General features: G+C 45.8%; 1 protein-coding gene across 1 annotated transcript; it reads right to left on the minus strand.

Moving 5' to 3' along the window:
- Positions 1-30,788: 30,788 nt before the first annotated feature.
- On the minus strand, positions 30,789-55,166 carry TNFSF11 (TNF superfamily member 11). The gene is made up of 5 exons (XM_074982846.1): positions 54,918-55,166; positions 47,119-47,283; positions 38,867-38,912; positions 38,688-38,786; positions 30,789-31,210 (listed from the first exon to the last, which is right to left on the minus strand). The coding sequence occupies exons 1-5, from the start codon at positions 55,164-55,166 to the stop codon at positions 30,789-30,791; spliced, it is 981 nt and encodes a 326-aa protein (XP_074838947.1).
- Positions 55,167-72,089: the final 16,923 nt, after the last annotated feature.

A 72,089-nucleotide genomic window follows, 5' to 3' on the forward strand; every position in this document is an offset into this window, starting at 1 on the left:
TTAAAGTGACAACTGGGTAGTGAATCTAGCCCAAAGTGTACATTAAAAAAATGCACCGGTATCTTTTTCATCTGGAGGCTTTTTGGATGCCGTATGCCGGGGATGGGGAACTCCAGCTAGTGGGCTGCATGTAGTTCATTAGGGTTAGCCATGGGCAGGCCACCAGACACTTAGTTTTCCTGGCTGCCCACAAGAATGGAATCCTGCAGCTTCTACTGTCCACAGTTTGCCATTCCCAGTGAATGGGAACCCCAGGAAGCAGTGGCCTGGCCCACATCACTTTCCACAACTCCCATTTGCTGGGTACAGTGAATCACTGGGGCTCCATGCCCACAGACGCTCAGGTGAACAAAACATCTGGTGACCTGCCAGTGGCTATCCTTGATTAACTGTGTGCTGCTGGAGCACTGAAGATTCCCTACCCCTGCCATACACCCAGAGTTTCTTTTTGCTAAAACTTGTATTTGATCTTCTCCTTAAGAGCTGAAGAAAACACGGTTGGTTGTTTTCTAGTCACTGTGAACCACTGGTTCGACACATGCTGCTTAGCTGTGTTTTCAGATTTCTCTTCCCTTTGGCACTGTTGTTTGTTTACCTGTTTAAAAGATCCTCAGAGCAAGCTTGAGATCACAGACCACAGAATACTTTTAAGGGCAACTCCATCCTTAGCCTGAGGAGAGCCCTTTTCCTCAGAAGTCAGCAGCTTCTCTCCTCTCTCTCAATGGAACCTGTAGGAGATGTGAGTCCATGCTGGCTTTGCCAGCAACCCAACAATGTTGTCCACCTTTCTCATGCTTTTGCAGCAGATGTGATCAACACCATTGACCTTACAGAGATAGCCTAAGTCTAGATCCCCAAGGTGCCTTACTTCCATTGAAATCAATAGTCACCCAGAGACCCTTGAGGATCTGGGTCCTAGAACCTAGAAGGATGATGAAAACTTGTATGAAGAGCAGCTGTTCCAAAATGAACATATTAAAAGATGAAGTGGTGCTAAGCAGGAAGAAATAAAAATTCTAGCTTATGCAGCACTCTGCTATCTTAGTGGGAAACCAGCCTAAAGCACCCTACTCCTATGCTCCACCCCCTCTGTTGGCTCTAATTTCCTTCGGGTGTTGATTCATGCGCCAGATCTTAATCTTCAGAGCCCACGGTAGAAGTGATAACAGAGACAGAATGACTAATCATGACCCTCTGAGTCTGAGCTCTGTGACACTGGAAGATCCCCCGTGCTAGAGTGATTCTCCCAGGGCTGATTGCAATCATGATGTGATACAAATTAGCTGCCCTGCACAGAATCTGGGCCAGAGAAAGTTCCAGGCAAACAATGCTGGAGCGAGCATATGCGATGGCACGCAGAAGGCAGTAGCCAGGCAAATTGAAACCCTTACATAACATGCCCTCTGTCTATAGAGCTATAGACATAACTTTGTATGGTCAGCACATATCGGTAAACATTTCTACCAAGCTGCAGCTCCCCAGCTCCATCCACGAAGTAAGCCTTTGTGATATGCTAGGAGCCACTGAAGTGACCCTGAAGCAGTGGGGCTGACAGCCACCATGGGGCACACACAAATTCCCTTTGAAATGCTGGGGCCCAGGACAACTGCCCCCTTTGCCCCTTCACCTCCCCCTATTGTCAGGCCTGCCCTGCAGCAGTAATATAAGCTATTCCTTCCTGGAAGCATTTTATAATTCAGATCTCCCAGGTCACGTTGTGTAGCCTGCTTTAACCAAATGCCTAATAGCAGGGAAAATCCAGCTTTCTGCAGAGAAGCAGTATTAGAAAATTAAGTCCCTATTATGCGGGTATTTGACACATCTTACATTTGAAAAGCACAGGACAACATGGACAGCAGCCCATAGATACACTGGTAGCACATAAGTCAAAGCAAGTGGAGCAGTTGCCCCTGGATTCGGTGACCGTGTCTACACCAGCACATTCTTTTGGAAAATCCAGACCTTTTTGAGAAGAACACGTGGTGTGTCTACACAGAAAATGCACTTTTTCAATCTGAAATCGAAAACACGGCTCTCCTTCCAGAAGCTGTCTTCTGCTCCCAGACCAGGAAAAGTGCCTCCTTTCAAAAGTGTCTTTCAAAAAAAAAAAAAAAGAACGTGTAGACCTCCGTGGGCCCTTTTTGTTAAAGAGCAGTCCTCATGGCGCCAGATTTTTCAATTCCCTTGCCCATTTTTTCAAAAGAGCAGGGTCTGTCTGGAGCGGATTGATTTTTTTTACACTTTTCTTTGTGTGGGGACACACTCTTTCAAAAGGAGTCTTTTTGGAAGAGATCTTCTGGAAGAACTGCTTTCGAAAGATCGCTGTAATGAAGGTGCAGCCCTGGTTTGCAGTGGTAGCAGTGTCAGAATGCTGGGCTGGAACTTATACTTTTATTTGTGCTTTTGTGGATGGAATGTTTTTTCATTGAATGGGGGGTTGGGGTTGGGGTTGGAGCCAGGAAGCATACTTTTCTGCTGATCTGTTGTCTGATGTTGGACAACTCTCAAACTATATTCCTGAGCTTTTCCAATGGATATCTTGTGGTGTCATATAAAGCACTCTAAGATCTATGGATAATGGCATAGTTTGAGCATTCCTAAAAGCCAGTCAGGGAATTTCACCACACATTGAATTAATGGGACTTGCATAATTAAATCCTCCAGCTGACTTCTTAAATTCTCGGCCTAATTACTCACTGTTATCCTTATTAATATTTTGCGTGCTGAATTCTTGGGTGGACACATTATCAACAATCATAAGTAATGAATGTTTGTTCTCTTATTCGCACAAACACATAGAACATTTCAGGAATTCTAAACGCTACCCTGAAATATCAATAATTTCTTGTACATAATCAATAAAGGTATCAGCCCAGAGATGTCAATGTGCTGGAACACTGAGTTTTAGTCAGTAGACCCCATGGATGTGGTGTGCAGCTTACACTATTTTTCCCCTTGGTGAGTCTAAAGACTTTCTTGTATATCCTAGTTTCTCTTGAATAAGAGCCTAGAGCTAGCACCCTACATACCTCATGTGGGGTTACAAAGCTTGTTCTTGGCATTCGTGAGGATTATTAGTTATCGCCTTTAGAAAATGAAGAAGGTATAAATTCCTCTCCCACCCATGCAAACCCACCTGATTATGGAATCTTGCCCTGAAAGCTTTCTCTGTATTGTGCTTTTATATGAATGGACACAAAAAAGGCTTCATTAATTTTCTTGCTCACATAATGTTAAATGACTTGATGGCTGTTTAAACCACAAACAACATAAATAAATGTTTTCACTGCCAATTATTTTGAAAGGGAAATACATTTCCATTTTCATGAGACACAGGAAGACAAAGTGACGTTGTGTCAGTTTCCTCTTATGTGACAAGCTGGCTTTGTGGAGTTTTTGGATAGTATTTTATCATTACTGGGGCTTTTCCAGGAACTGTACATTTACCAGATTTTGTAACATATCTTCCCTCTACTAGTCAGGAAACATGACCTAGTTTAAGCTACAGTCTGAAGATGCGACCTAGTTTAAAAAGAAGCCTGTTTTACTCAGCGCAATATTCTATATTTTGAGCCATGTTGTTCTCTCATTGTAGGTATCTCTGACTTGCATCACCACAGTTCTTGATCCTGCTTGTCTAAATCCCTGCACACATGAAAAGAGAGTTGGGCTATGTCTACACTATGAGATAAATTAGAATTTAAGGCAGCTAGTTCCATATTACGCATAACAGTCTTCACTGTAAATACCCTTAGCTCAATTTAGGGAGCACTAATATCGATATCATAATATTGTCAGTACTTGCGGGGTGTAGCCTCAAGTTCAAATTTAAAAGTCCAAAGAAAGGCCAGTGTGAAGTGCCATGTTTTAGAATCGAATTTATTAGCCTCCAGAGGTGTCCCATATGTAACCCACAATGCCCTTCAGTGCTCCACTCTGGATGCTGCTCTCCAGGTACACAGTAATTAGGTAATAGGAAGACTGTGAATTTCAAATTGGGACCAGGAAGCCTGTGGCTGTGGGCTCATGTTTGTAGGAAGCCTGAGAAATGTCTTTCTTAGTGCTATGAGTGAATCTACTCATTACAAATAGCCCCAGCACAGAGTTTGTGGTTCTGTCTCTGCACTTGTTATTTTCTTCTGCACTGCCTGGCACCCACTGCGGCCGCACCACACCACATGGCAGCAAGGCTGTTGTGAGGGTTGTGCTCGCGTAAAAGGCTGAGAAACTTCTTCTCAGCAGTTTACATTTGTGCGCATCCCCCCGCTTCCCCTACAGGCGCCATGAAGTCAAGGTCTTTCCTGCACTCAACCACATCACGTGGGCAGCCTCCAACTCAATAAAAGATGTGCCTGCCGTTCAGTGCTGACCATGCTGACAGGCAACACAATATCCTATCTTGTATGCGGTTAGGGCTTCAAAGGTGGGAAAGAATTTCGGGGGCTTACAGCCGCTGGGGGGAAGTCTCCCCACATGGCTAAAATTTTTGGGGCCTTTCTGCCGCACAGGGGGACTACTCAACTTGCACCCCCCTACTGAAGCCCCCCCATACCTCCTGCCCCAACAAGGACCCGGTGGGCTAGCTGCCACCAGGGGGAAGTCTCCTCAGGCAGCTAAGATTTTCGGGGCCTTTCTGCTGCATGGGGGAACTACTTCAAGTGGCCCCCTACCAACAATATTTTCAGGGCCTTTCTGCCACTTGGGGGAAGTCTTCCCCAGTGGCTAAGACTTTCAGGGCGTTGCTGCCATCATCCGTGTTGGCAATTTCTATGCAGTGAAGAGGGAAGACAAAAATCTTTTTTCCCAGTCTTTTCTATCCTCTTTCTTGTAACTTTGCACCCCTTCATGCAGGGAAGAGTGGGTGGAGGGCCAGCTGAGAATAAAGACTGTGCACAGAAGCTATATAATGAACTGGGAAGCCAAATACGCTCCCCTTAGCAACTCTCTTTTTTCAAAAACATTACTGTCAACTCTTTCCTCATGCTTTTCATTGTCCCTCTGTTATTTTCAGAGATCAGATACAATCACGGGAGCGGGGACAGTCAGTGGATGGCCAAATGAGAAGACACGTGCTTGATAATTCAGTTGCAGAAGAAAGAGATTTCTGTTAACTTTGCCATCTCTGTGGATGCCCTACTTTTCCTTCTTCCCAACTGGAAAAATGGACGTGTTTACCATGGGAGAAGAGTGAGGGCAATGCAATGTGGGAAGATGATGTCAAATACCAGCAAACGTACCCAGAATGCTAGAGAGATGAGGGAACAGTGGGATAGGTTCCCACAATGCACTGCTGCAACAGTAGATGTTGCCAATTGAGTGTGGCAGCAAAAAGGAGCACATGGGGAGATGAGGATAGTCAAATGTGAATTTATAAAATCCAGCTTTACAAAATTGATATTAATAAATTTGAATTTATCTTGTAGTGTAGATGTAGCCTTAGCAAACAGAAGTCAACATGACATTTATGAGCAATCAATTCAGCCAGAAAAAGTGGATGTGCTGTGTTACTGAAAAGGTTGCGAACCACTGCTGTAGACATTGCCTCAGCCATGCTTTAGCTATCTGGAGGGTTAGGGTTAGATCAACAAAGGAACTTAGCTTCAGTGTTACAACACATTTAGGTACCCTGCCATGAACTGGAATCCAGAATCTTAAGGCAGATGCCCACGCTCTCCATTCAACACACACAACAAACTTATTTTGAAATAACAGCAGTTATGCCAAAACAAATAACCTGGCATCTACGTGACACAACCACTATTTTGAAATAGCAGTTGACTTATTTCAAAGTTGGTAAACTTCATTTCACGAGAAATAGTGCCTATTTCAAATAACTATTTCGAAATACGTGCTGGTAAGACAGAGACTAGAGCCTATTTTAAAATAAGCCAAAGTGCATCCCATGGCGCTATTTTGAAATAGGCTCCCTGGCTGCATCTACACTACAGTTCTGTTTTGAAAGAACATCTTTTGAAAGAGAACATCGAAAGATGGCCTTGCAAAACAGAGCGTCCACGCACACCAGTGGGGACCGAAGGTTCGGTCCATTCTTTTGAAAGGCCCGCCCAGCACAATTTCGAAATAGAGTGTCCACACACGCCAGGGTGCTCTTTCCAAAGGGCAGGGACAGGAAGCACCAAGGGCAGGGTCTCATGGCAGATGAGCCCTTCCGGGGCTGCCGCCTGCCATCCCCTTAAAGAGCCCCCCCCCATACCTCAGCCTGCACACGCTGAGGGCCAGCAACCCTGTCCCCAGGCAGAGCAAGAAAAAGAGAGAGGGAGAGGGAGAGAGACAGTGGAGGTGGTATCCCGGGCCCCCATGGACCGCAAGCAGCACCCACCTCCATTACAGCCATGGCCAGCGCCCTAGCCACCATGCTGAAGCCACTTTCCTGGATGCCATCCTCAGGGTGCAACATCCCCAGCCAGCCCCCCCGGGTCATCCACCGCCTGTGGATCTTCCCCACAAGCTGGTGGGACTGGTGGGACCGGCTGGTGCTGGAGGACTGGGGCAATGACCGGTAGCTACAGAACTTCAGGATGACCAAGAGGACATTCCTGGAGCTGTGCCACTCGCTCACCCCAGTCCTCCAGCACGAGGACACACACCTGAGGCCGGCGGTCCCCCTGCATAAAAGGGTGGCCATCGCCCTATGGAAGCTGGCCACCCCAAACAGTTACCAATCCATCGGCCACCAGTTCAGGGTGGGCAAATCCACCAGTGGGGCCGTCCTCATTGAGGTAAGCCGTGCCCAGCTCACACCTAAGCTGCGTCTACACGTGCACGCTACTTCGAAGTAGCGGCACCAACTTCGAAATAGTGCCCGTCGCGTCTACACGCGTCGGGCGCTATTTCGAAGTTAACTTCGACGTTAGGCGGCGAGACGTCGAAGTCGCTAACCTCATGAGGAGATAGGAATAGCGCCCTACTTCGACGTTCAACGTCGAAGTAGGGACCGTGTAGATGATCCGCGTCCTGCAACGTCGAAATTGCTGGGTCCTCCATGGCGGCCATCAGCTGGGGGGTTGAGAGATGCTCTCTCTCCAGCCCCTGCGGGGCTCTATGTTCACCGTGGGCAGCAGCCCTTAGCCCAGGGCTTCTGGCTGCTTCTGCGGCAGCTGGGGATCTATGCTGCAGGCACAGGGTCTGCAACCAGTTGTCAGCTCTGTGTATCTTGTGTTGTTTAGTGCAACTGTGTCTGGGAGGGGCCCTTTAAGGGAGTGGCTTGCTGTTGAGTCCGCCCTGTGACCCTGTCTGCAGCTGTGCCTGGCATCCCTATTTCGATGTGTGCTACTTTGACGTGTAGACGTTCCCTCGCTGCGCCTATTTCGATGTTGGGCTGAGCAACATCGAAGTTGAACATCGACGTTGCCGGCCCTGGAGGACGTGTAGACGTTATTCATCGAAATAGACTATTTCGATGTTGGTTGCATGTGTAGACGTAGCCCTAGACTGCATGCGAGGGGTGGGGGGCAGCCTAGCAACAGGCACTGTCGGAAAAAGGGTGGACACCCCGGGGACAGGGGCAGGTCTGGGGACGGGCACAGGCAGGCAATCCACACCCCACCCCACACTCACGAGTGTGTCTCTCTATGCCCTGCAGATAGTCTGGGTGATCAACAAGGTGCTCCTGAGGCAGCTGATGCACGTTGGGGACCTGGATGACACCATCCGGGGATTCCAGGAGCTGGGCTTCCCCAACTGCTTCAGGGCCTTGGATGGCACCCACATCTCCATCCAGGTCCTGGAGCACAGCCTTGGGGCCTACATGAACCGCAAAGGCTACCACTCAGTGATCCTGCAGGCCCTGGTCAATGTCAATGGCCAGTTCAAGGACATTTACATGGGCTGGTCCGGCTGCGTCCACGACACAAGGATCTTCAAGAACTCAGGGCTGGGTCATCATATGGCCGAGGGGAACTTCATCCGCCAGCAGGAGCTCCCCATCGGGGACACGATGATGCCGCCCTGCATCGTAGCAGACACAGCCTACCCCTGCAGGCCTGGCTGATGCGGCCATACGCCAGGCACACCCAGCCGAGCCAGGACCTTTTTAACAAGTGGCTGAACAGTGCCCAGAACACCATGGAGCAGGCGTTCGGCCGCCTCAAGGGGCATTTTAGATGCCTCGTCACCAGGCTGGAGATGGGCCTCCCCAAAGTCCCAGCGGCGGTTGGGGCCTGCTGCATCCTCCATAACCTGGTGGAGGTGAAACACAAGCCCCATATGCAGGGGTGGGCCACCGAGGCAGGGCACAGCTACGAACAGCCCCCTGCCACCCCGTGCCACCAGGCCCAGCAGGACAGAATGCGTGTAAGGGAGGCCCTGTGCCAGGCCTTTGAGCAGGGGCCATGGTAACCCCCACCCACCTGCACACTCCTCAGTCCACCCGCACTCTGCACACACACTCCCCCCCACACCCGCACCCACCACACACACCAGCACACATGCATGGGGGACACAAAGTAAACCATAAAAATAAACTGTTTGCCATATGAAAAAACTGTGCCCCACATTAACCAGTAGGAACTATATACACATGTGGGGGGACGGTGAATGGGGAGAATTATCTACATGGGAGGGAGGAAGGTGGACGGGGGGCCGGGGTGTGGGGGGCCCTCACCCCTCCAGGGGGCTCGATGGCCGGGAGTCCCATCCCCGTGCCTGTCCCTTCCTCCACGTGTCCGGGGGCCCCACTGGGGCCGGGCCGGAGACAGTGGCACAGGGAGTTAGGGGCACATCTCAGGCGCATGCCCCCCCCCAACCTGTGCCAGGCTCAGCACAGGAGGAGGAAGGGGCCAGGGGCTCGGCCTCCACCTGGCCAGCCCTGGCAAGCGGGATGTGGGCCAGGCGGATGAGGCTGACCAGGGGGAGGTGGGGAGGGAGCAGGGCTTCCAGGTCAGCCTCCTTGGTGGGGGCCGTTTGGGGGGACAGGGGGCTGTGGGATTGGGGCGGGGGGGAAACCGCTGGGAGGGAGGGGGGATGCACAGGCGACGGGGGCGTGGAGGATAGTGGTGGGGCGATGGGGGCTGTGGGTGTGGGAGTGACCCACAATGGAGTGGCGGCAGGGGCCAGGTGGCCAACCATGGCCTGGGTGAGGGCATCCAAGTTGGATGCCACCCAGTCCCTTACCTGCTGCTCCATGGCAAGCCACTCCCACATGATGCCTGTCAGCTCCCTGAGGGCGGCTGTGTGGGCCATGTCCCCTGCCTCCTCCTCCCTGGCCTGGTGGTGCCAGTGGAGGGAATGGTGACGGCCCCATGCTGTCCCTGCCTGAGGCCTGGGCCACTCCCCCTCACACTCCATCCTCAGGCTCCCCGGGCCCATTGCGGGACTGGTCCGGCTGCTGGCTGCGGGAGCTGTGGAGACAAAAGGGGAGAGGAACAGGCCATTAGTCCTGGTGAGGGACCCCCTGAACCCACCCCTCCCATCCCGCCCACCCCATACCAGCGGTCCTGCAGGGACCACATCCAGGGTTCCCCGTCTGGGTTGTGGGAGCACCGGCTCTCCTGTGCCTCCCTCAGTCCCTCCGTGGCCTGGCAGCCCGTGGTACTGTCTGGCCCGCATGGTGCTGGGTACCACACATCAGCCCTGTGAGGCCGAGGCAGTGGGGCCTTCTGGCGTGCCCATGCCCTGGGGTTGATGTCCCTGTGGGTGGACTGTGGCCACCCTGGGTGGGACTGAAAGTCCCCTCCCCGAGCCCCGCAGTCACCAGCATGCACGGTACCTACCTCTGGGTCCCTCCAGGAAATCAAGTGAGGCACAGTCGGAGGGGGCCAGGCGGGATGGGCCCAAGGGGACATCAATGACAAGGGCCCCCTCACTCGAGCCCTCATCATCGTTTGTGTCCTGAATCCGTTGAGGATGCCTGCTGGTAGCTAGTGGGCCGGGCTGGTCCTTGCCCTCGGTCCCCGTCCCCGTCTCCTCCGGCTTGGCTGGGGGTCGGTGGTGTCCAGGTACACAGCCGGGGGTCCTGCCTCCTTGAGCCCAAGGAGGCGGTCCAGTTCTCGATTGTAGGGGCAGCTTGCGGGGTCTGCCCCTGACTGCCCAGCCGTGTCCCAGGCCCGGCAGTACTCCTGCCGCAGCTCCTTGACCTTCGACCTAACCTGGTCCGGGGTCCGAGTGGGGTGACCTTGGCCGGTGAGGCCCTTGGCCAAGCATACAAAAGCAGGAACATTTCGGTGCCGGATCCCCATCTGCTGCAGGACCTCCTTGTCTTCCCACAGTGCGAGGAGGTCCTGCAGCTCGGCCTCGGTCCAGGAGGGTGCCCAATGTTTGGGGGGGCTGGCTCCCCTTCTGGGAGGACTCCCCCCAGTCCCTGGAAGGCCCCTGGGGTGGGTGGGAGTCCTGGCTGCTGGCCATGGTGCCAGAGGTGCTGTGGCTTCCCCCGGGTCGTCGCGGCTGGGAGCTGTGCAGGCGGCAGTGTGGACTCCATGCTGCCTGCACGCTCTCAGCTTCCTGCCTGAGGGCTTCTGGGAGCCTGCGAGCTGAAAGGCAGCTGGACACTGGAGCCATAAGCTGTGTCTACACGTGCACGCTACTTCGAAGTAGCGGCACCAACTTCGACGTTAGGCGGCGAGACGTCGAAGTCGCTAACCTCATGAGGGGATCGGAATAGCGCCCTACTTCGACGTTCAACGTCGAAGTAGGGACCGTGTAGACGATCCGCGTCCCGCAACGTCGAAATTGCTGGGTCCTCCATGGCGGCCATCAGCTGGGGGGTTGAGAGATGCTCTCTCTCCAGCCCCTGCGGGGCTCTATGGTCACCGTGGGCAGCAGCCCTTAGCCCAGGGCTTCTGGCTGCTTCTGCGGCAGCTGGGGATCTATGCTGCAGGCACAGGGTCTGCAACCAGTTGTCAGCTCTGTGGATCTTGTGTTGTTTAGTGCAACTGTGTCTGGGAGGGGCCCTTTAAGGGAGCGGCTGGCTGTTGAGTCCGCCCTGTGACCCTGTCTGCAGCTGTGCCTGGCATCCCTATTTCGATGTGTGCTACTTTGACGTGTAGACGTTCCCTCGCTGTGCCTATTTCGATGTTGGGCTGAGCAACGTCGAAGTTGAACATCGACGTTGCTGGCCCTGGAGGACGTGTAGACGTTATTCATCGAAATAGACTATTTTGATGTTGGCTGCACGTGTAGACGTAGCCATAGAGCTCCGCTTGTGCTGGGAGTGATGCCGCTGCCTGCCAGCTGATCACGGCCATGGAGGACCCGCTCTTTCGAAAGAGTGGGCCGCAGAGCGTCTACACTTGCTCTCTTTTGAAAATTTCTTTCCAAAGAGGGCACTTTTCCCATCCTGACAGCGGAAGACCGACTTCGAAAGACCCGGGGGGGGCGTTCTTTCGTAGTTAATTTCAAAAGCGCCGTATCAGTGTAGATGGTCCGTGGCTTCTTTTGAAAGAACTCGGTCTTCTGATCTTAATTTCGAATGTACTTGCTAGTGTAGACGCACCCTGAGTGTGTAGACATTGTATTTTGAAATAGCTAAGTGCTATTATGAAATGAATTTTTGGGTGTAGCAGCATTATTTCAAAATAAGCTATTCCGGAATAGCTGCTTTTGGAATAAGGCTGCTGTGTAGACACACCCTACAGGGTCTGCAGCAGCACAGCTAAGGCACTGCAACTGTGCTGCCATCACACTGTAGCGTAGACACTTCCTCCATCAGTGGAAGTGTTTTTTTTCCCATTGATGTAGTCAATCCATTACTTCAAGAGGTGATAACTATGTCCACAGAGAATTCTAAAGTTTACTGTGGATATTAGATGAGCCTAGCTGCAACACGCAGGGCAGAGCCATATATGAGGTTGCTATAGAGAGCAGTATTAGGATCTCTGTGATTTTTATCAAGTTGACCAAGGCATTTGATACTGTCAACAGAAATGGGCTCTGGAAAATACTCAGACAAATATTCAGAAAATATTCAGACAAATACGCAGGCGAATTGGGTGTCCTGAAAAATTTATCAGCTTTGTTCAGTCTCTTCATGATGGCGTGCTTGGTCACATCCTTAACAGTGGAGAGACATCAGCACCTTTTGAAATATCAAATGGTAGAGAGCAAGGATGCGTCCTTGCTCCTCTCCTATTCAAGATCCACTTTTCAATGATGCTGTTAGTAGCTTTTCAGTACTTGCACATTGGGCACACCTAGTCAGTTCCAAACAGATGGCAGTATTTTCAGTCTCCCGAGACTTCAGGCTTGAACTAAAGTGGTTGATATAACTGTCCGTGATCTGTTTGCTGATAACGGTGCATTGTTGGTTCATTCAGTGAAGGATGCACAGGTGCTCTTTGATCTCTTTGTTACTTCTGCTCACTGCTTTGGATTCACAGTGAACCTCAAAAAGACAGAAGTTGTGTCTCAGCCTGTTTGGAAAGAACCCAGCACTCCAATGATCACTGCTGCTGGTACAGTCCTTAAGGCTGTTGACAAGCATTGCTACCTTGGAAGTGTACTGTCCACTAGCATACACATGGATCTGCTCAATTAGCCAAAGCCAGAGCTGCCCTTGGAAAATTGACCAAAAGCCTATGGAAAGATCATGGTATTAAAGCCATACCAAGGTAGCAGTTTATCAGGCAGTTGTCCTGACTATCCTACTATATGGCTCAGATTGCCATGTTTTGAAACTCTATCAGTTCTATATTCGCTGCCAGAGGAAGATTTCCCACCTGAATTTGTGGGACAGAATTCCTAACATGGAGGTTGTTAAGCTCTGTGGTGTCATGGGCATGGAAGCAATGCATACGAACAAACAGTTTCACTGGACTGGTCACGTTATGAGGATGGATGACACATGGGTTCCAAAGATGGTCTTCTATGACCAGCTTGGACATGGAATGCACTGTATGGGTGGTCAGTATAAATGCTAAAAAGACATCTTAAAGGCCAACATGAAGTCATGCGGTGTATCTCCCAGTGATCTGGAAACTCTAGTTCAGGACAGCTTGTCCTGGCAGCAAACCACCATGCAGGCTCTTAATTGCTTTGAGAGTCAGCATATCCAGACACTACAGGAAAAGTGTAGGATCTGAAAAGAATGTACAATGCCTGCAGTTGGCAGGGTTTTATGTGAGATCTGTAATCAGTTCTGCCGATCAAGGACTCGTTCAGTCACTCACCAATGGTGTCATAGAAGATGATATCTGTTTATTGATGGCTCAGTCCAAGCAAGCAAGCAACACTGGCCACAGGCATATGTGAGGTTGCCATTCAGACTAGGCTCAAGATGCAGATTCATAAAAGCCAGCAAGCCAAGAAGGGAGCTTCCTAAAACTAGCCAGCAAGAAGTGTTTAAAAGAGGAGTGTTGCCCAAGCGTCACCCTTCAATGGAATTTAGGCACCTAATTTTGGGCCGGAAGGAGACAAATTCCTTTTCTCAGGATTCACAGCCATGAATCCCTGCTTATATTCAGATGCCCAAGTTAGGTCAGCATGTTCTCATGAAAAAACAGGAGGATATGGTGACTGAACTATTTTGTCAGGCCTAAAATATTTGTTGGAGCAAAAGGAGAGTGTAGGAATGACTCTACAGCAGAGAGGTTAGAGCACTCAGCCGGGACAGCCAGGTTCCACTTCCTACTCCAACTGTTATTTAAATATTTCTACAAAGTGAAACAACTTCAACAGGACAGACTGAGAGCCCATCACCACAGAACACCCTCCTCTGTCCAGTACATACAGCAATGGCCTGGACCCCAGTTCTTCCTCCACTTCCAAATCAGAAAAATGGACTCAAGTCCGTACTTCAAATCAATCAGTACCAGCATCGTGGCAGTATTTTGTATGGAGCCCCGTCTCGGACCAGGCCTACCAGACTGGACCCTTCTGGTCAGATAGGCTGGGGAATGCATCATTTGGAGATCCCACCAAAACTTAACCACCAAACAACTTACTTATGTTATGATTTAGATGGCTTTGCATGTGCTCAGCAGCATCAATTCAGGCAGTTGAGGGATTTTGCTGGGAATACATGTAGGCACTTAGAAAATTTAGGTGTCTATGAGGCTAGTTGGCTGTTTTGTGAGAGACAGTAGTGTTTAAATGCTGGACTTGTGCCTAACTGCCCCTGTAGGTTCCTCTCACTTCCCTTTGTGAATCTAGCCCATTGTGACCTCAATTCCCTCTTCCAGTTTCCTGATCAGATGTGGTGTTCGAGAGTTATCACTTTACACACAGACAAACAAATAGCCAGCCAAGCAGTGAAATGCCATCAAGTTGAGAAGAGGGCCTCACTTCACTCAGCCAAGTAAAACATTGGTGGGATTAATATGAAGGTTCTTTCTTACCCTAAACTGAAGACTAACAAAAATTACATTTATAACAACAATGGCTCCGGTGTAATGACCCACACATCCAGTGAATAGCTCAGTTCGCTAGTAGAAATTACAGTGGAATGTACCAGGTTGTGATTCAGAAAAGGAAAGAATTTTCTCTTCAGAGCAATACAGAACTGGATCCTGGAGACATGCATTAATAAGTGAAACAAGTCAGGCTATTATTCTTAGTAATGCAAAACATATTGTCATCATATTTTACCATCCATAGAAATGTGTATGAGGCAATTAGTGTAGACCAAAAGGGTAACAGGAAAGCGTGGGGCTACTAACCTATTGTCTCATTTCTGCACACAAAAGTGTGAATTCATTGAACACAGCCATTGCATGGTTATGTGCACCGTTCATATCTAGGTCAGATTAAGAATTTCAAAGAAAACTCCTGAGTTTACTGATACATTTTTAACAAGTGAAATGTTTCCGAGCATGAACTAGTCACTTTAATGCGAGAAATGCCAGCCTTTAATGTAGTATAACCTTCGCTCACCCTGCACTTAGCACTGTGGTGAACTTTCAGGTAACGGTCATAAGTAGGAAGCAAAAGAGCGTTCAGGGGTTTTACTGCAGCCTAATTTCACTGCTTTTTATCATGGCTGAAGCAGCACTCTATTTATCTCACCTTCTTTTCCATTTTGCTGTGTCTGTGAACATCCAGTTGGTGTGTTCAAGCTGTGGTACTCAGCCCTAGGCACAAAAGGACAAATTTCAGTACAAAATAGTTCATTTGCAACAGTTGGGCAGCATCAACTATCATTACTTGAAGAGGAGGAGCTGGTATTAAACCAGTGGTACATTGTTGGTGTTGGTTCTTATTTTAGTGGCTCACAACGTTTGTTGTTTTTTCCTCCCTCTAATGGCCAAGAGGGCCGGGGAGATCCTGCAGTGGCAGCAATGACTTTCTCCAGCAGACTCCTTGGTAGCTGGCCCATTCCCATTGTTGATTCAGACTGTCTCATGGTGGTAGCCAACCCACATTCATATACTTTTGTTGGGAGAACTTAAATTGCTCTTAACTTAATGTGGCTGTAACCCATAATGCTCAGAAAGCCCATTTGTGTTCTGGAATGTTTGTTTGAAGGGATGGGAACAAGGGATACTGGGTGTGGCCTCCCTCTGCCTAGTACCTTTTATGGTCAATCACACCCTGAGCAGAGTAGAAACCAAAAGCTATCCCCCATATGAATGAGAGGTGAGTTCTCATTTGATAGTGGTTGCCATGTGTTTTACACACCCATTGTATGCATACAAGATGTAAGGCAGAGAAGGAGAATATTCTTTATATTTCCCATGTCAAATTATTTCAGTTGAAACTCCATGATTAATTTAGTATTGTTCTTTATCAAACGAACATTGAAAGTCAAATATAACTTGAATGGGTGCAATTTTAGAAACTTGCCTCATGAAAGATTCCACAATAGCCTAATAGATATGTCATCACTTTTAGCAAATGCTGTAGAACATACCCATTTTATTTTGCCACCATACTTTACCCCCATATAAATTTATTTGAGGCAGTTAGAGTAGCTCACAATGAACAACACTGTCATTTGTTATTTTAAACAATCAGTTGGATGCAACACAGAATAGCCAGGTAAGCATAAACTATAAGGAACAACAACTAATAAAGATGCTTTCACGGGAACTGTCATATTGTTTTAAAAAATTTCATCTCTATTCCTATTGATATCAGGAGAAAAATTCCTTTTGATGTCAGTGGAGGAGGATCATGCCCTATTTTATGAGATCAGTTTATTAAAACTGATTTTTAAAATCACCAGTATTTGTATTTTTCAGAGGTGGGGTGTTTTGACAGTTAGCAAGTCACACATCTGAGCCAATGGGCGAAGCAGTTACGTTTATTTATCACAGTTGTTCTTTTCTAGACACATATACATCCAGATTGTCATACATCAGCAGAATATTGCAATGTCTAGATTATAAACACCACAAAGGAAAATTTTTGTTTAAAAATTGTTCTTTGGCCTTTGCTAAAACCTAAATGCAATAGAATTTTTTTTTCATGTAAGGTTTGTTTTTATATAATCTTTCATTTGAACCAAATTAGATTTCATGACTCTCAGAAACAAGCACAGTAAAATGCTATTAAACTGAAGGCTGCAATGCTTTAAATTGGGTGGATCACGAACACTGCTCATTTTTCAATATTTTGTGGGTATGGCCAGTGTCACTGAACCTGGTAGCAGCACCTTCATTCAGGCTAAATATACATAACAGTAGGGGCCTCAAATCAAAACACAGATGCTTTCCAAAACAAAGGCCCATCTGAATCTTCTTAGGAATTAGAACCAGATGGGTGAAGGGTTTTTCACTGGGTGTCATTCTCAGGGTGATTTATGTGTCTGTAGGCATGAAAGAGAAGTAAAAAATGCCAGAGACATGCAGGGGGAAGACAACAGAAAGCCAAACAAAGCCTGAACAAGTGGACTGTGGCCCTGAGGGGAGACTAAAGGGATAGCTTTTGTGAAAAGTAATGTCTGAAAGGTACTTGGAGTTGAGAGCAGAAAACCTCTTGCTTGGTCTCTTCTTAAGTTCAGAGAAACAGGGCTTTGTGTATGCTTGGTAAAAACAGAACAGGATTTGTATCAAAGATACTCGAACACCATCATTAAATCCCCTTCTTAACAGAAACAACCTACAGGTCCCCAAACATGGCTATTTGCTGGGTCAAAAGGAAAACAATGCAATCCTTATAGTAATACAAATCCAAATTTATTAACTAACAGGCTTTTTTCAATTTCACAGTGGTGAAACAGAACTGGGTAATGGGCATGAAAGAACAGTGTTCAGCCTGATCATGTAAACAGCAAGTTGAACCATAAACATGAGCCTCATCTTAAAGCAGAAAAGCACATTCTAGATTGGTGGGCTAGTTAAAAACATCATCTCTATGTAGACTATTCCTGACTTGTCAACTTCCAAATTCCTTGCATCTTCTTCTAAAGCATTGGATACTGGCCATTGGATACGGGACTAGATGGACCATTCTTCTGATTTGCTCTAGCAATTCCTATCTTACTGAGTTCCAAAAGATTCTGAAGTCTAGAAAGCTATACCATTTACTACTGTATTTCATTTCAGCTGGAGCTCCAGATGTGACAAAAGGAAGTGTATATTAGGGAAGGAAGAGAACCAAATGGACAGAGCTGAAAGAGAATCTAAACACTCTAAATCAGTGTTTTAAGACCACAGAACACCAAACAATTATAATTTTTATGCAGAACACCTCTGAAAACGTTCTTTAAAAAGTTGCCAGACCAAAAATAAATACATAAATAAACCCCAAACCAAACAGAAACATATACAGGAAAAACAAAATGAAGTAACTTAATCAGGTGTCATAGCAACAAAGAAGTAACATTGTATCTGGTTTTAATAACAGGAAATATATAGTATCATGTCATCAGTGTATTTTTCCAAATGCTGGCAGCACACCTGTGATTTGTTCATGGAACACTGTGGAACATAGTTTAAAAAACAGTGTTCTAAATTAATATCAGAAAGGTTAGAATGGTAAAAATGAGACAGTGATCTGTGAATATTTTTTTAAAGCTTTCTGCACCTATGCACTGAATATAATTGGAATTATTTCAGTTAGTCAAAGCAAACCTTTTCATACCTAGGCCTCAATCCTATAGACACAATTTGCCACTCTCTTCATCCCCCAACCAAAGAAATTCCCCGTAACTTCCCCTTTCTGGTACTATTAAGCAGGGGGGAAAAAGAAAATCTGAGCAAAGAACAAATTCCTTGTCTGCTTGACTTCTGGGGATTGTGATTCTCAGAATGGAACTTGAAGCCTTTCATTAGTGTTGCTAGTCAATTCCAGCTCAGGGCAGGCCTACACTTAGGGAAAAACTCAACTTAGGGTGCATCTACAGTGTGAAATAAATATGAATTTCAAGGCTTTAGCTCAATTTCAAATCATGACTGTCTTCACATGTAATACCGTTAAAGCCATTTATTGAGCCATAATACCTGTTACAAAATATCGATATTACAGGACAAGTATAGCAACTTTTTTGAATTTCAAATCTTGAATCAAGTGTGGAAGCACCATGTCCTTAATTCGAATTTGTTAGGCTCCAGAAATGTCCCGTACGTATCCCACAAAGCTATGCGGTGACCCTCCAAATGTGCCCCTTTGCTGTGCACTGCTGTCAGGTGTGCAGGAAGAAGGTCAAAGTAAGCCCGCAAAGTTTGGACTGCATTTGAATTTGAGTTAAAGTTCGAATTGGAATTTAGCAGCCCAGCCCTGCAAATAAAAAGGGCATCCATTATGAAAAAGTCCCTTTGCCCATCATGTTGCAGCACATCAATAGTCATCGCACCGCATCAGTAGCAATCATTGGTAGTCCTGTACTTCTGTAATGAGTACTCAGGGTCGTAAGAGAGCTCCAGCTTGGACCCACCAGGAGATTTTTGATCTCATTGCCATTTGGGGAGGCCAATTGGTGGCGAAGAGACTTCGGGCGGCCAAGGGAAACGTGGCCATCTATGATCAGCTGGCATGCGAGATGGTAGCCTGAGGTTACTCCCGAGACTCTGTGCAACGCTAGGTGAAGGTTAAAGAACTCTTTCAGGCCTATCAAAAAGTTTATGAAGCCAACCAGCAGTCAGGAGCAGCTCCACAGACCTGCTGCTATGATCAACAACAGCTCCACCTGCTTATGGGGAGCGACCCGACCATGAAGCCTGGACTGAATTACAGTAAGCCGCGGTATGAAGATTGGGGTGAGCCCAGAGGAGCAGGGTGGCCCAAAAGAAGAGGGCAATGGAAAGGAGAAAAGGAACAATGATCAGGGGACAGAGGAAGTTGTTCCAGACAGCCTGGAGCTGTTCACCTTCGACCTGGCACTGGTCCCCTCCATGGTGGTCACCTCCACACTGGTCCCCAGTGGGTGTCTTGTGGTGGTGAAAAATGGACGGCTGTGTGTGGGGCTTTGAATCACAATAAAAATAATGTGAAGAAAAAAAATATCCAAAGAAAGGCTGGATGTAAAGGGACACGGGATGGGAAAAGCACAGCAGAAGAATCCTGACAACTGGAAACAAATGGTGCCTTAAAGGGGAAGTGGTAGGAGAAAGGCCCAGCAGAGCCCAGCAGCTGCCTGGCGCCAGGGGAGTACTGGAAAATCAAAAGAAATGTTGCGGGAAGGGGGACTGGGAGGGGAAACACCCAGCAGAGCCTGGCAGCTGCTGAATGCCATGGGAGCCCAGGAAAATGCAAAGAAATGCTGTGGGAAAGGGACATGGCATGGGAAAAGCATAGGAGAGCCCGGCAGTGGGGGAGTCCTGAAAAACAAAAAGAAATACTGGGAAAGAAATGCTGGGGGAAGGGGACATAGGATGGGAAAAGCACAGCAGAGCCGGGCAGCCATGTGGCACTGGGGAGTCTTGGAAAATGCAAAGAAATGGTGGAAAGGAAATGCTGGGGGAAGGGGACGTGGGATGGGAAAAGCACAGCAGAGCCCGGCAGCAGCGTGGCACAGGGGGTCATGAAAAATGAAAAGAAACGCCGGTTGGAAATGGACTTGGGAAGGAACCCCACAAAGGCTGCAAACCATGTTGTGGGGTGGGGAACAGAGCTCCCGCCAGCTGCTGCAGGCCAATGTAAGGGGGCAGGAAGCATGTTTAAAAAAAAAAAAAAAAGAAAAAGAACAGATGCAGTTGTACCTCAGTTGTACCTTAGTGCCTGGATGTATACAATGGATCGTTTAGTGTGCCCTGGATGGAAGCTGGAGATGTGTAGGTAGGCAGTTTCTCTGCTCCTGATGTTCACGCCTCCACATTAGAATCTGATAATGGGCCACATTCCCCCTGACTGATCTGACTTGTTTTCTCCTCTCTTGATGTTCACTACTCCACATTAACTACCAATAATGGGCCATTTCCACCCTGACTGAATAGACCTTGTCAGCTGTGTCCCTCCCCTTTACTGAGACCCCCCTCTTTAAAGCCTTCTCTGAACCCCCACCCCACCCCCACTCATGCATCTGATGAAGCGGGTCTTTGCCCATGAAAGCTTATGCTCCAAAATTTCTGTTAGTCTATAAGGTACCACAGGACTTCTTGCTGTTTTTGAAGATACAGACTAACACAGCTACTTCTCTGATACTGGGCAGCAAAGCCATCCACTACGGACTGTACATTTCCCACAGTCACAGTCTTCCTGAGGAGAAGCAGACAGATTGCATGGGCCACCTCCACCACCACAGACCCCATTGTAGATCTGCCAATCCCTAACTGATTTGCCACTGACCAGTAACTGTCGGGGTTGCACACTTCCACAGTGCCATTGCCACTCGCTTCTGAACAGTTAACATCTGCCTCATTTTGGTGTTGCTGTGCATCAGGGCAGGCGCCAGCACATCACAAAGTTCCATAAAGATGGACTTGCACATGCAAAAGTTCTGCACCCACTGCTGGTTACCCCAGGATTTCAGAACGATGTGATTCCCACCAGTGCGTGCTGGTCTCTTGAGTCCAAACCTGCAGCTCCACTGTCCGCAGTGCATGCACGGCAGCCACCAGCTCTGAGTTCTTGGACCGCAGTTGGGATAATTGCTGTTCCAAACCACCATTCTTGTCCTCATCGGCATAATCAGCAGCAGCAGCACCACCACCACCACCAGTAGGGTAGCCAAGCATCATTGAGCTTTGGAACTGAAGGACAAATTGCTTGACAGCTGCTGTGTTTGCTGAAACGATATACACTATGAGTTGGAGTGATTGTGGATCCATGCTTGTGCTGGAATGCTGCAGAGGAAATGGCACGATCTCCAGTTCTTTTTTCGTGCGGTTAGTGATGCAGTGAATTCTGGGACAGTGCTTAGAGTTCTGGGATTCCATCATGAATCACCCACAAGCAACTGGGCCTAAGGCAGTGTGGGACAGGTACCCACAATGCAGCGCTCATGCTGTTGAACTTGCACAGGACAATGGGGGCATGGAGATTTGACATGGAAAAAAGGTGGGTCAAATTTCCAGAAGCTTTGTGGACACTTTATTCAAATTCATAATATCGAGGTTGAGTATTTTAATTTATTGTACATCAGATTTACCTCATAGTGTAGATGCAGCCTCAGATATGCAGTTTGAGCTACATGAATAGTGTAGCTGGAGTTGATGTACCTTAAGACGAATTTCTGCAGCGTTCCCACAATGGGAAATCGATGGGAGAAACTCTCCCATTAACTTCCCTTACTTCTCATGACCCCGTGGAGTGTTAGTGTTGATGAGAGAGCAACAAGCAGTCAATTTAATGTGTCCCTATTAGCACATCCCACTAAATCAAGCCCCTTCCCCCCCAAGAGTTAAATCTCTAGAGCATTGATCTCCAGCTAAATGTAGATTGTCCCTCAGGTTGATAATGAAAAAGATGTTAGCTTATATTGGTGTTTGAGACAATATTTTGAACAGCTAATACTTTTAGACACAATAAACCATTAAAATTTGCCCCATTATTGGTACTTTTGAAGATCTACTTATTAACTAGAGACCATCCTTTAGGAAAGATTTGAGGCACGCTGTCTGGGGAGTGGAGGGGAAAATACCACTATTGCCAAAGCAGGGGGGAAACTTGCTCTTGTTTTGTTCTCTAAAAAGCCCACACCTCTGATGTCTCCTACCTCTTCCTCTTCAAGATTTATGGACTTTCCCCACCCTTATTTGTCAACTATTAGTACCATTCTGATATTAACTAGAAAACAATTATGAACATGAGGTTCTAATATCAATCTGTAAAGGAAAAATCAACTATTCAAAAGAGAACTTGAAGAGGAAGTGATTAGATCATCAAGGTTCCGATTAGACTTATGAAACAGTAAGTTATAGAACTAGCTAAAAGCTAATGACATTCAGTTACACTCTTTGTATTGCGGTTCTGTATTTGTATCCAGCTAGCATAGGTTGGAAATTTGCACTAAGCAGGATGACTGATAAATAAATGCAATGACACCACACATCAAAGTTTTCAAAGAAGTACTAAATTTACAAAAGCAGTTGATTTTTCAGATGAATTTGACAGATTTCAGGTTGGCAGCCCAACTGTTGCAATTTTAGTGGAAATTTAGCTTAATCTAATTAACAGATAATGGAATCACTCAAATGGAATCACAAAGAGGTAAAAAGATCAGTCAGAGAAGCTAAGCTATGGACCCTTTCCACCATCCCTGCATGACTGACTCAAACATAAAGGATATAAATTGATACTAGAATGGGAAGAAGAGCCTGAAAACAGGAGGGGAGTATTATTCTATTTGTTCATTTCCCTTGGAGCATACAAAGCTTGAAGACTTGTATTTCTACCCATACCTCCATCTATATTTGTAAGAAGATTCTGTCAGTATGCTGTATCAAAATTGTGGAAATGAAATCATGGAAAGTTAACCTCAGATTGTTGTCAGGTTTTAAGAATACCTGTACTCCTGTCAAGGCAACTAAGTAGTAATTGAGCAAGAGGTCCACAGTTCAAATCCTGTACAAGCCCCCAGACTGCTGACATAAAGTCTGGACCCCATGTGTGAATCAAGCAGGAGGGTTTATTATACACAGCTTTGGTGGAGTGCCACTTCACTTATTAGGCTCAGTGGGCACCATCAAGCAATTAGTTACAATTGATTATATAGAATATCAATGAGCGGAGAGAGGCAATGGCATGGGAGTTCCTGAGCCCCTGTACAGGCTAGCAGCAAGATGAAATGAGCACTATAAGCCAATAATCTAACAGGTTACACAAATGAATCCACCCGTAGCTCAAATAATGTTTTGCTACCACATGGATACTACTTCTTAATGGTTTAATTAAACAATGCATGCATGGAATTCCAATCATGAGTTCAAGGGAGTGACGGTGATTCTTTCCAGATAGGTATGATCTAGTGATGCATATCTAAGGGATTTAAAGCAAAACCAGCAAAGATAAATGGCAAGCATACTGAGTTTGTTATACTTTGTTATACTCAGTTTATATCTCTAAGGTTGTGGCCACACCTGGCCAAAACTTTGAAATATACAGGCAAATGGCAAATGGCCATTTTGAAGATTACTAATGAGGCACTGAACTGAATATTCAGTGCCTCATTAGCATTAGGATGCTTCTGGCTGTGGCACTTCGAAAGTGCCGCTTTTGAATGCTCGCAGTTCGGCATGGCTACACGGGAGTCCTTTTCAAAAGGACCCCACGCATTTTGAAATCCCCTTATTCCTCTCAGCGGAGGGGAATAAGGGGATTTCAAAATGTGTGGGGCCCTTTTGAAAAGGACCCCATGTAGCCGCGCCGAGCTGCGAGCGTTGGAAAGCAGAGCTTTCGAAGCGCCACGGCCGGAAGTGTCCTAATGCTAATGAGGTGCTGAATATTCAATTCAGTGCCTCATTAGTAATCTTCAAAATGGCCATTTGCATGGCCATTTCAAAGTTTTAGCCAAGTGTGGCCACAGCCTAAAAGTCCAGGCTGACACCTATGGGAGGTGTTTGGGTAGAGAGAGAGAGAGAGAGAGAGAAAGGATATTTTCTCTCATCAGCGATGGCCAAAGCCCAGTCCTAAGACCTTGCAAAGCAGCTGCTGCTGGGGTAGTTCTCTTTTTCAGACTTTAAGGCACCCTTTCTGTTTGCAGCCTTATAGAGAACTGTAATGTATGATAAAGGGCAGAGACAGCAGATTCTCACTAACACTAACTGCCTATGAGCCATGGCGCATGTTATGAGATAGTTAGGCTTCATACCAGATGATGAAATTTAGGAATGATGCGACGGGGTCTTAACATAAACCAAGATACATATTGGGAATTTTTACCCTACAGTCCCTCCTCTTAACCCTAGGGTTCTCAAACCCATCAGGTTAAATACAACAACTTTAGCAATTTTTTTTTCTTATTTTAGAAGTGCCAGTACAGAACCAATATTATCAGGAATGTCAGGATAGACACTCTGCACACAGGTTGGCAAAACACCACCCAGATCCATCCCCACGGTATTTTGTCACCAGAGAAGGTGCTACCCATAATCACTGTTTTGACCTCTACTGCCTGGTTGAATGCCTCGCAGTATTTGGTTTTGGCCTGGTCCACGGTTTCCCCTATCTGAGTGAACCTCAGACAGATGATCTTTATACACCGTTGGGCCCCAGCCACCAACTCCTCCATCTTCGCCTACAGGGCCATTAGAACCTCCTCTAGGTACTTACTTCCGCTATGCTATTCAGGATCCCATATTAGGTTATCTGTTGTTGCCAGAGTATGGTGAAGCCGTGTGCCATCAACAGTCAAGGTTGCCCTTCAGGCAATCATCATGCACACAGATGGATCTGTGGAGGGGCAGGGCTTTCCATTTAGTTCAGTGCAGCGGTCAGTCTGGGCAGTCACACACCTGTAGGTGCCATTCATTTGGACCAGTTTGGTATGCGTCAGTTTCTTGTCAATGGCCACTTCAAACCTAGACAGGTTCATTAAAACATTATATGGACGCATACAGAGGATCTCCTTGTCTGAATGGGTGCAGCATTCACTGGGCTACAAAATTCCACTGGTTACTTCAGGATATGCAGTGCCCTCTACTTTGGTAATGTGGCCCTTCCTCTGCACAGGCAAGGAAGTTACCATCCTAGCCCGCTGTGAATGATGGATGTCCAGGGGTACTAGGAGGCTGAAGGTTACACTATGCCTTGTCTAAATTGGCCTTTTGTCTCTCATTAGCTGTGTCTACACATGCACGCTACTTCGAAGTAGCGGCACTAACTTCGAAATAGCGCCCGTCGCGGCTACACGCATCGGGCGCTATTTCGAAGTTAACTTCGACGTTAGGCGGCGAGACGTCGAAGTCGCTAACCTCATGAGGGGATCGGAATAGCGCCCTACTTCGACGTTCAACGTCGAAGTAGGGACCGTGTAGACGATCCGTGTCCCGCAATGTCGAAATTGCCGGGTCCTCCATGGCGGCCATCAGCTGGGGGGTTGAGAGATGCTCTCTCTCCAGCCCCTGCGGAGCTCTATGGTCACCATGGGCAGCAGCCCTTAGCCCAGGGCTTCTGGCTGCGGCAGCTGGGGATCCATGCTGCAGGCACAGGGTCTGCAACCAGTTGTCAGCTCTGTGTATCTTGTGTTGTTTAGTGCAACTGTGTCTGGGAGGGGCCCTTTAAGGGAGCGGCTTGCTGTTGAGTCCGCCCTGTGACCCTGTCTGCAGCTGTGCCTGGCACCCTTATTTCGATGTGTGCTACTTTGGCGTGTAGACGTACCCTCGCAGTGCCTATTTCGATGTGGTGCCGCGCAACGTCGAAGTTGAACATCGACGTTGCCAGCCCTGGAGGATGTGTAGATGTTATTCATCGAAATAGCCTATTTCGATGTTGGCTTCACGTGTAGACGTAGCCATTGACTCTCTCTGTGTTCCCATTCCCATGGGGGAGTGCTGAGGAGATGGGGTTGGGTGGACTCAGCCATCCAGGAGGTCTGTTACAATACCCTGGGTAGTGATGCCTAAGTCTGTCCTATTCTCCAGCAATTCCTTTCTAGTGCCTCTGCTTTAGTGCCATTTAGTAATGGGTCAATTAAATTTTGGTTTAGGTAATCAATTATACCCAATGAGGTGGATACTGATCCTGACAAATCCTTTAGGCTGTTTAGGATTAGACCACTAGCTTGGCTGGTATGCAGTCCCCCATGGGTGTTGGATATTACAGCATCTACCAGCCTGGATTCAATACAGTCTCCTTCCCCAGCCTGGTGTGCTATGATGTAGGTGTTGCTGACAGAATTCCCAGTGCCAAACCAGCCTGCAATGGTATCTGTTAAGCCCTGCTTCTGTCAAATCAGGTGTTCACCAATTTGATTAGTTAGCCTGGTGACACTGGCACACTAACCCCATCTGCCCAGGATTGCTTCATTTTAACTTCTACACTAACGAAACATTTTGCTTTTGGAGACCACACACACTAACCATTGCAAGGGTTTGGCCAGAGGTAAGGACCAACCTATGGCTGGGACACAGGTTGGTAGAGTATAAGATTATCTGCCTAAAATCACACACTTAACCCCACATTAATAAAGAAACAAGTAACATCATCATTTCCATAAAGGCCAATTGCCCAGTTACTCACTGGTGCCAGGTACCATAAGTCCTGGAGGCCCAAAGGTGAATATGGGAGGAGACGTGATGTTGTATTGGCCCTCCCTTTGAGAAAAATGATACCCTCAAACTCTGTTGTAACCCTATCAGGGGAACAATAGCCACAGTTAATGCAACCAGCATCCACATCACCATCCCAGAGAGAGAGGTTTCATTGAAATTGCTAGTAGTCTAGGAACTTTGTGAAAGTCTAAGGCTATGGTTACACTAGCGAGTTGTGCCAGCAAAATCCCAGTTTTGTCGACAAAACTAGTGTAGCATTCACACACAAATTGAGATTTGTTACCAGTATCTCAACAAAACCCAGCACATGCTCTGGGGACTTCTCTCGCCAGACAGAGTATCCAGTATAATGAGCAGTCCTGTCTGCTGTGCCTCCAGGTGCCTGTTTTGTTGAGAGAGCAGCCAGGCAGTCTGGCTGCTCTGTCAACACAGCACTGCGCTCTTACAATTGGCTTTTGCGTGTAGCCGCACTCTGTGGATAGAAGTTTTGTCAGGCAATCTCTTCCAACAGTGATTTCTGTAGACAGATTGCTATGTAACCGTAGCCTAATGGTGTAGAGAGATGGGCCCACGCAGGAATGGTAGACCCACAGGGTTACCATATTGGATCCTTCAATAAAAAGGACATCCCTGGGAGGGGCTGTATTTGTATATACTAAAATATTTTATATTAATATACTATATATATAACATATTAGTACAATGTGAGTTGGTAGACACAGATACACTCCCTCTCAGGAGGGTCCTCTATTTATAGGGTAACCCTATATGCCAATGAGTTGGACTGAGGACTTGAGACTCAAGTATTGTGTTTTTATGTTGAGGAATAAAATGCTTTAGGAAGTTAATCATACAGTACCTACGAGGCTTCCTACAAATTTGTGGGGCTTGGTGGGGTGGGGGACAGACATCACCCACATCTCAATAAGAAAACTATTGGCCTGGGGGGTGGCACAGACAGGAAAGGGAATCACAGCAATATTTACAGTTGCTGTTTGTGTTCTGTAAATGTCCATTACCAAGATAATCTGACCCCCACAATGAGCATTACCATTCTGTGGCAGACAGACATTTTTTGATTTTAAATGCTCATCACTATAGTATCTTAGTTAATATCAGTTAAGACTTGCATTGTTTTGGCCATAAGAACCAAACTTTAGTTGGTGTTCCCTCTGCCCTCACTCAGACCCAATTCTTTTATGCTGAGTGGGTATAAGTGCATTCCATCACTTTAGCAGAGAGGCTGCTAATTTATGGGTAAGTGAAAGCAAATTTGAGTCCATTCATCTTTTTTTCCCCCCATCTCCTTCTATAATCACCTCATTCCAGAATTCTGGTAACCCACCAGAAACCATAAAATAAAGAGTCCAGGAAACCAAATGCCAAGAGATATAATCTGTGCCTGGAATAATAATGAAATCTGTGTTTGTGTCATTCCTTAGCATGAGCTGTACAACAGGTTATGTGAACAAGATGGCATACACAAGACTCACACTGGCAAACTCTAAACCAAAAAGGTCCCACCCAGTTGCACCTGCTGGGCATGCACACAGGAGAGGCAGAGCTCAAAAGATAACAGCTCAGTTCATTCAAAGCATCCCAGCCACGCACTGCAAACTCACACAGAGAAGATAAGCCCCCCCCATAAACAACACCCCCCAACATCAAGCCACCTCAGTCCCCTTACCCCAGGGGATGTAAGTGAAAAGGTCGCAACTGATAGAGGAAAACCTTCTGTGGCATGATGGAAGAGGACTACAGGGGCAAGCCAGATGCAGGACGGTAGAGGAACTGAAGCCAGGTTAGGAAGTGGCACAGGGAGCAACAAGGGGGGCGCCCATCCCTCAGCCACATATTTCAATGGTTACTCACAGGATCCTGTGTTGGAACAGGGAGGACATGGGTGCCCCTAACCACAGCCACTCACCACTGGGTGACAGCCCCTGACACTCACACTAGGTGGTGTTGCCAGGTTTGGACTTCAGCCTGATATATGGTGGAGAATGTGGACTTTTAACTCCTGTTAGAAGTTCAGCAGGATAACCATTAACTCAACCCAAGAGGAGCCATGGAAATGGAAATGTTACATGAGCAGAAAGCCAGAAATAGCTACTCTGGGAACTAGCAACACGGCACCATGTGAACCAAGAACACTTGATTGAGCAGATAGTGGCATTCTTGCAGCAGCAGCGGGCATCTAAACAGCATGACCCCTCCACCCTCTGAGGCTGTCCACCCCACCAACTCACCCACAAGTTCATAAAAATGGGTGCCAGAAGCCTTCTTTACCACCTCTGAATGGACAGTCATGGCAGCAGGCTAATCCCAGGAGCTACCCTGACAGCCCCAGAGGTGAGGGGATCTGCACGGGATACCTCTTGGGGCTTGATCCCACAGAAGAGCTAGGCTATGCTAAAGAAAAGGCAGCCCTCCTTGAGTACTTGGACATTGGCCCTGAGACATTTCAAAAGTTCTGAGAGATACCCACCAGTAGCTGCCACTGCTGCAGAGAAGCATCCCTGCTCTAGCCTGGCCCAGCCCACCACTACCAGAGCTGCAACAGGCAGGAAGAAGCACCTCCTACCTGGCCTGGAGCTGCTGTGGTGAGAGCTAGTTGAGCCCCTCCTCACCACCCAGGGGAAGCTAGCCCTGACTCCACCCCTGCCTTGCTTTCCACAGCATGAGTGCCAAAATCTCCCTTCCTCCCACTCCCCATAGGACCTATAGCCTCCGCCTCTCCCACATGGCTGGAGCAGGAAGGGCTTGGAGTTCCTCTACCCCTTGCCAGGTTCAGACTTCAAAATCATCCTGACATGGTCACAAAAATGGAGGGAAAAAAGCCACAAATTCTTTTCTTTACCAAATGTATTTTGTAACAAAATACTAAGGTTCAAATGAAATGTTTATTGTACAGTATAAAATTGCTACTGAATTCAGCTTGGTTTCTTCAGTAAATAAGCCTCTCAGGAAGTATACAAAATGTGTTCGGTACTTTCAAAAAAATCTACTACAGGATTTACAGTTTGCTGTAAGAAAAGAATGCCTGTTCAGTAATTAACATAAATACTCTTGACAGTTTTCTGTCTCCCATTATGTACTCTTCTTAATAATGTCAGCTTTGTAATGTCAATTACCTTCTAGGCTTGAAAGTGATCTGGTGATCAACCTTCTAGTCTACTTATTCATAAGTTTGATTTTCCTGTAATACTGACAAGTTTAACAAATTTTAAGTTAAAAAGAAAATATATTACATTTGCTAATTGCAAATAATCTTTTAGCTGCAATTTTTCCCATTGGGATTAACAAAGTGCATCAGTTAAACATGACTGTACATCAAAAACATTAAATATACAAACAGCAAGAGATTTTAAATATTTTGTATCAAATACTATAGAACAAATATTTACATTTTTGCACAAAACATTACATCTAAAACATAAACTTTAGATATTACAGACTACAAAAATACATTTTTTGCCTCTTAAAAATGTATTTGCAGATTCCAACACAAGGTAACAGGTCAAAGAAATTTAACACTTGAGATTTCTTCATATATATTTGGAGGTGTAATGATTAATTAATCAGACTTGCAATTAGTCTTCCATAACTGCAAGTCAAGTAAGTCAGACCAGATCCCCTAGAAAAACCCTTTCTAAATCATCTGAATGTAGCATCTGATTGGCTACATCAAAGATGTAGTAGAGACGGTGCAGTCAGAGATGAAGGGTCATTCCTGCAAGACTGACCACTCTTGCCCCAATTCAGCAAAACAATCTGCATAGCCCCATTCACTTAAAAGGGGCTAGTTACATACTTAAGTTTACTACATACTCAATTACTTTGCTAAATCAGTGCCAGAGAACTCAAAACCTTGCAAGACTAGGCCCCAAAGGAATGGCTGGGCTGTGTTCTGCCCATCTTGTATTTACACTGAAGTCAAGAGGGTAACAGCACATCAGGACACAATTTAGAACTAGCAGTTCAAAGACTTAACATTGGTCCTGATTCAGATTTCAGTTATGTCAGTGTAAAAGTCAGTGGAACCAATGGAGTTACACAGGTAGGAAACTAGGGTAAAATCAAAATCAGCCCATTGTGTAATTTTATCTCCCCCCGCCCCCTGGGCTCACTATGAAGTAAGGCTAAGGCAAAATTCAACCTGAAGAGCGATATTCTGCCAACAATTACACAGGTGCATGCAACTCGGCCCCAAAATTTCTTCATTCCTAGTAGTCTCTTGACTGAGCTATACAACTGCCAAATTTTCAAAAAGTCCTAATAATACATGTGGACAGGAAATATCAAGGCTCAGTCTATATCACTTACTTTAAATGCCCCAAAGTAAGTTGCTTCTTGAGATGTATCCAGTAATGATGGATTTGATACTTGAATACTTATTACTTCTCCAGACTTCAGTTTAAAAAATCCACCTACGTTTGCAGAATAAAAATGAAATTCTGAGATTTCTGACCAGTATTTGGTGCTTCCCCCTTTCATCAGGACATCAGAGCGTCTTAGTTTAAGGTTTGTTTTAATCACGTACACCATCAGCTGAAGCACTCTTCTAATCTGATCTCCTGAAGTTTCATGGTGTCTAAAACAAACGTGGGCATACAAGTAGTAAAACCCATCTTGATTGACTATTAGTTTTCCATCACGGAAGGTCATATTCGATAAGTGTGCCTGGCCTTTGTCGTGATGCCAGGATGTAAGGTTCACTTTGCGTGTGCCTGGGGAAAAAATGGTTTAGCAGAAAGTTATATAAAGTTTGTGAACAAAAAGTAAGATAAGAGGTACCCTGGCTGTTTTTTATAATAAAAAAAAAAAACAGGAGGGTCAGTAACAAAAAACAGTTAGTTATATAGACTAAAGCAAAGGGCAGAAAATGGAGGGGAGAGAAACTCCGCAGCCAAAAGGCTAAGATAAGAGCAAAAACACCACAGGCTTCAGAATAAACCAATGACTACAAAGTAGGAAGAAGTTCGCTCTACCCTAGTGAATACTACTATACAGCTACCAGATCCAGCCCACCCTTACTATAAAGTATCAGCTATTAGCATGAATCAGGATATGAGGTTTGCTTCACCAAAAATGAGATCTTGGCAAATCCTAACAGGCTGTGTCTACACTAGCTCCCAACTTCGAAGGGAGCATGGTAAGCAGGGTGTCGGGAGAGTACTAATAAAGTGCTGCAGTGCATATGCAGCACTTCATTAAACTAACTCTCCCCTGTGGCAACTTCACAGTGTTAAGTGCCAGCTTGTGCGTAGCTGCAGCTCACCCACAGGTACTTCAAACTGACCGGGCTACTTCGAAGTACCCGTGGGTCAGCTGCGGCTACACGCAAGCCAGCGATTTGTAGTTTAACACTTTGAAATTGCTGAGGGGGAGAATTAACTAAATGAAGTGATGTACATGCAGCGCATCACTTCATTAATAATCTCCCGACACCCTACTTACCATGCTCCCGTCGAAGGTGGGACCTAGTGTAGACACAGCCATAGTGAAATCAGCTGATAAAAAGCAGTCAGCTAAATACATGTTTATTTAACAAATACTTAAGAGGGGACTTTGCACTGGCTAAGGAAAAATGCTTGTTACCCTCAATTATTTAGTATCTTAAATGTTTTGGTTTAACAGAATTTAGAGTCCTTTGATACAATCAGGGTAACCAGCAATGCTAACAGCCACCACAGGCCCCAGAAGAGGTAAGGCCAAGAGCAGTCAGCTCTCAGCACTACCTGGACCACAGAGTTTCCCCTCTCCACCTCTTCCCTCTAGCCCCTGCCCCCCTCCACACATTCCCTCAAAGCCACATTTTGAAGTGCTAGGACCTGGGGCATCTGCCCCATTTGTCATGTGCCCTCCCCGCCATAGGCCTGAGGGTAACCACTGTCTTGATAATTAATCAGCACTTTACCAAGTACTGCTCTCCATCACCGCATCATTTGTTTCAATATTACTCATCACCAACCTAACCACGTACTCACTGCATGACTCACTCATTAGCCTTTTTGTTATACTCTACTCCATCTGTCTTCCTGATTTAGATTCCACCTCAAATGCCACACTCTTCTGTGCCCACTCCACAGTGGCTGTCCCACCAAACTAACCCTATCCTCTCATTTTCATGCTGTGAAGTGTCTCTGAAGAAAGTCCACAATGACTTTGTACTTTCAGGAACAAAAATACCTCCCTCCCCCCTGCCTTTTACCTTACTAAATAAATTACTTCTTGAGTGACTCCTGCAACTGCAGGTCCCATGACTAAATTTCTTCCCGGTCTCTCCTCAGCAAAAATTCTCAAAAGCCAAAACAGATGTTCTCTGAACAAAGCGGTTACATCCCTTCCTATCCTCTAACTTCAAAGGACAGGTTTCTCCTAGTACTGCAACTAATCCCAAATCCTGACTTTTCTTACTCTGTGTCACATCTTTGCCCTCATCCTGATGATCAACCTCTCTCTAATCTAGCACCTTTTCTTCAGCTTTGACTGACCCACAGCTACTGATTTCCCTCAAACTTTTGTCTCCAGGCACCTAGAACAAGAACGGCCAAAGCACAGCTCACAAGCCACCCGTGGCTCTTTAACTGTTAGAGTGCAGCTCAAGGAGCCCGACTACCACACTGGGAGGACTTGGAGCTTCTGTCCTGCAGTGGGTAGTGAGGCGAAGGGCTTCTCCGCCCTACAGCAGGGAGGAGAATCCCAGTGCACCTGCTGGGGCTCAAGGCTCCAACAGGAGTTGGACTCAAGCCATGAGCCAGAGCAGACGCTTGCCATGAGGCTGAAGCCCCAACCTCCTCCTCCCCACAGGACTGAAGCCCCAAGCTCCAGCAGCTCACAAACTAGAGGGTCAGTAAGTTTGGCACCCCTCACCCTCCCGACCCCTTCCTCCACACACCCCTCCTTTCCCCTTACACATGCAGTCTCTAATCTTTCTTTCCACCAACTCCCCTGAAGTCTGCTTGCCATCTCTCCACTCTATTACAACCACTACGAAAGCATTAATGGCCTCTTCCAGCTCCTCTTGTCTGTCCTCCATCTCCCAGCTGATTTTTCGCCTTGTCAATCACCCACAGCCATCTCCGCTTGCTGCTCTAACTGTACTTCCCTAACTTTATGCTCATCTAGTTCTTCTAGCAATCCAAATAGGAGAAGGAGCACATAGTATATCTGCATAACACACTGCGTGGACTGCCAATAAATTCTATTCAATTCAAGGTGCTGGTTCGTAATTAACAGATAGTGAGCTTCTTGGTGGAGGGTCTTTTGGTGAAGAGCCATGTCCACCTACAGCACCCAGTTTAAAAAAGGTTACCATCCACAAAAGCCTTATTGTCCTACCAACCAGTTGTTTCAGATTCTCTCCCTCTGATCACTAGTGTCCCATAAGACCACAGGCTACCAACCCTAAAGGTGAGGTTCACAGGAGCCAAAACGCAGGGCTTAATGTTACTGCAATAGCACCAGAAAGCCACAGTAAGGCTCCTTTGTTTGCCAAATACCTAGCCCATATAGTTAAATACTTAAAGAGACCGGAGGGAGGGATAGCCCAGCAGTTTATTGGCCTGCTAAGCTGGAGATTGTGAGCTCCATCCTTGAGGGGGCCATTTAGGGATCAGGGGCAAATTTTTTTTTTTTTTTTTTTTTTTTTTTTTTTAAAAACCCACAACCTAACTAAGGTCGGGGGGAAGGGTTGTGCTTCGTCCTGCCAAGAGGGTAGGGAACTAGACTTGATGACCTCCTACAGTCCCTTCCAGTTCTATGAGATGTGTATCCTCATGTATTATATTATTTCTGTCCAAAAAAAAAAAAAAATTTATAACCTTGGTCAATATAAATGCAAATAGTAGACAGAGGAAAAAAAAGTGGGTGAAGGTTGAAGGGGCAGAATGAAACAAATCTGTATTTACAGGGACTATGTGTACACCTGACTAGTACGTTGTGATTTGACAGAACAGGGAGATGCTTCATTTTTGCCAGCAGAATTAAATATTACTGGAAATGCACTTAAACCTAGGGTTGGGCATATTCGCAAAGGCTCTGTCTATACTGAGACCTGGTGCTCACAGTTTGATGCAAATAAGCAGTCTCAAAATTGCAAAATGGCATCTAACTTGTACGGCTAATATGCCTATTCCTGAAGCTAATTTGCATTTCACACCAGAAAAATCAAGCAGTGTAGATGTGGTTCTGCCAGCAAAAAGCCCTTTGGTCTGCAGCCACTTATGCCTCGGGGGGGGGCGGGGGGGAAGAAGTCTGCAAATTAGCCTCACAAATATGCACATTAACCATACAAATAAGGCTCCATTTTGTATTTTTCAGACTGCTTATTTGCATTAAACTGTTGGCACTAGGGCTCAGTGTAGACACAGCCAAAGAGATGTAACATTCCCCTCTTTGTCCTGTCTTATACATTTTCTAATTTAATTTACTAGTCTTGCTCATCAGTATGTTCTCACACTGTGGAAGGGAGGAAGAGGGCATGGGATACTAGCCCCTTGTACATAAAGTGGCTTTACCATGTATACTCCAGTCAGATTATGGCATTGTGAACCATATGGAATGTATGTAATAGACAGCTATCTGAAAATTATGTCAAGAAAATTCTGTAGTAGGTTCCCCTTCCACCCTCCCACCCCCCACGACAGCTTCATTATTTCTCCCAAATTTTATTAAATTGGCCATTCACAATAAAATTAAGACACAGGCAATGAAAAGTAAAGTAAACATCCCTTTTGCCCGAGATAAAGGAAAAAACAAAAACAAAACATCTGCATTTTTGCTGCTGCATAACATTTACATTTTACTCAAGCTATAGGTGTGGGGAGAAAAAAAAAAAAAACCTCCAAATACTTATGTAACAGAAAAAAGTCTTCACATACGAAATTATGTGCATATAGGCTTAACTCAATGCTTGAATGAGCACAAGACTCCAGGGTATGGTTTAGTCACAGTAGACTTAATGGTGAGCCATACGTTACTCTAGTTCTGTAATAACTGTACAGGAACAAGATCCTTATATTTCTAGCTAGCCAAATTTCTCTGTCTGGGTGGCCAAGAGTTTCTAGAAAGTTTGAATCCTGGGATCTTCAGCTTGAGGTACCTTTAGGAGGGCACAAATAGAGGGGCTGAATATGCAATTTTAAAGTTCTGACATTGGGGACACATACAAAGGCACCAAAATCTCTAGGTCCCCATTCCTTCCATGGAGACTGATATACTTGGGACTCAAGTGTAAAGGTAGGGGTATTGTAGCTGAGTAGGAAAAAAAACTGACTAATTCAGGGGTATTTGTACAGGTAATCAAGGGTCACAAACAAACATGGACGCTGCCACATTAAAAGTTCAGGAACCACAATGTTTATCAGCAGGATTAAGAAATCAGGGAATATTTGATAGCATGTAAGAAATTGCTGGAGTACTTTTTTTTGCAGCGGGTATCATTTTGGAGATCCCACTGGATATTAAGTTCCCATTTACAAGTACTATACGTGCCAGATGCAGCTGGATTTAGAACACACACTTAGAGATAGCCTGAAGAAATAAGTGGAGGAGGGAGCACTTTTTTTTGGACTTTCTTCCAGTATTGGTGGTAGTCACCACTGGGGTGAAGAATTTAGTAACTAACTGATTAATTTTTGTTAGAACATCCTGGCTGTAGTCCACCTCATTAACAGAGTCTGCAAGGCTGCCATGCAGCTAACAGCATCTGTGTTGTGCTGCACATTAGAATATTTTTCAGCAAAGAATATGTTCCCAATATTTACAATAGTATGGATTCAGAGAGTTAGCACCAGTCACTGAAAACTCACCGTCAATGATTTCTTCATTTCCACACCCCACTGCCTACAGCCATGGCTCCTAACATTGGTAGGACAGAGGAAAAAAATCCATTGCCTCACTGACATTCAGCATTCATGTCAGGTGATTAGATATGCAGAGTTCTTAGGACGCCACAAACTAGCAGCATCCACCACATCAGATAATCTCCTCAGCCTATCATTTCCTTGCAGGCTGGCAAGATTTGCTGATCTGGTAGGGGGTTCTTAGTCAAGGAGCTCTAGGAAGGCTGGTCCAAATGTGGATGATGCCTAGAAGAAGCCACGCAACAGATAACTAGACAGATCTTTTAGGTCAGTTAAGACTTTGCCTCCAGAGTACATTCTTGGTGGGAAAGAGGCATTGCTCTGCAAGGCATCATTTGCCATAGTGTTTAATCGGGGTCAGGCCATGCCTAGGACCCCACGGGACTGCTTCAGACATGAACTTGACTGGGAGAGGAGCACATGAAATAAGGTTTGAAGGCTGATCAAGCAGAAGTGTGGAGCCATAACAGAGCCAAGAGGAACAGGTATGTCCAATGCAAGGCATAGGAACTTCTCCTCCCCTGCACAAAAGCCGGGTGTGGTACTGCACATGGGGATGGTAGCTACTTGACCAAAGATCCATTTGCTAGAATAGTGAGAAAAGGTATCCTAAGCTGTGTCTACACGTGCATGCTACTTCGAAGTAGCGGCACTAACTTCGACGTTAGGCGGCGAGACGTCGAAGTCGCTAACCTCATGAGGGGATCGGAATAGCGCCCTACTTCGACGTCCAACATCGAAGTAGGGACCGTGTAGACGATCCACGTCCCGCAACGTCGAAATTGCCGGGTCCTCCATGGCGGCCATCAGCTGGGGGGTTGAGAGATGCTCTCTCTCCAGCCCCTGCGGGGCTCTATGGTCACCGTGGGCAGCAGCCCTTAGCCCAGGGTTTCTGGCTGCTGCTGCGGCAGCTGGGGATCCATGCTGCAGGCACAGGGTCTGCAACCATTTGTAGGCTCTGTGTATCTTGTGTTGTATAGTGCAACTGTGTCTGGGAGGGGCCCTTTAAGGGAGCGGCTTGCTGTTGAGTCCGCCCTGTGACCCTGTCTGCAGCTGTGCCTGGCACCCTTATTTCGATGTGTGCTACTTTGGCGTGTAGACTTTCCCTCGCAGCGCCTATTTCGATGTGGTGCCGCGCAACGTCGACGCTGAACATCGACATTGCCAGCCCTGGAGGACGTGTAGACGTTATTCATCGAAATAGCCTGTTTCGATGTTGCTAAATCAAAATAAGCTATTTCGATGTAGGCTTCACGTGTAGACGTAGCCCTAGAGCGGTAAGCAGTGCAGATGAGTGGACTGCAGGCACCTAGTGCACAGAGCCCACGAGAGAGAAGGAAAAACAGGCAATGAAGACATGTCTTCAGGGCAGAGCTGTCAGTCTGTTTCTGACTTAAGTAGAGTAATATATTATAGGTCAAGCACCTGTCTCTTCTGAGCCCCCTGATAGATGTGATTTGCCCATGTCTTGACTATTCACTGAAGGGAAAATTATTCTGAGTTTTATATTGGGGTAGATTTGAGACTAAATAGTTAACGGGAACATCAGCCAAAGTATCCAGCTGTGGCTGGCCATCAAACATGATTGTACTGAAATGCTCACAAGGTGAGTATGGTTGAAGCAGTTGCTCTACTTCTATGGGCTAGATCTGGAGAAGTGTGAACCAGAAAGGTCACCCAACTTTTTCTTGATACACTGAAAGTACAGAGATCACGTGCAGCAGGGATAGTGTTCCTGAGCATTACAGGGCAAACAGGTGTGTATACCAAACACAGGAAATGGTGTGGCTGGGAAAAACTTACAGACTGAACTGAGGACAGGCAAATACCATGCAGTATGGTTGTTGGCAAGCTATCTGCTGGCACTTCCATGGCAGAGATCTAGTGTGAGAGGCTCAAAGAGGCCACATCTCATCAGCAAACATAATACCCAGAATGGTGGCCCCAGTTAACCTTGAGGAAGGAGAGGAGACCTTAAGCATTAGGCACTCCCTATGGGAGGGTGGGAAAACCAAGAAGATTCAGAGAAGTGCTGAATCCTGAGGATTAGGCGGGAACAAGCTAAACATGAAGATTAGTTATTTGGCACTGAGGCCATTTAGCACTGCCCCACTCTCTGACTTCTCATGTTTGGGTGTCAGGGGGATATGACCTTCACAAACAAAATTATACCCTTACAATTTAAGAATCCATCCCTTTGTCTGTATTTAATTCTCCTGCTAGACCTAATCATTGGCCACTTCTGAAAGTCTTCATTCCAGGGTTTTATGTGTTGTTTAAAATTGTGCAATGCAGCCAACATGTTCTGACATAAATATCTGATTAAAAGTGAACTTACCAACTGGAATATTTTTATCATCAATAATGAGATGTGCAAAGGGCTGTTTCTCAGATTTCTTTCTATTCGACAGGTCAAACCATGATGGTTCCATTACTGCTAGAGAGAAAAGAAGTTATGTTACCTCAAAGAAATAGGTTTGATAGGATTTCTAATATTTGTAGTAAGCTACTTGTTACCTTTTCCCAACCTTGGTTGCTCTCTTCCAGTAATGTGCTGTACTTCCTAAAATGAAAAACAGCTATTACTCTACATAATTATGTCCCAATAATATGCTGTACTGCAGATAATTGATTAGATTACATAATCTTGAAATAATTTTTCATTAGCGTATTCTAGTGTCTGGAATATATGGTTTCAAAATTCTAACGTGCGTCACCACACTGGTCAACTTACATCTTCTTTCTATAATAGGGGCACTATGCCTTTTTCAGAATTATTGGACAATTAGGAACAACAGTGTTTATACTTACTTCAAAATACCTTAAGACTGCCTAATTATTAGGGTGCTATCTAAAAACTGAAGATCATGCTGAAAGGATGGCTACAGCTTTTCACTGTTACCGTGGTTGGAGCTAATACATTTCATTAAGTGTAAATGAACAATCAGAACAGCAAAGTTAATATTTGTCACAATGAACATTGTGCAATATGGAGTAACTTAGATAACTGGGGACAGACTGGGACATTCAGGGCATCATGCAGTCACACACAGAAGAATTCAGAGAGACTGAGCATACTGACAGCACCATCCTTCATGGATGCCTAGGAAGCTGCAAAGATTCTCTCTGTCCCAACCAGACATTCACATGGGATGCTGTGGAAGGGCAAATATCGTGATTTCTTTGGGATGACTTGTGCTCATGGGAGATGTGCTCTCAGGACATTAGCATGCAGCTGTCCCTGCACACAAACAAGCGAAAGGATTGCAAAGGGCTCTGGGCCCATTGTCGAGTGTGCAAGAATGAGACTCGCACCAATATAAGGCCCAAGCATAGCCTGGACAAGTGTTAATTAAACCGGTATGTGAATTTCACTATTAATGAACACAGGCTACGCATTAGCCAGAGTCAGTATAGCACAGAGATATTTAAGCTGCCACTCTGCTCCTGAGCAATGTCTCCGAAGTTCCAGTCCTGATCTTCTCCATGATTAACACATCAACGTTACTAATGAGGGGAAACAGTTTCTTGTGGGACTCATGGTACAAGTCCCAGCTCTGCCCCAAACTTAGCAAACTTGGGAAAGTCACAAAACTCCTAATGCCTGAGTTCCCCACCTAAGATGCAGGGTCGGGGCCAGGGGGCTGGGGGGAAGAGATCCTTCTTCTTCCTTATCCTACTTCAGCACACTCTTTGGGGTAGGGATTATCATGCTGGTATCGTACAGTGCCTACCCCAAAGGAATGCTAACTTTTGTTGGCTTCCAGACAGCAATACAAATAAAAGATAATCTGTGGTTTTATGATTTAGACATCATAATCAATCCCTCATCTCAGACTTTCCAAAGTGTCCCTGTTTGCTACATGATCTATCCTTTGGTCTAAATTCTTTGGATAGGGACTGCCAAAGAAAATTAACCAAGTGCATTTTGTAATTCATTATTTCTTTTACAGTTTGCTCGCCTGCCAATTCTCATTTGCATCAGATCTCCTAGATATTCATCCAAATTAGCAACTATTCTGTGAAAAGAACAAGAAGCCCTGTGGAACCTTATAACTAACAGATATTTTGGAACATAAACTTTCGTGGGCAAAGACCCACTTCATCAGATGCGTCTGATGAAGCGGGTCTTTGCCCACGAAAGCTTATGCTCCAAAATATCTGTTAGTCTATAAGGTTCCACAGGGCTTCTTGTTGTTCTCTAAGATACAGACTAACAAGGCTACCTCTCTGATACTTGTCAACTATTCTATTGCATTCTGACTTACTGCCATCTTGTGGAGTTTGTGAGGCAACACTAATTCTAAATATCAGGGAAATGCTACTGTCATGTAACTTTGCAACCACAATTAAATGAAGGCATTGTGTGTGTAGATATGCTCACTTTCCCCTTTCAGCAGATAATTCAGTAGGCGTATAAATGCTAAACCAAAATGGAAAGCCACAGCAGCATGAAAGTTGTAGTATGACTATCAAAGTCAGGTAGCTCTGCTGAAAGGCTGATGAGTTTATAGATAAGACACTTTCTGCTGTACAGCTGAACAAAGAAGCAGATGAATTTTATTTTTGTTGAAGTTGCAAAGTGTTCGCTCCCCGTTGTTGATGGGAAAATTGCAATTCAGCCTTCTACCCCACAATGTTTCTTCTGCTTTCAACATAGTTTTTAAAGGATGTGGATCAGCACAAGCTGATCTCATGGAAGACTGGACACATGGAAAGAGATTGTGGCAATATGAACTACAGCACTAAACTCTACAACACCCACCCACACACCCTTTTCCCTCATCTGAAGGGGTACGGGTGACAGCTGTGGGCATTGAATATTTCCTTGTGCCAAAAACTACGAGGTTTCTGAAGAGGACATGTAACAGAGGGGCAGATCCAGACAAGACAATGACAACCCTCTGGGAGGATGCCCCAAGATCTCTTCTTTCAGAGAATCTGAGATACTATGATAACACAAAACAAATGACACACGAGATTCTCTTTGGCTCAAGCCACACTCAGACACCTATCCTCCTTCCCTACAGGAGATAACACAATAAGAAAGGGGCTGTTTCAGAGCCACAGAAATGTATGGTTGGTAAATCCCCCTCTGTGTATTTTGGGGTCCAATATTTATTTGATGGGATTAGTTTAACTGTTACGGGGCTCTTTAACACAGTCTCCTGTAGCTCATGGTACCGAAACGTTGTGTAATTTAATTATTAGCCATTCTAAGTTCACAACCAAATCAGGATGCTTCTATTATGATACTAGCCAATTATAACTGATAACAGTACTTGGTCATTCATTTTTCTGTTAGCATTATAGCTATTCATGTGCGTGCACGCACGCACGCGCACACACACTATTTCCTATCATACTATTTAAATAGCATGATAGTAAATGAAACAATGTATTCACACTACTGTGGCTCTTTTGATCCATGTTGATTTCTAACTTGGCTCCTGAACCTCTAAGATCTGAGGTATCACTAATGTATCCTCTGAGATTTATTCACTGCACTATTCAACCTCACCAATGTTTACAGCCATCTAAATATAATTAGAATTTTCATAAAGCAGAAATAGAACCCAGCTAACACCCCAAATTACTCCCACTTGCAGGTTAGTTTTGAAATCAGTCTCTTTGTATGCTTGTACCCCGATTTAAGTAATCTACCAGAGCTTAGTTTATTATATAAATTTCCTTTCTGAAGTATTTTATTTCCTTTTAAAACTACCATGACACTTTAAATGACTGACTTCCTGCAAAAATAACAAACTTTTAATGCCCTGGTCCTGCAAATGCTTTCACATACATCTTTACATTTTCAATGGGCCTACTCTCAGTAGTAAAGTGAAGAGCGTGCATGTTTGTATGACTGGACTTACTGTAACAATGGAGCACACACCACCACAATACGCCAGAAATTCAGCTTTGATTGCTCTACAGAATATATTAAATTTCCTCAAAAATCTTCTGTACTCACCAGGCAAGGATTTTAAAGCTGAATGAATCAGATTAATTTTTTTAACGTGATGCTTTTAAAAGCTCTTATTTTTGTAATACAGAATAAAGTTTTTATGAGACTATTCAGGTATATCGTGAATCCATTTTTGTAGCTTATTTAAAAAAAAAAAAACACATCTATTTCAGTAAAGGTCTCACTGAGTTTTTACACAGACCAGAAGAAAAACATCACAGCAGAACAGCAACTTTGGCATTTATAAAAGCAGTCTTAAGGGGTTTACACCAGATTGCCAGTCTAATGTAGAATCACAGGACTGGAAGGAACCTCAAGAGGTCATCAAGTTCAGTCCCCTGCACTTACGACAGGGCCCAGCAACATCTAGACCATCCCTGGCAGGTGTTCGTCTAACCCACTCTTAATCTCCAGGGATGGAGACTCTATATCCTCCCTAGGTAATTTATTCCAGTGGTTAACATTTCACAAGCTGTCAAGGAGTAGGCTGCTTTTTATTCCTGGAGAATTCCACTTTCCAAAAGGATGCAACAGCTAGATATCAGACCTATAATTACAATGAGTAAGCTTTTCAAAAGCATCTGACGTGATCCTAAATCAAATTGTGCTTGTAAAAATTTGATCTAACATTACGACGTATAGAAAAGCTAGGTTTAGTATAATTTTAATCTATAATTTTAATCTAGTATAATTTTAATTTTTGTGTAATTTCTGTTTGTAGCGTCTAGAACAAAGGGATGTAAATATGTTTGCAAAAAGAAAACATTCCAGGCTTTTGAAACTTAAGTGGACCCTTTTGACATTGATATATATTACAGTAAATTCTTAATGTGCTCTCTTTTATGCTACTATCTCTATTTATTAGGGGAAAAAAAAACCCAACCCTAATTGATACCACAAGGGGATTCTGATTATCTTGCATGAAATTCAGACGTTTCAAAAATTCATTAGTGTCAAAAAAAGAGAGCCAAAACAGAAGTCTTAATAATATTAGCATTCTGATCACCTGTAACAGAAAAGGTTGCAAGTCAGAATCACAAATATCAGAAAATTGCAAAGGTGAAGCTATATACTAACACGGTTACCCAAGTGGGCCTTACCCATGAAAGCTCATTACCTAATAAACTGTTAGTCTTCAAGGTGCTACAGGATTGCTTGGTTGTTTTTTTTTTTAATTGTAACTCTGAAAGCTTGCCTCTGAAGCACTTTGTTAATAACCATGTGTGCTCAGAATGTTTGTTGAGTATATAAAAGTCTTCATAAGGGCCATCCTGGAGGTCTAACAGCAAAGTGCTTTGTTGCCATGAGGGAGACTAGTTTAGGCCTGAACTCCCCAAGCTGCCAGGGTCTGGGAGCACTGCCAAAAAGCGTTACTTCATGGATTGACCCCAGCTATGTGTTTGTCATTCTCTCTTTTATTGCCAGACCTATGGTAGTCTTTATAAAACGTGCGGTCAGTCTGTTTGGACTGCCAAAGGGCTTTTAGGGTTACATAAAAAAAAGCCAAGTAAAACCATGCAACCACAAACAAGATAATTATATTACTTGTCTACCTAAAGCTGTGGCACCACATTCTGATCTCAGCTACATCAATGTAAATCTAAAGTGACTCCAGTGACAATGAAGTTACTCCAGATGAGCACAAGAACTTGAGATCAAAATCTGGTCCATGATGTGGAAACAAGTGTACAAATCTAATATATTTTTGGTGCTTGTAAAACAATAATAGTTTAAGTGTATTGCCCCTGAACTTATTTCTCTCTAAGCAACACTTCCATCACCCAAGAATGTGTCAATCTACTACTTAAACCCTTGTACTTCAAGGGGAGCATAAGTCATCTACAAGTCTCTTCCACTTCACTGTGTCATGGGACAAAACTTGTAGCTGACTCCAGGAGTACCCCAGCCATTGTCCTTCAATCTCAGACGATCTTCTCCATGTGGTCAGAGCTCCTCCTCTTTCGCATTTTCTTTGCGGGTTCCATTTGAGAGCTTGATGGGCTGTCCTGGATAATGGTTTTCTGAGAGTGTGGCCTAGCCATCCCCACTTTTCTCTCGATTTGAGCATCAGGTGGTTCTTGTCCTGCTCTGTTCCAGAGCTCCTCATTTGTGAGAAATCTTGCCATTTGACTTGAAAGATGTACCTCAGGCATCTATTTATGAACGTCTGTAGCTTGTGATGAAGACGTTTTAGTACACCAGGTCTCGCATCCTTACAAGAGCACACTTCACATTTGTGTTGAAGATCTACAGTTTCATCTTGGCAGATATTTGTGAACTCCATATAGGCTGGAGAGTCTTGAATACAGCTGTTGCTTTCTCTGTCCTGGCATTGTCAATAACAGGCACCAGACTTACTTGTAAAATGCTTTAAAAAGTATTTTTAAGGAGGAAAGTTTTGGACCCTATCCTGCAACGGAACTCCTCATGACTTTAGTGGGAGAACTAATATCCAGACTAGTCCCTGTTGCAGATGTAAATGCTAATGTAATACATATGCAAGGAGCATATGCAGCTATGTAGGCCTGCCAACCAGGGTTGGGGAAGGAAGAAGCTGGCCCCCTGGCCCAATGTTTCAAAGGGGCCAAACTAACCATGGCAGAGGAGGCAGCCAGACCTCCGGGCCCCTTTGAAATGTCACAGCAGCACTGCTCTAGCTACGCATGGCTCTGAGGGAGTGGTAGGGACAGGACAAAGTGCCAAGGGCTGATTGGGGCACAGAGCCAGGCCAAACTCCCACCTTGCCCCAGGATGTGCAGTGGCTGTCTGTCCACAAAAAAGCCTAGAAAACACAGCTTCTTTACATAAAACAGGAAACTGAGAAGTCTATTTTTATTGGCCAAATTGAATAAAGTGGTGCCAGTGTCGGGGTGGGGGGGGGAAGCAAATGACAAGAACTTAGATTTTAAAGTGTTGCATTTCAGTAACCGATGGTATAATTCGTATTGTAAATAAGGATGTGTGGATTTTGAAAAACATGTATGTGGTAGCTTTCTCCGATAGGAAACTGCACTTAGAGGAGAGCTTAGGAAAGCAGTGTTTTTCACCCATGCCTCCAGTAAGCCCCTTATACCAGGGACTAGAACCAACAGATTGAGAGATTTAGCCAATTAGCATTGCCAGAGCCAAGCAGATGGAGCTAGATCAAGCCACAGTATCCAGCCCATGATTTTTACCTTGACTACGGCCTTTAACTTTGAAGATCTCATTCATCTAAAGAGATGAACCTGAGGCGAAGGTAACAATTTTTTCCCTTATTTTGACTTACCTTTCTCAGTGTCAACATACAAGGCCAAATAAATCAGGATGCAGAACAGGTTACCCAGTGTCTCAGATACATATTCTCCTTTACAGTGTTCAAATAAATTCAAAAATTGATTTGGTTGAGAGAAATTTTAAGGCCATTAATTTAATGGAACAATCCGCTAAAATAATCACCCTGAGCCATTCAATCTCTCATCAGGATGAGGGCATGCAGCTTACACTAAAGCCAATGCATTTGTTGATTAACCAGCAGTGAATGATCAGAAGATTCCCATTCACTTGTTACGGCTACACGCTCCAGCCACAGAACTTCCTGGTAGAGCAATGTACTATACGCACACAGAATACAAACACGAACACTTAACATTAAATCCCTACCCCCAAACTATAGATACTGGAAGAATTCAAGAAATATTATAGGAAAAACAACCTAACATAGCAGAGTCCAAGTTTTCCTGACAGTGTTTGAAGGAGACAGGCCGGTTGGAAGAAAAGAGGCAAAGTATCTGAAATGCACATGAGTTAATATAACTGAACGTGTGTGTGTGTGTGTGTGTGTGTGTGTGTGTGTGTAATTACTCTGACAAAAATAGTCTGTACCATTCATGTAACCAATGGTATAATTCATACTACAGATGAAAGCAGCAAAATAATGGACCAAGAGATTCTGACATGAGGCTAGCCCTCTCTCACCATTTAATGATTTTCTAAGGACAGCAATTAAGTTAAAATAGCACACAATACTTAAATGATTGTGCTAGGAGATCAGAAGCATAAATTGTCCTTAGGAACCTAGATGATCTTGACAGGTGAGCCTGTTCCCCCTTTCTCCAAATCCCATTAAGGAAAGTGTTCAGGTAACGACATTAGATATGTTAGCATTTTGTAGTAAGCCATAACTCTGAAATGCCAAGGGACACAATCAGAAAGACTCAGAGGGGTAGCCGTGTTAATCTGTACCTGCAAAAACAATGAGTTCTGATATCTGTTAGTCTATAAAGGTGCCACAGAACTTCATTGTTTTTAATCAAAAAGACTGGAAGGAAAAAAAAACAAAACCTCCAACTTCTTCAAAACCAAAATGCTGGTAAGTCTATACAAATACTGGGATAAATTACTACCATTTGGACTATGCTGAGTGACAGATTGGCCAATCAACTAACCGCAAACAAACTTTTTTCCTCCTAGGTGAATCCAAATTTTCCCCTCCATACAAACCTTGTCAACCTCTACCAAAAGCAACGAGGGGTCCTGTGGCACCTTATAGACTAACAGAAATGTATGAGCATAAGCTTTCGTGGGCAAAGACCCACTTCATTAGATGCAGATCAGAACCTCTACCAAGGGGTTCAAGAACAAGTGCAACCAAGTGCCAAAAATGTTCAAGTTTAAAACTCCATGGTTGCATTTATATGAAATAGGCAACAGTGAGGTTTTTGCCCTCAAAACTTACCTCTCTCTTGCTCTCTCACCCTCCACGTTTGGAGAAGCACATTTAAGTTTAAAATTATTAGTCTGATTCTTGGGATACACTCACCTGTTGCATAGCTGCTTGAATAACCTGTTTCATTTGCCTGCATGATTCAGATGTTAATTTTGTCCCCTGATTTTCCAGTGTTGTCTCTTGCAAAGCTGTGCTTTCTTGAAGTCTAAAAAGCGTTCTGAGACAGTGAGTGTCTTCTGTAATTCTGTTAGGGTCCATCTGAAACATATTTAAGAACATCCATAATCTAAGATTTTGTCCAATAGATATTAACTCACTATAACCAGAAGATACTACATATGGTGTCTTACAAGTGTAAGAGTGGCATACGAATCTTACCTCTTACTGCTACAAAATTGATTCAACACACAGAACTTATTTCACACAAAAGAAATGGTAAGAAATGTTTTACATTGAAGTAAATCACCCCAGATAAACTCAGAAGGATTTTCAGATACAGTAGCACCATGGGGGGAAAAAAAAGGGTCCTGTAATATGCATTGTGCTTTGCTGTTTAAGAGCCGGACTTAATTATTTTTATCCTTTTCCCCTAAATTTCCTAGGGATATATAGTTGTAGTATATGGGATAATAGGACAGTGTATTTCCATGAAATCTTGAATGAGACTCTATATTTAGCTTATGCAGCAAACAAAATACAGATCATAAAAAATTAAGAAGCTTGAAAGGAATCAGAGAGGTGATCAGTAAATATGGAACCTGACTAAATGTGAGATCATTCTCCAACAAAAGCAACCGCTGGTAATTAGATTTAAAAAAATAAAAGGTTCAATCAAGCTTAAAAAGATGTCAATACATTGCTCAGTATCCTTATGTTAAATGGCTTTAAAAGATGAACAACATTGTGCAGGTGGTAAAGTCAATTTTATCTGCTTGGTATGGGACAATGAAAAACTGCCTATAACTCTGGACACTATACTGTAGGCTATTTATTGACAAACTGAAGATGTTCAGGACTGCGCTGCACAAATGCAGCATGGAATTTATTGGGAAAGATACGAAAATATGAATAGGCATGGTATGGTGACAGCCATGGGTGTGGCGAAAATGTAATGGTCTATGAATACTTGAAAGGGGAAAACCTCATGAAGGGAAATAAATGACTGAGCATGGAACAAGGAGGTTGTAACACTAGAAATACAATGAAACAATCCAAGGGAAAACTTAGGCCAAATATCAGGGAAAACCATCTCAATAGCCAGACACAGTATTTGTGGGACAGCTGAGGGATGTGGTAGAAACCCAGTATTGGATCTTTCAAACTAAGCTAGACAAAAACCACTATAAAAATGTGACAGGAAGAACATTCCTGTATTACCATAAGGTTAAAAGAAAGATTAAAAGGGTATCTTTAGTTTCTAATTTCAGTGATTGCCTTAATTGCTGTGTTAAACTAAACTACTGAAGGATAGACAGACTATTGCCATCAAAATTTAAGCAGTTCACTTTTTACATTTATTTAAAAAAGAGTAACTGGAACTTATTTTTAAGACCTGCATCTTAGCGTTGAATCAAACCATTTATTTCACTCACGGAAGATAAAGCAGCCTTATTTCAGGAGTCCAAACAGAAATAAATATGTACTATTTGTGCTCAAGAAGACAGAACACAGGATCATACAAATTTAATGTATGATTCAGTGGAAAGCATGTTAAGGGAAGTACTATACTTGATGGAATACCAGATGTGAGGTTGGCAGACCACAAAATTGCTAGTAAATCCTCCTGCCCCTCTCCCCGCACCCCAATGAATTCCTTTACGTACATTGTGAAGTACCAGAATAAAAAAAGATTCGGGTAGACTAAAATAAAAAAACCTGAACAAAAACATCTGATCAAGAGGGAATTTTAGAACACAGTGATCACTGTTTAAAACAAAATTAACATTTACCAATAGTTGCCAAATTGCAGTGACAATAAATGTAGGCTGGGATAAATCAGAGAGGCCTAAGATATTAGGGCTATTCACCAGGGGTTGGATTTCTAACTCACGTGGCCCCAGTGCCCTTGAATCTTGTGTCTATAATTTAGTTACTAAAAATATATATTTATTTACTTTCCAGGGCAACTTGTACTATAAGAGCTTTCTGCTGCAGTTTGTGATGTAATCAAACAAAAACCTTCTCGAAACAATCGACAGGAGCGTTGTAACACAGATGCAGGAGACCGATCTTTGCAGAGGCCAGAACCGGTACAAAGGGAGTCAAGTTAATCTGCAGCACAGTGCCACAGACATCATCAAAAGGCAATAAATCATGTGTCAAACGTAATTTTACTGGAACAAGCTCAAGCGTGAATTGTATTAAAAAGGGATGTATCTGGATTATCCTTAATTTACTACCTCATTTAGTAAATATTACTGGACAATACCCAGGAGAACAAATTTACAACAATGTAGTTAGAAATGTAGTTAGTTTATAGGGATATCCTGAGAACCATGTGTTACCACTGATAAACTAATCCTGAATGTTTTCAGAGTTAACTATTCTGGTCAAGTTTGAAAACTTCAGGGAGAACATTTGATTTGCAGCAGTCAGTTAACCTAGCTGATTACTGCAGTGTCATCCAAGCCCATCCTTGCGATTTATGGGGCCCTACACAGTACTACAGGTTGAACCTCTAAAAACCAAGACTCTCAGGTCCATCAAATCTATGATCCAGCAGGACCACAGTGGTTCCTGAAGAGCCCAGCCTCCGCGAGTCAAATGATAAGAGGGCCTGTGGCCAGGAGCCTCAGCTGGCTGTCAGCCCCAGCAGGAGTCCAGGCAGGGCCTGCGATAGCAGAGCCAGCAGCCTCAACTGGGCCAGAGACTCCAGAATGGCACCCCAGATAGAACCTGGAAGTAGGCCTGGTTTGGAGGCTGATGGAGAGGAGGTAGAAGGGGCTGGAAGAGAAGCCAGGCAGAGAGGCTGGAATGGAGATCCCTAGTATGGCAAACTTCCTCATATGGAACTAGTCAGGTCCCAAGAGTGCTAGACCAGGGAGGTCCAACCTGTATTAAACCGGGACCCCTATGCCTGCTAGCAGCCAAGGAAAAGGAGAGAGGAGGAGGTTGTTGGTTTTTTTTTTTAAAAAAAAAAAAAAAAAAAAAAAAAAAGATACGATTGTATAATTTTCAGCAACAGACTAATCACACACACACACACACACACACACACAGGTCCGTAGACTAAGTCAATTCACAGAGAGGTAGCCATGTTACTCTGTATCTTCACAAAACATAAAAGCAGTCCTGTAGCACTTTAAAGACTAACAAAATAACTTATTAGATGATGAGCTTTCGTGGGACAGACCCACTTCAGAAACGCCTGTTACATGGCTTCATTACCACTTCTTAGGCTTCTTCACAGATGCTGCTAATACCTCTGGCAGGCTCCTTCACTTTTAAGTTAACTAAATCCTCTCCAGAGGAAGCATAGCCACAGAACAGTGACTGGAAGAAATGGGTGGACATTAAGACCCAGTGGTGCTCTAAATCTTCAGGTGACCCACGCTACTGTGTATTCTGACTGCTCTGATCTCAGGCAACCACTGCCAACTCCATACTGTGTTTATGGTTTCTGAAAATTAGCTTGCCTAAGTAAAACCTAAACCAGGGTTTATAGGACAATATATTAAGAGGATTACAGTATTAAAGTTAGGCACCAAATTCCTGAAGCAGCAAACAGACAACTCTCAAAGCCGGAAAAAACCTGCAGGCAAAAGTCATTAAAAAGTTTTTAGAAAAGACATTGGGAATTAATCATACAATCAAAAAATAATCAGAAGACTCCAAGAAGTTTGGCATTATCTTGATCTGAAAAAAAAAAATCAGCATTATTACATTTTCAGTATTATTTCCTCAATTGTCTGGTTATAGATTATAATAGCTTGGTTTTTTGACTACTCCTGCACAACAAATTTAGGTTTTTGTGAAGCTCCACACAGCATCACACAGGTCACTTTTTCCTGAGCAGTTACATTTAAACTTGGAATCAAGCATATAGGAATATTCACACTTTTCTTTCAGATATACATTACCACACATTTGTCAAGAGATTTGGCAAGTTTCACCTGCCAACATGTGGCCTACCATTCTAGCACATTATGCTTCACTGACATGCCTGAGTCTTTACTAGCTTTGATTATAGCATAGGTGACATCTGTCCCCTTACAGCTCCTCCCCAAACAAGCACATGCACACACACACTCCATAAAAATACACTTATTTGTCCAGCTGTTGAAAAGCCGGTTACAAGTGTTTCATTAAAAATTTCAAGTTTTCTGAAGGGGGGGGGGGGGGACTTCCTTTTCCCCTCCTCCTCTACTTTTTCTAGTGGCCAAAAAGGTGAAAGAGAGAAAAGGAGGAAAAAGTTTGGACTTCTTCAGTGCTTAAATACTAAAAAACCACCTTTCTTTCCAAAAGATGTCAGTTTCATTTTTAATTTTTTCCAATAAAATATTTCAGTAAGCTTTGTTTATTAGCTCTTCAACAATTAAAGACTGACCATTTATTCCTGGTATTCTGGCTTTGAGCCAGTTTCCATTTAATCAAAAAACTTCACCTCTCACCCTATGACTATTTGGTTTCCCTAAGAGTCTCTTCTGTGGCACTGTGAAAAAGGCTTTGTGAAAGTTCAAATAAATTACACAAGCACATTCTCATTTACCCACTGGTTGGTTAGCTTACTCACAGAACAACAGCAGCAATCAGAAAGATGTGGGCTGTGTCTACACTAGACCCCTTCTTTGAAGGGGGCATAGTAATCAGCCTGAGCAGAGAATACTAATGAAGTGCTGCGATGAATATGCAGCACCTCATTAGGCCAATTCTCCCCACTGCATCAGCGCTGGCATGCCACGTAGCCATGGGCGCTTCGAAGTATCCACACAAGTTTGAAGTGCTCTTACTTCCCAAAGCTTGGAAGTGCCTACGGCTACGTGATATAACAGCACTTCAAAGTTTGCATCTTCAAAGCTGCCACAAGGAGAATTGGCCTAATGAGGTGCTGCATATTTATCATAGCACTTCATTAGTATTCTCTGCTCAGGCTGATTACCATGCCCCCTTTGAAGAAGGGGTCTAGTGTAGGTATAGCCTTGGTGTAGAAAAGAAATCCTGTTAAAAGGTTTATTTTCCAAATGTTCACCAATAACTTTCTAATTCACACTTGGGTACGCCACACATGACTACTAGCAGAGTAGTTCAGCATCTTGCAGAAGAATACTCTGAAGATGACATTACCTCAACAAGATATATTAAAAAGTACATAAGTGTACTATGTATCAGAGGGGTAGCCATGTTAGTCTGTATCTGCAGAAACAATGAGAAGTCCTGTGCCACCTGATGGATGAATTGACATTCTGGAATATAAACTTTCGTGGGCTTACCAGATGATTGCATCTGATGAAGTGGGTCTTTGCCCACGAAAGCTTATACTCCAAAATATGAGTTAGTCTGTAAGGTGCCACGGGACTTCCTGTTGTTTTTAAGTGTACTATGAAGTACATCATCATAAATAATTAAAGATATACCTGTCAAGAGTCATGCTCCAATTCACAAAAAAGCCAACTGATCGCCTTTCATTGATGGGAGAGGGATCAGGCCTGGCATGAAGTAGCAATGATTTATGATAGACTAAAGTTATTTTGTTAGTCTTTAAAGTGCTATGTGACTGCTTGTTTGTTTTGTTAAGATGCAGACTAACAAGGCTACCTCTCCGTTACTAACGTATACTTCACTGTGAAGTAAACAAGCCATTTTAACCTATTTTACAACGAGTATCATAAATGATCCATTACTTTGCTAACGTATGTGTATAAGCTTGGAATGGATCATACATCTTTTTAAAGGCAAACTAAAACACAAGAATTTGCCGACAATTGAAAACAGAAAGAAATGAATAAGTAGCTGGCAGTAACAAATATCAACAAATACTGAAATAAATTTGGAAACACCACCGATTTTATTTCAGGTCACTTTTTAAATGCACTTGCATTTTTATTGCATCTAATCTTTAGGTGGTCCAGTGCTTTTTTCCGCCCCCAGGAATTTAAAAAAAAAAAAAAAAAAAAAAAAAAAAAAGAGAGGTACTGGAACTCAAGTCCTGTTGGCAGCATCAGACACAGGATCCCAAGGCGGGGGGAGGGGTGGAAAAAAATGTGCCGGAATTCCTTTCTGGTAAGTTCCACCAGAAAAAAGCTCTGACTGGTGTCTGTATTGTTACTGGTTTTTAATGTGTACAGTCTGTCTTTGAGCCAAAAACAAATTCTTCCACTTAGAAGTATGACTGGGGGGCATGGGGGGGGAGAGAAGAAGAGAACACAACCCAGATTTCTACTTCTTCACTGACTTCAAATGGGGGCAAGGAAGCACAACTTTTATCAAGACAGACTAGCACGTCACATGAGCATTATAACTACTAAAAATCTTATCTCCAGTTTTGGGACAGTAAACCTCACATAAACAGATTTTACAGCATCTTTAGTCCACCTACTCTGAAACCGTAATCTTTTGCAAACTTGAAAGAGCTCAATCTTTTGTTTCACCCCTGAGAAAGAGCAAACATCAGCCCCCCACTTCCTTTGAGAAAGTTTACAGTATCAGGCAAAAAAATATAAGTGAATCCAACCAACCAGTGTAATTTCCAAGAAAAAAGTTTCTTTCTAAAAACCTAAAACCACTAGAAAGCACAACACTGCAGCCCAACCCCTCCCATCTTATCACCCTGCAACTCAGATCTAACAGGCAGAGCATACACAATCTCAAATGTTAATTTGTCATACTTTTGTGGTCTGGTAGAGCCCTCTTGTTCTTCTCCCCTGGGACTGTAAGTTACAAAAGGCACATCTGCCCTGTGCCAGATATTACACACTAAGTTCCAAAGTAAAGAGCAAAAGCATCAAATTTACCAGGAAAGTAGTCCCTAAAGAGATTCCTGGTACAATTCTCATGGCAGTACACAAGCAGATGGTCTCCAAAAGGAGCCCAATGACAGCTTCAATAAAATGCAGACTTCAGCCCTGGAGCTGTTTGTCTTGTGCAACTGGAAAAATACAAACTGCTAGGGTCAAACTTACAGCATAGGAACTTCTTACATCCCGTAGACACCCCTGGTGCGCCATTGGGAATTACATGCCAAACACTGCTGTTGTAATTGTGCTGGTTCCCAGCTATAAGACACACCAGGTGGACGAAGTAGTATATTTTAGATAGCGACTGGGCGAATAAAGATATTACCTCACCCACCTTCTCTTTCTAACACCCAATAAATGCACACGGAGGTGCCACCCATTTATTCAAACTATTCCCTTATTTTTCTGAAGCCCCGCTTACCTGTACGCTTTTGAATGGGCTGGACAGCGAGTCCTCATCCTATCAGGCTGCCTATTTCTGAATGTCCCCCACCGCTGGGCAACCTAAGCGCCGGGGTGCAGCCCAATGGTTCCCCCAAGGGCAGCCGTCTCCCTTTACTTAGTGGGTCGATGGTAAGGCGCAGAAGTGGGTAAACGAACGTGCTCTGAAGTAGGCTCTGTATCCCTCAAGGGAGAAGGGATTTAACTCAGCTCGCCCCAGCCCCAGACTCTCACCCTGACCGGAGCCCACCTGCCTCCACCCCAGCGCTCAGAGCACGGCCGCGTGGAGAGTGAGGAAGAGGTATAAAGCCGCTGCCACTGGCTCAGCCCCCCACCCTGCAGCGCGCGGCTCCCCCGGGCTGCCTGGCGCGAGCCCTCCCCCCGGGTTCCTCCGCAAGGCGGGCAGCCCCGCGCACCGGACCTGAGCCACAGCTACAGCTACAGCCACAGCCACAGACACATCCCAGACCTCCTCCCGCGGCCAGGGGGCGCCGCTACCTGGGCTCTGAAGCAGAAGAACAAAGCCACGCTGCAGACCACCTGCCCGAGCCCGAGCAGCAGCAGCGGCAGCAGCAGGGCCCGCACGGACGCTGGAGGCGGCGCGGGCGGCGCGGCCAGCGGCGGCGGCGGCGGCGGCGGCAGCTGCTGCTGCTGCTGCTGCTGCTGCGAGCCCTCGTGGGGGGCGCTGGCGCCCAGCTCCTCCGAGCCGCGCAGGTGCTTGGTGTAGTCTCGGCTGGCGCGCCGCATGGCGCCTCGACACTCTCCGAGCGGCGCAGGCAGGCTCCCAAAGTCGGCAGCGCCCGGCGCCCGGGGGCCGCAGCTCTTATCCCCTGGGGGCGGGCCCGCCAGACTGCCCCGCCCCGCCCCTCCAGCCCGCCCGACGGAAAAGGTCCGCGCTGGCGCTCGCCGCCGCCCGCAGGTAGCGAAGCGGGGCTGGGCCCTTCTCCGCTGCCTGAAGCGGGAGCAGGGTCAGTCCAGCACGGCCACTCTGGGTCCCCAGTAGGAAATGGCCCGGAGCAGCAGTGCCCCCAACGCCCGGAGCCGGCTGGGGACCCGCCGGTCTCTGCTCCCCGCGCCACAGAGGAGGGGCGCCGCAAGAAGGGCGGCCCCCTTCCCGCCCACCCCTCAAGCGCGGTAGCCCCTGTGGAGCCGGGCCTTGGAAAGAGCTGCCCTGCCCCCCTCCCACCGCCCTCGTGCCGAAATGACATCAGCGTGCGACCCTCTGACCGCAGCGCTCCCGAGCCCCACCCCACTTGTGGCTGCTGGGGCCGGCTCCTTTCTCAGTCCCTATTTCGCCTTCCAAATGTCATGCCCAGGCGAGTTCCTCCCTGGAATGACGGACGTCCGAGGTTGTGCTGCTCACACCAGGGTCCCGAGAGAAAGGCTCGAATGGATGGGCTAATTCCGTTCCCAGAACTGCAACCAGATAGGTAAAGAGCCTTCAACTGCTATACCAACCAGGTACGAACCAGAGGAGGAGTCGTGCTGGGCTGCATCTGCAAAAACAAGCAGGGGTTTTGTGGCGCTTGAAAGGGTAACCCAGGGGTCTGCAAGCGAAATGGCGAGAAGAGACGTTTTTTCAAGTTCAGTTACAGAATCAATCCTTGGAGAGCCGCAGTGCAAGTGAATAGGAGACATCCCTAATAAAGAACGTCAAACCGTGCTTTTTATCACCCGTTTCCAATAACAGCGCACGCACACACACAATGATTTGTACCAGTTAGACAGTTACGTTACCCCCCATCTCCAGGCCTTACCCACCTCAGTCCCCAGATCTGCCCCCTATACCCAGGCTTTATCCCCCCATCTCCACCTACCTCCCAACCCACAGGCTTAACCCCTCTGAGCCCCAAACCTCCCTCCCTCCACCCCAGGCTTAACCCCTCTACACCTCAACCTCCCTCCCCTCCACCCCCAGGATTAACCCCTCTGAGCCCCAGCCTCCCTTCCCCCTGCCCCCAGGTTTAACCCCTCTGAGCCCCAACCTCCCTCCCCCCTGCCCACAGCTTAGCTAGCCTCAGCGCGTGGGCAGCCACCACACTGTTCCCTGTCCCCTTCCCGGTGGGCTGCGCACCTCACAGGACAAGCTCAGCTGCCCCTTCCCCCTGCTCTCATGCCAGTTGTCTTCCGCCCACATGGGGCAGCCCCTGCTGGGTGGCTTTTACGCCGGGTTCCCTGTCGCCCTGACTGCTCTATGGTGCCGGAGCTGCTGCCACTTACACAGAATGTACTTTTAAATCAGTAAATTCTGTTTTAAATGGTGGGCCCCTCCAGAGCCACAAGAGGGGTCAGCAGCAGCACCTCTCAGAGCTGCAAGGGGCTTCTGAAAGAGTCACATGAGTCTCCAGAGCTGCAGGTTGCTGACCCCTGGACTAACAGATTTATTTGGGCATAAATTTTGTCAGATTCATCTACCAAGTGGTTTTTAACCTCACAAGCTTATGCCCAAATAAATCTGTTAGGCTAAGTCTGCACAACAGCCTAAATTCAAAATAAGCTATTTCACCATGTGGTGCTGTCTAAATGGTGCTACATTTCAAAATATAGTAAAGCACTATTTCGAGGCATCCCTTACTCTTCCTGCTATGAGGTGTACAGGGATGTTGAAATAGCATGTCCTCTATTTCAAAAAAATATTTCAGAATGACAGGTGTGTTACATAGATGCAGGGCAGCTATTTCACAATACTGCAGCATCCCAATATAGCTCCTGCCATGTAGACGTAGCCTGAGTCTTAGCTTTTCCCCACACTCAAAATAGAGATAGGATTTCAAGCTCGATATTCTGGTTCCGGTACCCCTCCATAACAGAACTTTCAGAATACCTGCAGCTTCGGAATTTCGGTGCCATTTGGATGGCGCCAAGTTCAGAATAAGGAATTTTAAAATAATTTACGCAATTTCTGTAGTGCAAGTTATGTAAATTATTTTGAAAACAACTCACTGTGTAGACACAGGACTTCTCATTATTTAAACAAAATAAGAATGACCAAATAAAAACAGCCATTTCCTGAACATTGTAAAAGTTGCTATAGATGTATTGGGTTGTTACACATTCTGGATGGAGAAGATCATTGATAACGCCAAGCCCCATGAAAGTTTTGAGCAGAGGAAGAGCAGGTCTCTCAGCGTTTCAGTGCCATAAAAGTAAGTTTGGGAATTCTCCAGAGCAGTGATGTCCAATAGTAATTCAAGGACCGCAACACCCGTGGTTGTTATCCTTCCGTATTCACCATGCCATCCCCCTGCTCTAAATGAATGCCCTTCCCCTCCTCCAGAGCCAGACGCACACACCCTCCTGTGCAAACTGAATGCCAGCAGCTCACCAGAGACAGTTCCGCAGGAGCAGTTTCAGAGCCGGGGCCCAATCCACGGCTGCAGGACCCACAGACATGGGAGCTGTGCCGGTGCCCACCGAGGTGGCAGGAGCCGTCGCTGCCGCCAAGCACTTGTCCCACCAAGTAGGGGGGCGCATGCGTGTGGTGGGTGGAGGGCACTCGGCATGTGCAGCTCTGAGGAGCCGCCTGCAGACCCAAAGCCCAGAATTGCCACACTGCAGTGTCCTGTTTGACATATGTGGTGAGTGGTGAACAGATTGGATCCCACAGCTCCAGAGACAGAGAGGTGACTGGCAGCATCTGTGATAAACAGAATAAGAATGACAGGGAACTGTTCTGTGGCACAGCAGCTTTGAGGAAGAGAAGCAACACAAGAAAGTTTCACCTTTGACTGTTGCTGTAGAACTTAGTGTTCTGCACTTGGAAAAGGCTGTGTCAGCCTGATTTAGGAATTTCCTTGCTTTTGTGGCTCAAAATAACAGTGTTAATATTATATACTTATTGAAGTGTAGGGGTGGAAGGGATGTCAGCAAATCATTAAGTCCAGTCCCTATATTAAGGCAGGACCAACTAAACATAGACCAGGGGTCTGCAACCAAAATAGTGAGAAGAGCCATTTTTTTCAAATTCAGTTACAAAATCAATCGTTCAAGAACCACAACGCACATGAATACAAGACAGTGCTTGATAAATAATGTCAAACCATACTTTCTGTCACCCCTACTTTAAGAACAATGCGCATACAAGGATTTGCATCAATTAGAAAGTTGTTACCCCCATCTCTAGGCTTTACTCACCTCAATCCCCAAACCTGCCTCCCCATCCCCAGGTCGAACCCCTTCAGCCCCAAACCGCTATCCCAGCCCCAAGTTTAACCCCAACTCCCACCCCCATCCCCAGGATTTACCTGCCCGCCTCAGCCGACAAGCTCTGCGCACTGCTGCCTCCTTCTCTGCATGGCTCTGGAAGGGGCAGGCTCAGCCACGCCTCCCTCCAGATCTCCTGTAAGCTGACTTCCCCACATGGAGTGCACGGGTGGCTCCCTGCCCTGCAGGCTTTCTCCCTTCTGCAGCTGACTGCTCAGTGACTCCAGAAGCTGCGGCTGCCTAAACAAAAAAAACCTAAATTCTGTTTTAACAGCAGGTGCAGTTTAAGTGGCAGGAGCCTCCACAGCTGCAAGTGGAGTCAGTGGCGGCTGCACTCAGAGCCACAAGTGGCTCCTTAAAGAGCTGCATGCAAATCCGGAGCCACAGGTTGCTGACCCCTGACTAGAACTTCCTTGGAAGATGTTAGTCCAACCTGGTCTTAAAAACCTTCCACTGATGGGGATTCTATAACCTTCCTTGGACTCTTATTGCTGTACTTGCTTACCTTTGTAGTTAGAAAGACTTTTCTAATATCTAACCAAACTGTCCCTTGCTGAAGAAAGCACTGTCCTGTCCATAGGATTGTTTGGGGCACCTGCTCTGGGCCCCACTCTTTGGAAAGCCCATGGTGGCCACCTCAACCATCCTATGGAAAGAACGGTCCCCTGTATTGATGAGAACCCCTGAGGCCCAGGGTGGTTTGGGGGATTACCTAGGCAAGGGCCATCATGGGAGAGCAGCAGAGCTCAGGTCCCCCCTGCACTTACTGTGGTGGCAGGTGCCTGGGAAACAGAGTAACACATGCAGCAGCCTGTGCTGCTCCAGTGCCATGTCCCAGCTGGGACGCTCTGCTTCATTGCAGAAGCAGGAAGCAGAGCACCCTGGCCCCAGCCTGCTACCCCAACCAATATGGGGCTTGAGGGAACGGTGAGCAGCAAGAGGGGCCAGTGCACTCCTTTTCCTGCTGCCGCAGTGAAGCAGAGCCACCCAGCTGGGAGATGGCAGCCGAGTGGAGCAGGCTGCTGGTTCACTCCACTCCTGCAGCTCCTGCTGCAGTGGTGAGTGCAGGGTTGGAGAGATGAGACAACCACTGCTGCTGCCCACACTAGGCCCCTTGGTAATTTCCTGTGTTGCGTAGCTCTGGGGAGGGGGCTTCGGGGAGGTGTATAAGGTGGTCGGAGGGGAGGATCAGGGGTGGGAAGAGGTGGAGTGAGGTTGGAGTGGGGGGAGGGCATGGGGGAAGGGTTGGAGTGGTGGGGGGGCAGGGATGAAGAGAGGCGGGGTAGGGGCAGGGACTGGGGTAGGGGGTGTTGCCCCAGGCCAACATAGGAAGAGGCTTGGCCGCAGATCAAGACCATTACTTTGTGCTGTTCCTTCATGGAGAATGTTTAATCATCGCCCTCTTTGTCACAGCCTTTTACATATGTAAAGAGTTATCAGGTTTCACCTTGCCCCATCTTCTTTGTGTAAGACTAAACATGCCCCTTCTTTCTAACCTTTTTCTTGTAGGTCAGGTTTTCTAAACCTTTCATCATTTTTTGTTGCTCTCCTCTGGACTTTATTCAATTTAGCCACATCCTGAGGCCTTACTGATGCCTACTGGAATGAGACAATTACTTCCTGTGTCTCACATACAACGCTCTATAAATACACTCTGGCTGCATCACATTATTGCCTCACATACAGTTTGTGATCCACTCAGAGCCGTCCTTATGACTTCAGATGACCCACGCAGCTCAAGCACCTGCACCCTCTCTCCTGAGGGAGCCATATTGGTATATTACTATTACTCCTATCTTACCTTTACATCAAGATAGTTTACAATTTTGCCTTTTACATCCTCTTCTTGAGAAACTGCCAGCTTTCCTGAACCCTTTTATCCTTTGGAATTTCTTCCCTTGGGAACTTACCTGTCAGTTCTCTGAGTTAAAGTCTGCTTTTTTGAAGTCCATTATTTTTGTTCTGCTGCTCTCACTCCTTCATTTTGTTTAAAATAATAAAATCTATCACCTTTCATTATCATATTGCAGCCAGATTGTCTTCCACATTCAGATTCGTAACCAGTTCCCCCCAGTTGATCTAAAATAACTGTCCCCCTATTATTTCTTTCATTTTCTGAAGCACAAATGTTGTCGCCCATTCGTTGCAAGAAGTTATTGGAAATTTTCTGTTTTGCTGTATTGCTTTTCCAATAGATGTCTGGTTAGTTAAAGTCTCCCATAGCTACCAGTCTTATGTTTTGAAGATTTGTGTTATTTACTCCAGAAATACCTCATCCAATTCCCAAGTCCAATAAACTGATTTGGTGGTTTATAGTAGATCCTTTACCGAGGTCAGCAAACTTTCAGAGGCAGAGTGCTGAAATTTGATATTATGACCTTTGTGTATGATCTGAGTGCCGGTGATACTTTTTAAAGTCACTAATAGTCCTACTTACAACAGCTTCATTAATAAATTAAGAGGCAGAAATTTTCCATTTAGGTGGTGGTCAGTAGCATTAGCTGGTCTTTTGTTTATCCACGGGTGGCACGGGTTTGAGCAAGCTTCTGGCTGCATGGGAGAGGAGGGGTGGGGCTGAGCTCCTGCCTTGCATTGGCTTGCATACCACTCTTGACAGCCATGCCTGGGGGGTCCTCAGTGAGCATGATCTATGTCCAGATTTTTTTTATAGTGCTTCTTATCCCCTTCCAAGTCTCTGAACAAATGTATAGGTTCTGTGTGTATAATGCTGAACCTCCTCGCTTTTTCCCCTGCCAGTATTTCCCAATCAAGCTGTACTCTTCTGTACTGATATTTCAGTCATGAGATTTATCCCTTAAAGCCTCTGTAGTGTCAATTAAGTCATTAGCTAAATTACATGTGCTGTTCTTCCTTTTATTCCTTGTACTCCTTGCGTTTGTGTATAGACATCTAAGGGTTTGAGTAGATTTCTCTGTTAAGGTTACCTTGTTTATGTTTACCTGTGGACTTTTATCACCTGCCCCTTTTAAATGCCCTCCTCACTAGGTGGTTGAGTCAAGTATACAGGTGTCATTGATTTTTTGTATTGTGGGAAACAAAACAATTTAACATTTTCTTAATGTTAAGCATACGTTTAAGTCCGTGCCTATTTAGTAATGTATTTAAGGACACATTTAACTGTAGGTACTTGCTTCAGTCCCATTGAAGTCAATGGGACATAGTCACATGGCTGAATATAAGCACATTTCTGAACAGGGATGGATTTAAACATTTCCATGCTCCTTTGCTGAATTGGGCTTGAATCTATGCACAAACTAACACCCAAGCGTGGACATTTTCAGCTCAAAGGCTGTAAAAACTGACAAAAAACAGAAAATTGCAGTTGGAATGGAAAGTTCTTCCTTCTCAAATGTAACTATAGTGCTCACTGTGAACTGTGCAAGAGAAAGAATACATGGGACAAAGGATGGAAAAGCTGTTGAGGTTTTGCAGCCTTGTTGAACTATATTTTGGGGTTTGTAAAACTAGTCTGAGTTTCTCAACTTCTTTCTTCCTGTAATTTAAATGTTTTTTTTTTCCACAAGCATAATCCAGTCTAAAAAGTAAAATCACCACCAAAAACAGCAACCACTGTAACTCCTTCCCCACCTCCCCCCATGTTTGACTAGCTGAAATGAAGTGTTAGGAACACTTCTCCAAAAGCTAACAAAAATTGCATTTTATGCATAGAGTTGGATCTTCTGCTGGTGTAAATTACCATATTTCAGTTGCCTTAAAAAGAAAAATATTTGCCCAGAGCTATAACGAGGGTTGCTCAAATATTTTCATTTTAAGTGGCCCCTTTTAAGTTCTTATAACTTTTACTCTTTTTAGCTGAAATTTGGAACGTTGCCTGGTGAATTTTTTAGGAAAGTTAAAACAAAAATGGTTCAGGCATTTTCAAGCACAGAGAGTGAAAACATATATGTCTTCATTTACAATAAATATTTTTAGTAACTCAAGTGTATCAGTGAGACAGGATGGAAACTTAATGTTCATCAGAGACGTAGTCAGCTTATACACATGCACGCTGGTAGTCCAATGAACATCAGTTTTGATTTGGCCATTTTCTAAGAACTTTTAAGATGTATTTTTATGCTTGTACACGGAATACATTTCTGCAGCTCTACAATCTGACAACATTCCATTGGCACAGTATGTTACACAGAAAATTTTTCAGTAAACAATTTGTGCATAAAAGGATTGGGTGGAATTCAGTTATATTATGTAAAACAAGGAGGGAATATCAGGGGGTTTGCTTTGGGGGGGGGGGGGGGCAACAGCAGTTTAGTTTACCTGAGCTTCCACAAGCATGGAACTCTACAGCTCTCAGTAGCAGTGGTTCATTGTTCCCGGACAATGGGAGCTGCAAGATGTGGTGGCCCAGCCCACGGCACTTCCTGCAGCTCCCATTGGCCAGAATAGTGAATTGCAGCCACTGGCAGCTGTAAGTGGCCCTGCCTGTGGACACTCAGGCAAACAAAGCACCTGAAAGCCCACCAGCAATTAACCCTGACAAATAGCATGCAGTGGTGTGCCAGAGGTTCTCTACCAGTAATGTAAAAGCTTGTGAAATGAACAGTATGTGACAGTTTATGTGACAACAGAAAAAGTTCGGACCCCTGGCCCTTGACTATTGGAGGCCATAACCTTCATGTTATAATCTGCATGTTTTTTCATCATTTCTCTTTTCTGAAGAAGAAGTTAAAAAACAGAAATGCACATAAAAACTTCCATAGGTGCCAGGGTGCCAAGGGGTGGGGTGCAGGCTGGTGGGGGGGGTCCATGTCCCTGGGAGGGGGGCATGGCGACCACACAGGCGAGGTGGGAAATGGTGTCTATGATGTCTGCCTCCAGGGCCAGGAGCAGGGTGTCGTCAGCCATGGTGCTGCTGCACTGCGGTCTGCGTTGCTGCCGGCAGCTTGGTAGGCCTCAGCTCATGTAGGGCAGGAGGGTTGAGGGGGGCCTTTAAGGAAGCAGCTGGTCACAGGCTTAACAGCCATAAGACCCCATCCACGGCATCTCCAGCTCCCTTCTTTCGAAACACTGCTGGTAGCCATGTGGACACTCACTTTGAAAAGGATGGAGCGGTTTTTTGAAAGAGGGGGTTGGACCTGCCTTTGGCATGTGGTCATGCACTTTCAAAAGCTGGGATTTCGGTTCCTGGCTTTCAATTGTGGCCTTTCAATGGTGGGCTCCTGTGTAGACAAAGCCTTATTGAATTAAGCTAGACTGAAGTAAGATTTACATCTATTTAAGAACATCTACCATAGGTATTTGTATCGGTTTATCCACATCAGTTTCTAAATCAATATAGTTGAACTAGTGCAATTTTCTAGGATAGTGTCAAAAACACTGAAGTTTTACAAAGAAATGCATCTGAATCTACACAGAACGAAGATAGGTGTGGGGAGCTGCAGGGTAGCTGGTCCTCAGTACTATAATATACATACTATGTATACTTTACTATACATACTATATACATACTATGCTTCTTACTTTGCGAGAGATCTAAATAACAGAAGCTAGGTTACTAGTGATGGTTAGAACATTTTCTACCAATTGGTTTTCTCATAGAAAAAAGGCTGAAGCCAAAATATTTTCCAAATAAGTATCAATTCAGATGAAGTTTTTGAGGTTAAGGTTTTGAGTCCCAGGGTGGACTCTGGTGAGAGAGTCGTATCAAAAACCTGACCGTTTTGATCCGAAAACCATTGTTTCAACACAATCGTGTTTCATAAAAACATTCACAAGGTTTGATTTTCACTACAATATGACTGAAACCTTGAAAGGTGAACCAAAGTGGAATTGTTCTTCTCTAGCTATTTCTGCATGTTACGCCTGAAGTAAAGACCTAATCAACATGAATAAGATTGGCAGAATCTGGACAGCACTATACGAAAGCTCCACAAACACTTTTGCTTTAAAGAATGATTCGTTTCTACAGAAGGTCTGGGAAATAGAGATCTAAGTACTGTAAAAATATTTATAGTGTTTTGTTTTAACTGCAGTATAAGAACAAATTAAAATTTCAGTGACATTTTCCAGCATATCAGATGGCAATGTTTCATTTTGTCAGTAAATCGCTTTTATTGTTTCTATTTTATGGCAGTTTACTAGTCCAGTGGGCATGGCATTGGCTATAAAGCTATAACTGATTCTGAAATGTGATCAAATACAGGCAGTTCACCAACTTTTTATGGCTCCTCTTAAATAATTCAATGAATGCAGTGATCTTATAGCTCTCCTGTCTTTTGTATCTGAAAAATGAATTGAAAATGAAATCACCACAATGCTCTGACTTTTGAAGTTGAATCAGCGGTGGGGTAGTATTGGAAATTCTGGGCAGTAAAAACACGCGTGCAGTTGGGATCAGTCTACGCTGGGTGAGAAAGTATTGTCGCACTCAGGCTGTGTCTGCACTACACAGAAATCTCTAAAGGGCAAACATCGAACATCCATGTTGAAACGAGGGTTTTTGAAATAGTGCGGCCACACACACAAAGCGGATCGCTGGACTGGTCCACTCTTTTGAAAGAGGCCCCTGGTCTTTCAAAAGGGAGTGACCACACAGCAACGTGAGCCCTTTCGAAAGAACAAGCCAGGAAACACCACGCATGGGGTCACGTGGCCAACAAGCGCTTCCAGGTCCCACAACCAGCCGCCCCCTTAAAAGGCCCCTCCCAAACACACCCACCCTGCACACACAGAGCACTGCAGGGCAGCAGGCAGCACTGCAGACACCGTGCTCTGAGGGAACACCACAGCACATGGAGCACCAGCAGCTGCCCGAGGCTGATGCCTCCACCGACACTGGGGCCCAGATGGCCACGGTCATCTTGGCCATGATGGAAGCCCTGCAGCCCACGAACATCCCCACCACCGCCGGGGTCCTGCAGGCCTTGGTCACAGGGCAACTGCCACACCCTGTTCCCCATCCCCTGCAGCACCTTTGGAGCCACCCCAGCAGCGGGGACTGGTGGGAGAGGCTGATACTGGGTCAGTGGGGTGATGAAAGGTGGCTCCAAAACTTCTGAATGTCAAGGCAGACATTACTGGAGCTGTGCCAGCGGCTCACACCCACCTTGCAGCCTGTGGACACCCGCATGCGGCCCGCACCTCTTGTTGACAAATGCGTGGGGATTGCACTGTAAAAGCTGGCCACCCCAGAAGGCCACTGTTCAGTGTGACACCAATTTGGGATGGGCAAGGCCACTGTTGAAGCCATCCTCCTGGACGTAAGCCAGGCCGGAGCTCCACACCCACCCCTGGAATGGGAGAGCGGGCCCCTGGGCGGGGGGGGGCCCTGCAGGGGTCTATGAGGCTCCCCAACGTGCAGGCCCACATGTCAATGCCTCCCTCACATAGGCAGTCCAGGCAATCGACCGTGTGATTCCATGGAGGGTTGTCTGCCTTGGGGACCTGGGTGACGCCATGGCAGGATTTACAGCCATCGGGTTCGCCATCTGCTTTTGCAACCTAGATGGTACCCACATAGTGATCCATGCTCCAGACCACAGCGTGGGCCATTACACAAGGGGTACCACTCAATGTTGCTGCAGGCCCTCATCAACACCCAGGGCCAGTTCAGTGACATCTGCATGGGCTGGGCTGGGAGAGCCCACGATGCCCAGGTATTCTGGACCTCCTGGCTGGGGCACTGGATGGAGGAGGGCATGTACATCCCTGCCTGGGAGCTCCCCGTGAGGGATACCATGATGCCACCATGCATAGTGGCCGACGGGGGAATACCCATTGCAACCAAGGCTGACGTGCCCCAGCACAAGGCACACCACCAGCAGCTAGGACGTTTTTAATCACCGCTTCAACCATGACCGCAGTACTGTGGAACAGTCTTTCAGGTGCCTGAAGGGACACTTCCGATGCCTCAAGGCATGGGTGATGCTCTGCACAACACAGCGGAGAGCAAGCATGAACATTTCATGCAGGGGTGGGCTGCGGATGGCAGCCCTGGGTATGAGCAGCTGCCTATGGCTCCATGCTGCCAGGCACACAGGGATGGGCTGAGGGTCCGAGAGGCCCTCCATAAGGCCTTCGACTGGGAACCTCACTGACCCTTCCCCAGCACCCTTCGGCCTACATCCAGCCCCGCATCACAGCATCCACCCCATATCACAGTCCCCGCCCACACACAAGAGACACTGGGGTGCACAACACAATGATTTACTGAACAGAACTGAACTAACACACATGTAAATGAACTGTACATGAAAAAAAATGGTGTGGGGTCATCACAACTGGGAAATGGATACAGGCGCGAATGGGGGAGAACTATGTACAAAGGGGTGGGGGGATGTCCCTGTAGATAGGGCCATGGCCATGTAGATAGGGCCATGAGCACAGGAGGGCCTAGTCTTCCACGGGAGTGGAGGGGCGGCACCTGAGGTGGTTGTGGAGGCCCCTGCTGTCCCAGGTGAGGGGACCCTGTTGGGGCTGGGATGGGGCTGGGATGATGGGGAGGTAAGGTTGGGCAGGGCATGGGGGCACCACCCCATCATGGGGGCCAGGTGGGCTGGGAGGGGTGGGGGTGAGGGGCTGCTGGGCAGGGTGGGAGGCAATGGGGTGCTGGGCAGGATGGGGGGTGGGCTCCCCGTGGCCTGCACTGGCCATGAGCCAGAGGTCCAGTGTGAGTCAAGCGGCCGGGGTGGGGGTGGCTGGGATAAGGGCAGTGAGTTCGGGGGCAGCAGGAGCGGGGACAGGGCTGGATGGGTTGGTGGAGGGTGGGGCAGCGCATGGGGCCCCGGGGGATGGAAAGGGGGAAAATGCCAGAGGGCCGCAGCCACCTCGCCCCAGACCTCCCTCCGAGAGGCCCCCTCCTCCTGCTCTATCTGGAGCCACTCCCAGACGACAGCCATCTGCTCCCAGATGGCAGCAGTGTGGGCTGCCACAGTCTCCTCTGAGTCAAAGCAACAGCAACAGCAACAGCAACAGCAACAGCAGGCCCTCTGGGGCTGGGTGGGCAGTGGCCTGGGTGGCAGGGACAGGGGTTCTCCAGCCCCGTCAGATTGTGGGGCTGGTGAGTTGGTCGCTGGGATGGGGCTGGTCTGGCTCCTGGAGGATGAGGCTGTGGAGACACAAGGGGGAGAGGAGCCACCCGTCAGTGCTGCCACCCAGCCCAGGTGCCCTGCCAGCACCACCCGCCCCCCCTCCAACCATCCCTCCGACTGTCCCCCGATGTGACATCGGCTCACCTGACCCTCCCACCCCGGGGGTTCTATGTGGCCGTAGGGGGGGTCGCATCCATGGGGCGCGTGCTGGCTGCCATCCATCCTCTGCATCCCTTCCTGCTTGCGGAGGAAGGGTCAGGGCTCTGTCTACAGGCATGCGTTCTGGATGCTGCCATGCCTGGGACGCGGCTGGGGGACACAGGACGGCATGCACCCCTGCCCCCGGGCTGCTCGATCCACCCTTTAACTACCTGGGGCTCTGGAGAGCAGATTGGGGACACCGGTCTCGACGGAGCCTGGATGGAGGTGCTGAAGCTGATGGCAATGATGAGGGGGCCCTCATCCTCCAAGCTGCTCCCTGGCTCCACTGCCATGGTCTGGCCTGATGGTCCTGGCTGGTTGCGTGGGTCCACATTCATGCCCGTCTCAGAGCCAGCTGTGTCAACCACAGCTACCGGCTCAGGGGCGTCCTTCGGGCCGAGGAGCTGGTCCAGTGTTCGGAAGTGCGGACACCTCAGGGCAGCCTCTGCCCCCCAGTCGCCTGTAGGTGTCCCTGGCCCACCTATAGACACGCCTCAGTTCCTTTACCTTGGAGCACACTTGGTCGGCTGTGTGCTGGGGGCGGCTCCACTTCCGCAGCCCAAGTGACAGCCATTCAAAGGCTGCTGAGTTATGGGGCTGCCCCGTGCTGTGCAGCAGCACATCCTCCTCTGCCCAGAGGCCAAGGAGACCTTTAACTTTGGCCTCTGTCCAGGAGAGGCCCCTGGCTTGCCTCTGGTGACTTCTCAGGGAGGGAGGAGGGGGTCCCTGGGGTGTGGGGGGCAGGGCCTCACCATCCAGCCAATGGGCTGAGTGGCACTGGTGTCTGGAGCATGTGCTGTGCAGAGCTCATGCTCCTGAGGCTCTGGGCATGTTCTCAGCTTCTTGCATGGGGTTTCCAGGGCTGTGCAGCTTTAAGACGCTGGTCCCAGAGACCATAGAGCCCCACTGGGCTCGCTAGAGCATCTCCACACTGCCTGAGGCTGCCACCATTTCACAACCATTGACTTTCATACAGAGTTCCCCACTGGTTTCAGCTAGAGCTAAGTGAAAATTGGAATTTATATTTCAACTAGAAACAAAATAAAAATAAAAATAAAAATATAGAAATTGTTCAATGAAAAGCTCTGAAAAGATTTTTATTTGTAAATGTTAAAATATGCATTGGTTGAACCAAATCAAAATTGTTTTTTTTTTGAGGCACTTCAGCATAAATGGCTTCTGCTAGTGGAGCCTCATAGAGGAGTAGGGAAAGAAGAGACATCACCTATCAGCCAAACTCCCTGGCTGGACTATATCACACAAACTCAGCCACAGCTGTTCGACTCCCATGCTGGACCACATAGCTCAGTCAGCTGAGAGGTTGTGTGGTATCATGACAGTTGTATCCCAGCCTAGTAGCCCAGCCCATAACTGATGTTGTGCAGAGTACAGCAGAAGAATTATCTGTCATGTCTTCCTTGTAACACGCTTGTTAACGCATCCCAGAATGATGTTTGGGGTTTTTTGCAACATTTTCACACTTTTGTTGTCCAATATGACCTCTACATCCTTTTTTAGATACTCTTTCGGCTATGTCTACACTAGCCCCAAACTTCGAAATGGCCATGCAAATGGCCATTTCGAAGTTTACTAATGAAGCGCTGAAATACATATTCAGCACCTCATTAGCATGTGGGCGGCCATGGCACTTCGAAATTGACGTGGCTCACCACTGCGCAGCTCGTCCAGACGGGGCTCCTTTTCAAAAGGACCCCGCCTACTTCGAAGTCCCCTTATTCCTATGAGCAGATGGGAATAAGGGGACTTCGAAGTAGGCAGGGTCCTTTTGAAAAGGAGCCCCGTCTGGACGAGCTGCACAGTGGCGAGCCACGTCAATATCGAAGTGCCGCGGCTGCCTGCATGCTAATGAGGCACTGAATATGTATTTCAGCGCTTTATTAGTAAACTTCGAAATGGCCATTTGCATGGCCATTTCGAAGTTTGGGGCTAGTGTAGACACGGCCTTCCTGAACAATCATTTCACATTTTTTATGTTTTTTTTCTAAGTGGAGTACTTTGCATTTATCCTTGTTGACTTTCATCCTATTTACCTCAGAGCATTCCTCCAAGTTTGTCCAGATCTTTGGCTATGTCAGCACTAGAGGGTTTTATTGGCAAAATGAATGTTATGCCAACAAAACCCACAGAGCATCCAGATTCCCAAGGTGTTCCGTCAACAGTAAGTTGACAGAATGCAGCACTTTTGTCGACAACTGTATGCCACTCCCCGTGAGGAATAATGCCTCTGTCAACAGAGATCTGTTGACAGAAAGCTGGTCTGGATGTTCCAGGGCTGGGGGACCTCTGTTGACAGACAGATCTTGCAGAGCACCAAGCAGCACTGTCTGCTGTGCTTACAGCTGGCCATTTTGACAATAGAGCAGTTTGGCCACAATCTGTCGACAGAAGTTTTGTCGAAGATATCTTCCGACAAAAACTTCTGTCGACAAATACCTGTAATCTAGACATAGTTTTTTTGGATTATAAACCTGTCCTCCAAAGCAGTTGTCATGCCTCCCATCTTGGTATCATCTGCAAACTTAATAAGTGTATTCTCTATGAAGAAGATATTGAGAAGAATCTGTCCTAAAACTAATCCCTGCAGAACCACCACTACCCTACACCTTGTTCTGCCCTTCCAGCATAATTGTGAACCATTAATAGCTATTTTCTGGGAATGGTTATCAAGCCAATTATTCACCCACCTTAAAGTAGCCCATTCTCATTTGCTGGCAAATTTACAACTAAATAAAGATTTCATGCTAGAGTCAGTACATGTTTGGTACCTAGGAATATACACTGTACCTATACACTTTTACTTAAGTAATTATTTAGCTTTAACATTTTCAAATTCTTCATAATAGCATATTTTTAGTAGAGTAGAAAATGGTAACTGAAGTATTGTTTATATACCAGATAATTAAATTTTTGCTCAACATTTGTGTCAACCTGCATTTGGATAATAGCTGAAATTTGATCAAACACACAAAACAGCATATGAAATTTTAAAACAGTCAGTTATTTTGGATATGTACAATTTTCTTTTCAAAATGTTTCACTTTTACAGCTAAATTATAAATTTGGGCCTGAGCATATTTTTTATTCAAGACAGATTTCAATTAAAGCAATTTAAATAACAAAATCAACAAAATCTGATTTCTTTAATTTTGGGGGGGGGGGGAAAAACAACAATTTTTATCCACCCTGTGTGGAAGGACCATTGTGTATTTAAAGGCTGTCATAATGCAGATGCACAAGGCAGAAGAATTAACACTCCATAAGTCACCAAAATTCTGGCATATCCTTATTTTTAAGCCTTGACTTTGCAGCACAATTTTTTATTTTTTAATACCAAGTGTGGTGGTTATTATATATAGTAACACTAGAAGATTTACACAACATTGCTGGTATCTTTAATTCAATTAATTTCTATTTTTCTTCACATAAATCATTGCTTTGGGGTGCGGCTGGGAGTGAGGAATTCAATGTGCAGGCTGCCCTGGAAAAAGAGGACTATCTCAGCCATCCTGCAATGCAGCAGCTTTGGGCCAGGTGAGAAGCAGCTCCAGTAGACACAGGAGCGGGAGGGATGCACGTCCACAGCTGGGACAGGTTCAGATCTGTCCGCCCCTTGTGCTGCTCAGCCAGATTCAAGAGCGTAGCAAACTGCATTTTCCCCGACAAAGGGGAACAGCCAACGATGTTCCTGTACAAACTGGAGTGGGGGGGTGCTTCAGCCCCTCTTTTCTCCCCCCCTTCCCCAAAGGCACCTGGTTCACAGGAGGCTTGGGACTGGGGAAGTCCTGGACAGGGTAGGGTGGGCCCCCAGCCAGTCCTTTTCACCTTCCTGATGCCTCTTTTCTGTGTGGTTGCATGAGAAGCAATCCTGTTCCAGGCACATCCCGTTTTCCTGACACAACCAAACCCTGACCTTGCTTTGAGTAATGATAACATGAAGCTATATGTCAAATTCGGTAGCCCAAGCTCCTACTGTTTAGGAGAAGTTCAGACAAACTCTCTCAAATATATAGTAGATAAAGAATTTAGTTGGACTTGTGCTCTCTCTTACCAAAGAGCATGGAGACAATGAATTAAGAGCAACAAATTTAAAAATAATTTTATAAAAGCACCCAATACACTAGTAAGTGTTATATATAGGATGTTGAACGAACAGATTGTCCATTAATATGATACTGTA

The sequence above is a fragment of the Carettochelys insculpta genome, chromosome 1 (assembly GCF_033958435.1).
Source record: "Carettochelys insculpta isolate YL-2023 chromosome 1, ASM3395843v1, whole genome shotgun sequence".
Taxonomy (NCBI): domain Eukaryota; kingdom Metazoa; phylum Chordata; order Testudines; family Carettochelyidae; genus Carettochelys; species Carettochelys insculpta.

What these genes read in the sequence shown, in the direction of transcription:
- TNFSF11 (XM_074982846.1), bottom strand. Translation starts at nt 55,166, where the DNA reads ATGCGGCGCGCCAGCCGAGACTACACCAAGCACCTGCGCGGCTCGGAG. An exon ending in TTCAAGCAGCTATGCAACAG is followed by an intron (nt 38,913 to 47,118) that starts GTGAGTGTATCC and finishes TTTTCATTTTAG; the next exon opens with GAAGTACAGCACATTACTGG. An exon ending in TGATAAAAATATTCCAGTTG is followed by an intron (nt 31,211 to 38,687) that starts GTAAGTTCACTT and finishes TTTTTTCCCCAG; the next exon opens with GCACACGCAAAGTGAACCTT.